General features: G+C 43.9%; 2 protein-coding genes across 12 annotated transcripts; both read left to right on the top strand.

The window, feature by feature from the left end:
* The first annotated feature begins 28,206 nt into the window (after positions 1–28,206).
* Positions 28,207–61,876, top strand: CD93 (CD93 molecule). Of its 11 annotated transcripts, none has more exons than XM_015544009.2 (3): positions 28,208–30,457; positions 49,862–49,989; positions 61,565–61,876. In XM_015544009.2, the coding sequence occupies exons 1-3, from the start codon at positions 28,545–28,547 to the stop codon at positions 61,618–61,620; spliced, it is 2,097 nt and encodes a 698-aa protein (XP_015399495.2). In that variant the 5' UTR covers positions 28,208–28,544; the 3' UTR covers positions 61,621–61,876. The 11 variants fall into 11 exon arrangements, 9 of the variants coding, with proteins under 9 accessions (XP_015399492.2, XP_015399495.2, XP_015399494.2 ...); XM_015544008.2 differs by lacking the exon at positions 61,565–61,876 and adding an exon at positions 57,966–58,037; XM_015544010.2 differs by lacking the exon at positions 61,565–61,876 and adding an exon at positions 57,993–58,036.
* A 5,441-nt stretch (positions 61,877–67,317) lies between these two features.
* On the top strand, positions 67,318–71,155 carry THBD (thrombomodulin). Its single transcript, XM_007096613.2, has one exon. The coding sequence runs from the start codon at positions 67,326–67,328 to the stop codon at positions 69,237–69,239; it is 1,914 nt and encodes a 637-aa protein (XP_007096675.2). The 5' UTR covers positions 67,318–67,325; the 3' UTR covers positions 69,240–71,155.
* Positions 71,156–72,089: the final 934 nt, after the last annotated feature.

Here is a 72,089-nt window from a genome sequence, read left to right as displayed (position 1 = left end):
TTCCATTACTTGATGCAGGCACAGGAAAATATTATTTTAATTATATTACTATGATCTAATTTATTAGCTGGAATATTTTCATAAAGAAAAAATTGGCTTCATTCACTTTTGTGTTGCCCTAAGGTACAATTCCTCTAGGATAGGCAGAACAAATGCTTTGTTCTGTCCTTTTATTTTCCTTCACTTTTCCTTTCCTTTCCTTTCCTTTCCTTTCCTTTCCTTTCCTTTCCTTTCCTTTCCTTTCCTTTCCTTTCCTTTCCTTTCCTTTCCTTTCTTTTTCGAAGAGGTATATCTCTAGAATTCTCCAAAGGTAGGAGTATTGGTTTCTACTGCCAGGTAACAAATGACCAGAAACTTAGCAGCTTATAGCAACATGCTTTCATTATCTCCTAGTTTCTGTGGGTCCAGACTCAAAATGTGTCTGAGCAGCATGTTCTCTGCTCAGGGTCTCACCAGGCTGCAGTCAAGGGTTGGCCAGGGCTGCAGTCTTATCAGGGGCTCAGCTGGGGTAGGACCTGTCTCCCAGCTCATGCAGAGTGTTGGCAGAACCCATTTCCCTGGGTTAGGAGACTGAAGGCCTGGCTCCAGGGGGAGGTGTCTATGGGGTCACTGTAGCATCTGGCCAGAAATGTCTAATAATTTGGGTTTTAAGATTGTGTTTAGTATCATTATGAACTTAGATACTTAAACATTCTTGATGTGCTTCATTCCATGCATACTTTTTAAATGATGAATCTTTGTTATCTAGCGCAAACTTCTTCCTTTCACCTTACTTCAAAAACATATTCTTCTCCTCAAAACTTACCCCCACCACCTCCCTCTGGATGTCACATAAGTACTGTGGGTGGTATTGTCTCTGTGCATTTCCCTGGCATGGTTCGTGATCCACTTCCATCAGAATCACCTAACGCGCTAAATAGAAGAGCAGGCATCCCCGCTCTGGCCCCTAAAAGTCAGCTCTTGTAGGTCTGGGGTGGAGGCCAGGCATCTGCTTCTCACAGGACCCACCCAGTCATTCTGATGCATGCTAATATTTGAGAACCTCTGACATAAGAATCCCCAGTGTGAGCATGCCTAAAATGTTAGGCAAGAGGCTATGAAATAAACGTGATTCTTTTTGTTGATATTTTTTAAACTTCAGTTCAATCAAAATGATGTAACCTTAGGTTGACCTAGTAGAATACTTATATAATCAAGTTTTCCTTTAGGAAGTCAACTCATGTGAAGTAGAACTTGTTTACTCTTGAAACATATTGGGGAGATATGTGTCAACTGTCACCTGCTAGATTTCACTCACACATAATGAAAGACCTGCCATAAGCAGATGAAAACATATTACTTTCTGCTAAGATTAGAGGCTGAATTCTACCATCAGAGAAAATTTCTGGCAAAGTCATAAAAAAGGGAACAACAAAGCCAGACTAAGCCATCCAATGAATAAGGGCCAGCATCACACGACAGATGGGCCAAATTGAAGACTGATTCACTCCAAGAACCTCTGTCGGGGTGTAAGGGTTTGCCAGACTCAGTCTGGTCATTCCTTTGGAAGCATCCTGTAAAGCTTCATTGTTTAGTTTGGTGCTGCGATGGTATATGTTATGATTTCCAGGCATCAAAATCAGCTTCAGCTGATTTGCCCAGGACAGTTTTCTCCTCATCCTGCAGGGTACCAGTCATCTTACTCACAAAGAAATGCTGTCTCAGAAAGCCTTCAAGTCACGGGGGTGTTCACAAGCCACACGACTTGCAGAGCTGGGCACATGAACCAGTGGATAAGCATTGCGAAGGCGGGCAGGTTCAGCCAGCCTGCGCCAAGGTTGGCCAGTGGGACACTGGGGCTTCTGAATGCCCTGGATGCTGCTCTGTGCTCTCTGTACCTATTATTGGCACCCCCACAGTTCCCTGTCCCAGTCTGCCCCTAAGATGTTAGGGCAAGAAGCAAGAGCACAATGAGAAGCCTGTTTACTAGAGATTTATATATTTAAAATTCCTGAGTCAAACCAACAAACTGTGAAATAAAACACAATTTATCTTGTTATCTTGATAAATATACCTTCCTAATGACCTGGAAGCCCTGGAAGTCTGAAGTTAGGGCTCTTGGACTCCTCCACATTCTTGATGGAACATGGCAGCTGGGGAAAAGCTCCTCTGAGCTCTTGGGCCATGGCCACTGCCCTGCTCCTTCCACCCAGTTTTCCTGCACTTCAAAGGGTTTCGTGTGCACATGCATGATCACCCAGCCTGCCCACATGTGCAGACCCCCCACAAACATCCCACAAATAGTTGAGGCCATGCTTTGAGGTCAGAGTGCACACAGCAAGGGCTGTTTCTTCCACAGGAACACAAGACAACCAGGAAAAAGCCCACTCAGCACTGCACATGTGAGGTATCCAGAGTGTGGTCTAGAGGCAGGGGTCACAGGTGCTGGGTGGATGCAGCCTTTTTCTATAGACTCTTTGATTTTTGGGGAGACAGCAAAAGTACTGATCCCTAATTTGTGGAGCCAGGGGAATAGAGGTATAAGTGTGGTAGTATCTTTCCTTATTAGCCTTAATTCTCAGAAGTGAGTCAGGGAACAGGCTTCTCCCAGAATGGTCATTACTGAACTTGGCTGAGGAAGTCAACCTTGTGAATAATAAAAGAACATTTCATTGAGGCAGTGTGCCTCCAAGATATGGGTGCCATCATTCCTGTATGATCTGGGGTTTTTCTACAATTTCCAGTGCTCAGGTTCTAGGAGTTTCTTTTTTCACGTCTCTAAACTCTGGGAATAATCCCTCCTTTCATTATTCAGATTAAAAGGATATAATGAGGTCTGTGACATTTTTAGCACAATGTCTGGCATTTAAGCTACAAACATTGGTAGCTTAAAAAAAGTAGGAGGTGGAGTCTCCATTGGTGCAGAGAAGTAATGTTCTGGAAAGAGTTTGTCCCTGGTGGACCATCGCCTGCTGGGAGTGGAGGGTTGCAGGGCCAGACACATCTCCTTGACTTATCTTTCCCTAGGCATGGGGCCAATGTGCAGGTCCCTGAAAGGTCTTGAGTATCTTCATTTGCCAGAGAAAGGAAGCAGCAGAAAGGGCTGTTATCAGCAGGTGATGGTTATGGGAGCTGGAGTGTCATCCTGCTGGGGAACCTGGGAGTGGGCTGGTGCACACACCTCAGAACTTTCCTGCTGGAGGATCAAGCGAGCTGAGGTTATCACTGCTTGATGTCTTGGCACTTCCAGCCTACCCTGAGCACAGAGATGCAGGTGCATGCAGCTGGATGTCAGGATGGCCTGAGGTGAGGGAAAGTTGGGGGCTCAAGGGGCACTGGCAGCATCTGCTACTCCATTGTGTTGTAACAGAGATCCAGCCAGCTGAGGAAAATCCCCTTCTGGTAACAGAAAACACCCTTAACCCTCAGAGAGTCTTTTGGTCTGTAAGTGGAACAACTTCCCTGCCCTCTGTGATATTTAGAGACCTGCTGGAGGCTTGATGAGCAAGGGGAGGAGCACTTTCCTGCAACATCTTCCTGAGTTAGATCACTGGGGTATTTCCAGTGTGCTGAGGGAACACGGGGCATGTGAACTCCAATTTCAGATTCTATCATTGGCTGGCCCTGAACCTCTCTGATCCTCAGTTCCTAAATTGTGAATGTGAGGACAATACAGTTGACCTTTGAATAACATGGATTTGAACTGCACGGGCACACTCATGAAAGGATTTTTTAAAAAATAAAAACAGTACAGTACTGAAAATATATTTTCTCGACCTTATGATTTTCTTAATAACATTTTATTTGCTCTAGCTGACTTTATTATAAGAATATAGTATATGATAATACATATAAAATGTGTATTAATCAATTGTTTATGTTATCAGTAAGGCTTCCAGTCAACAGTAGGTTATTATTAGTTATGTTTTGGAGAGTCAAAAGTTATAGGTGGATTTTTCAACTATGCAGGGTGTCAGTGCCTCCTAACCCCTGTGCTGTTCAGAGGTCAACAGCAATGACTTAATATGAGGGGGTTGATGGAGATGTGAGCCCAAAAGAGAGGGTTTGCCTCTTTGTGTGCAAAGCTCACACCCAGGGAGGTCACTTCCTCTTGACGGTGTCTCTCTCTCCAGTCCACTTCTCCAAAGGTTCTTCTGCCAAATACAACTCAGCAAATGTCATGGGACCAAATCCTAGGGGTGTGGGAGTAGTATGTGGGAAATAATATTTGGGAGTTGTGATCAACAAAACCAAAGAGATCTGCATTTTAACCCCCACAACCCGTGAGTATCTTACGCTAAGTGGCAAGTGGAGACTAAGATAGCAGATGGAGCTAGGATTGCTGATCATCTGATCTTGAGATGGGGAGATATTTTGGATTACCTGGATGGTCCAATGTAATAAAAAAGTTCCTTGTAAGTGAGAGAAGGAGGTAGGAGGATCAAAATGATGTAGTGTGAGAAACACCAAACCCTCTAATGTTGGCTGGGAAGACAGAGGGGGCCATGAGCCAAGAGATACAGGCAGCCTCTAGAAGCTGGGAAAGGCAAGGAGATGGATATCCCAGGAGTCTCTAGGAGACACAGCCCTGCTCACCACTAGATTTTAGCCTCATAAACTCCATTTTTGACTTCTGACCTCCAACACCGTAAGATAATATAATCTGTGTAAAAGATGGTGGCTACAATTAAAATAGCATGGGGATTATCCTTCTTATGTTGACTGCATATGTCTACACATATGGATACCTAAACAGATTTTGAAGGGGAGGCCATCAAATTATTAATAGTGTCATCTCAGAGTGATGGAATTTGGGGAGAATTTACTTCTTCTTTCTTTCTTTTTTGACCTTTACTTTGTTCTTCATTTTAAGATATTATCTGCAGTTTTTACACACCAAAAAAAAAAAAAACCCAAAAACCTCAACAAAACTATTTTTATAACAAGGGAATAAAAAGGGAAGCCCAAAGCACAAAAGTAGAAATGAGATGAAGAACTAACACACACACACACACACACACACACACACACACACACAAAACCAGATGAAAATGAAGTAATTTTGAAAGTACATTTTGTTTCAAACCATGAAAGCAAAATAGAATGGATGTTATTCTGGAGATATATTCAGTATCTGTATTTTTCCTTATCTAGAAAAACAATTTCTGACCTCAAAAAATAGAGGGAGAGAGAGAGAGAGAGAGAGAGAGAGAGAATGTTTAAAAAGACAACTTACCATGAAACAACTGAGAGTGTTCCTGAAGGTCTGATCCCTCCACCAAGGTCCAGATAATCTTTATGAAATGTGATGAAATCCTCCAATTTAAATAATGGATAATTCCAATGACATTTTAAATTTTCTAGGTCAATAAAAAGATAATGACGCATGATTATTTTTATTCAGCACATATGATACTAAATCCTGAGAGAACACACACACACACACACAAACAATAAACTAATCTTTTTATGATAATTGATGGAAACATCATAAGTGAAATACTAGCAAATACAACCCAGGAATGTGTTAAGAAACAAGAACCCCACCATGTAGGGATCCTCCTCAAAATGCAAACATAGGTCAAGTTAGGAAATCAATTATTATTTGTACAACTTTATGTCCGACTCAATCGGTTCCTGGAGGCTGAGCCTGAGGTGGGGACTCTCATGCAGCTGCTGTATCAGGGGAGCTCTCAGGGTGAAGCTGTAAGGGGCAGGAGCAGGTGGGGAGGTGCAGGGTGAATAGGAGTTTTCTCAGGACTCCAGTTTGGGTCTGATCTGCAGGGGGCTCTGGAGCATCTTCTGCTCCAGCTGGAGGCCAGGGTACTGGCTTTCTGTAACCAGTTCCAGTCCTGTGAGACTGTGGGCTGTCCCCGCTTCCAAGGGATCTCTGGCAAAAGGGCCCCTGCGGTCTGAGGGCAATTCTCACAGAGGCAGCAACTGTGAGCCCTTAGCAGCCCACTCTCCCAGCAGAGAGCGGACAGATGAGTGCACCCAGCTTGGATTCAGGTCTCTAGTGGGAGGCTCAGGAGCGGGGGCTCCACCAGCATCTCCTACCAAGTCAAGGGAGAAAAGACAATCATTTCCATAGAGGTCAATGAGGCATTTGGTGAAATTCAACATATTTCCGATATTAAAAATCAACTGAAAAGGAATAGACATTAGCTTCCACAACATGATAAAACAATTAATGATAAAAATGCACACTTAGTGGCAAAACACTATTAACATTTCCATAAAAGCCTCAAACAAGGATATCAACTAATGTTACACCATAGAACTTATTCTTGAAGTATTAGTGCAATTAACCACAGGAAAAATATCGAATTAAAAAATATAAGAAAGGGGTGATTTATCATGTTTGCAGATGAGATATGAAAGAACAAAGAAAACTGAAATTTTATTTTAAGTAATGGGCAGGTCAGTCAAGTGTCTGGCTATGAATTTAATTTGCAAAAATCAATGACTTTATAAAAACCAAAACAAGTCAGACAATAAAATGGGAAAAGTATTCCATTTATGCTAGCAATTTAAAAAAGATTTAAAAACACCAAAGAATAAAAAATGTTCCTTGTTCCAACAACTTAAAACACCAAAGAGAAAAAGAAAATTAGCAGTATGACTACATAGAAAGATATTCTCTCTTTTGGGATTGAAAATTCCCATGTTATCAACTTGAAGTTTTTCTCTAATTGCTCCATGTGGTTATGGTTGTCTAAATAAAAATATAAAGATAGTTTGGTCTCAACTAGGTAAGCTGGTTTCAATCTCTAGGGAGTTCTTATAAAAATAGAAGAGTGAGAGAAAAGCCAGGGAGATTCAGATCGAGAGGAGATTCAGGCACATAAAATTCAGACGTAAGCTTTACAAACTACAGAGGTATAAGGGATGTGGTGGTTTGGTGTATGCATAAACACACAAGCCAGTGGAGATAACTGACTGCAGGGTATACCTGAATAATATCAGAACTTCATTCACAATAAAATGGCATTTAAAATAAGGGCACCTGCGTGGCTCAGTCAGTTAAGCATCCCACTTCGGCTCAGGTCATGGCCTTAAGGTCTGTGAGTTTGAGCCCTGTGTCAGGTTCTGTGCTGACAGCTCAGAGACTGGAGTCTGCTTCTGATTCTGTGTCTCCCTCTTCCTCTGCTCCTCCCCCACTTGCGCTCTCTCTCAAAAATAAGTAAACATTAAAAAAATTAAAATAAAATACATATAGCATGGGGCTCTGGGTGGCTCAGTCGGCTAAACATCCAGCTCTTCATTTCAACTCATGTCATGATGTCACAGTTTGTGAGTTTGAGCCCTGCATCCCTGCTTGGGATTCTCTCTCTCTCCCTCTCTCCCTGCCCCTCTCCTGCTTGTTCTCTCTCTCTCTCTCTCTCTTTCTCTTTCTCTCCCTTCTCAAAATCAATAAATAAACTTAAAAATAAAATAAAACAGAATAAATAGAGCAGAAAGATTTGGTTTATTAATTGAAATTAGGAAAGTAGATAATTATCCGGAATAATATTAAGTTGAATCTCCAACTTCCCCCATCAATCAAACTATACTCCAGATGTAACAAAAAACATTAAATAAAATTAAAAAAGCAAAACTGAAAGAACTGGAAACATGCAAGCATTCTTTTATAGGTGTGGGATAAGAAAACTCTGTTCCCAGAAAATATAAATTCAGATGCCATAAAAGACATAGGTAAAAAATTTAATTAGGTAAAAATCAAAATTGTCTGGAAATAAAAAAAATACCATAAATGAAATCAAAAGGCAAATAGCTAACTGAGAAAAAAATGCACACACATGCACGCATACACACCTCACAAAAAGCTAACTTTATAGATATGTATTATATTTCAGTAAACACACACACACACACACACACACACACACACACACACACACAACACCACCAAAATCTTAATTGGAAAATAACCCCCCTCCACTTTTCCGCCCAAAAAAAGCAGTTTGCAGGGTCTGGTTAAAGGCTTCTTGCTATGATTAAATTATTGAACACGGACTTCAGAAAAAGTGCCAAAGCTATAGGAGCTGATAAGGGACAATCTCTAAGACATATTTCTAAGTGGCAAAGTGTGTGCACAACATGACTGCACATCTATGGATATGTTTCTATTTGAAGGGAAAACTATGGAAAGAAGTACTAGGAACTCTCCCTATTGGGAATCTCTGGAGGAAGCCTGGAGGTCTAGAGGAGGAAGGGAACTAATTTCGTTATATTCTTGTAAATACGGCTGGAATTCCAAATCACATACATATGTTCATATCCAATTTTTAAAACTTGGTCATTTTTCAGGAAGTCTGTGGGAAACATATGGCCACAAGTTGCCAACAGAACCCACGCTGTCAATGGAAGGCGGCCCCGAAGGAGCCCAGCGTGAGCTGGCGGGGCCGAAGGAGGCCCTCACACCAAATTGGAGCCATGCTGGCAGACCCCCTGGAAGTCCCCTCCAGAACTCTGTACTCAGAGCCACGTCAAAGAAAACTCACAGGAAACGGAGTCATTGGTTTCTCTCCACAGACCTGACCTGGGGACTGCTTCTGGAATTCCTGCCATGTGATATAGCCTTTCTGCTAGTGAGAAGACAGACTTCTTGGATCCCAGGGTAGGTGAGAAGCTTCCAGGAAGGAGAGAACATGGCAGGAACAGCCTCCAGGGGTGAAGGATTCCTGGTGGACACAGGGCAGCTGGCTAGCTGTGTCCTGAGCAGGAGGCTGGGCAAGCACATCAGAGGGCCAGGCCCACTCTCGGGACTGAGATTCGGTGTCTGTGCTTGGGACCCCACTCTATTCTTCACCCACAACCCGAACTGGCAGTGCCCTAGTCAGGCACCTGAGTGACAAGAATGTAGTTTTGTTTACCTGGTTCCACCCCATTTTACTTCAAAGATGGGCCTTGCTTCCAAATCTGTAGATAATGTTTCTTGTCCTGAGACGGTGTCTAGACACAGCCTTTTCCCTGGATGAAACTATATTATCCTTTAAAACCTAGCTCAGATCTAAGAAACTTTTCCTGACACACCTCCTCCCCATCTTCCCCAGACTTTATCACATTTTGTCGTATTATATTGATCAAGCTCTGTCTTGATTTTCTTAACCTCTCTGTGAGTTCCTTGAGAGCAACACTGTCTATTTTATCTCAAATCCCATTGCTTAGCGAGGTCTTCAGGCTGCCCATGACTGAGATTGAAGTGAGGGGCAGGAAGAGGGCCTCTGAGAAGTTTTAAAAACATCATATGGCTCAGGCATAAGTGGATGCAGGACTGGTTGAGTACAAAATGAGAAAGGAACCAAAAGGTGTTACACTTACTTGTCTTCTACCTTTTTAGAAGGAAGGACCCCTGGAGCTCAGAGAGCTCCTCAGGGAGCTGGTAACTTCATGGGGCCCCTTCATAGAGAGTGTGCCCTTGCTAAGGAGAGCACAGTAAGAAAGAGGGGTACCGACCAGCATGTTCCTATGGTGATGCATTTCAGAGAGCACAGTAAGAAAGAGGGGTACCGACCAGCATGTTCCTATGGTGATGCATTTCAGACTGTTCAGAAAGAGGATTTGGAGTAGCGGGGCCCTCACCTCTGTTAAGTCATATACAACAAATGGAAACCACCCAAATCTCATCAATAGCTGAATAGATTTAAAACTGGTGGCATATTTCCCCAGGGGGGACACTTAAAAAGGAAATGAAGATGTGCCATCCATGACTACATGCAAAGTGGTTGAATGACACAAATGACTCTGGGAGAAAGAAGCCAGAGGCAAAAGATCACACCCCCATGTGATTTCACAGATGAACTGAGCAAACTGCACATCCATGCTATCAGGGTCAAGAGAGATCATCCTTGAGGATGACAGTGTTGGGAGGGTGCCAGGGGTTCCAGGGCATGAGGATGCTTTTTTTCTTGACTTGGGAGTGGGTTTGGTGAGTGAGTCCAGCTGCTAAAAACTCATCAGGCTGTCAAGTTATGCTATGTGCTCTTTCCTATAGGTAAGTTATGCTTCAAGAAGAAGAGATGAAAGTTCATGAAGGAAGTTACCTCTTCTACCTTCCCAGGAAGCATCTTGCCTGTTGCAAAATTCACCCAGTGCTCCTCTGAGTGGGGGTTGGCATCTCGAGTAGGAAAAATGGTGTTGATGTCACAGGTTTTCCTTGTTATTTTAGCTCGCCTTTCATTATTTTTTGTTCTTGCTTTAAATGAGCTCTTTTTTTTTAAACTTCCTTCCTGGCATTTGAGTCATTTCCCAAGGTCTTTGTCTGCTTTAGATAAGGAACTTAATACCCAAGATGGATTGTAAGTTCTACACTTTGTTTCTCCAGGGGCCTTCTATCCAGATATAGGCATGGGTTGGACAGAAAATCAGGTAGGAAATCAACAAGTGGAGTTTTCAGCAGGACATGACTCTATGTATGATCAACTTCACTGGATCTCCTGATGGAGACAAAAAATCCTGTTGTTTTAGAGATGAAACTCACTTTTTCATGACATAAAGGATCTTGCGATTCAGGGAAGGTATTTTCAGTGTGCCCCCCCCACCCCCACTCAGCAATCCTGAGGGAGATGAGTGGGATTGAAGTGAGGGGTAAGAGAAGGGACTCTGGGGATTTTTAAAGACATCATGGCTCAGACATAAGGGGATGCAGAGCTGGTGAGGGCTCCCACAGCTGGCGAGGCCCAGAGCTGAAAGAAGTTCTGTGTTTCTTGCCCCAGTGGTGTCTTCCTGTCCTGATCCACAATCCAAGTATCAGCCTGAGTCAGAATCAGTATGAATGAACATACCCTCAGTGTGGGGTGTCCAAGATGGCCTTCATTTTCCTTTCCCTGGCCCCCAACCTATGTCTGCCCCTCTGCTGTCCCAGGTTTCTCTTCTGTAAGAAAGGTCCACTCGTGGGCATGTTAAGAGTTACCCAGGCCCCACCGATGCTGGATATGCTGTGTGAACTGCAAAAATGTCATATAGATATGAGGTGAGTATGGTGGGGGTCAACAAACCATGACCTGTGGACCAAATCCTGCCCACTGCTTGTTTTCATAAATAAAGTTTTATTGGAACACAGCCGTGCCCATTTGTTTACATATTGTAAACTGCTTTTGAGCTACAAAGACAGAGCTAAGCAATTGTAAGAGTCCATATGGCCTGCAAAGCTAAAAATGTTCATCATCTGGCCCTTTATGAGAAACATTGGTGACCTCTGATATTATGTTAACATTTTATATTATAGTACATATTATATTTATATTTTAGAGACACTAGCTGCAGAGGTGTGGCTGCTATGCTCACAGTTGAGGCATCTTCTCCAAATAGTGGAGGCGATGTTACTCACTGGTCCTTCAGTGGACCTCACAGACATGTTTGATGGCTCCCACACTTCCCATGCATTGGACTGGTGTCCTCCCTTCTGAGGGCCCTTAGCTTTGGTCCTACCAGAGGACCACAAGGCGTTGGGACTCCTTGGGACTAACTCTGGCCTGAGACAAAGGTTGAGACAGAGGTAGATGCTGGTGGGCCTCCGTGAATAGGTCTGGCTTTTCTGCAGCTAACAGGTGATGGAGCAATTTCCACCTAGGTTATATGCATGTGTGAATAAACATGTGTCCAAGACCCTCTCCTTTTTTTTTTTTTTAACTTTTCATTATGAGATTATTGTGTGGTAACATTCAGTTTGTAGGAAAAAACACAGAAAGATGCCATGTTCCCTTTACTCAGTCTTCTCAATGGTAGCATCTTGCAGAACTATGTAATACACTGTCACACCTGGGATACCAACAATGATACAGTCGAGACACAGATCATTTCTGTCACACAAGGACACCTCCATGTCCTTTTATAGCAGTGACAAAAATTCTGCCTCTCATTGCTAAAATTTTATCATTTCAAAAGTTATTATATACATGGAACCATACAGCGTATGATTGTTGGGACTGGCTCTTCTCACTCAGCATTATTACCTGGAGGTTGACACGTGTGCCTAGTTCTTGAGAGTGAGTTATTGTTACTGAGTTGTATTCATGGTGTTTGATGGACCACAGTTTATTTAACCCTGAGCTAATGGAAGGACTTTTGGGTTCCTGCTAGATGGGGGCTACTACAAACTAATCTGATATGGAAATCTGTGTGCAGGTTGTTGTGTGAGCATGGAATTAATACAGTAGAGTCTCAGAGGGGTTGGACACAGACAGGCAGAAGTGTTCTGGCTATGGATGCCCTTCCCTGATAGTCTCCATAGACCTATGCACCATCAGGTTGAAGTGGATAATAAACCACCCGGATGGATGCTCACCTGCCTGTCACCCTTCTTCCACCCTCAGGTCTAGGTCAGAATTCTGCCTTCTCCATCACCCCTGGATCCACCATCACCTATGGACCCAGCATTACCCTTGATCCCGTTATCATTTCTGGTCTCAATCATCATTTCTGGGCCCTCTGTCATTCATAGCTTTCCCATTGCCCCTGGTTTCATAATTATTCCTGGTTCTAACATCAATCACTCCTGGTTCCATTATCATTCCTGGGTGCATCATCACACCTGGCTCTATCATCACTCTTATGCCCTTCATTAGTCTTGGATCCTCCATCATTATTCCTGGCTCTTCCATCATTCCTCCAAGTTGGTCTTGGGTGCATCTTTCCAGTTTAGAGAGGATTGTCATTACCCACCTCAGCATGTGCTCTTGGGAGAACCTCCCTTGCTGGTGAGTAAGAGGATTAATGAGACAAAGTATGAGAAAACTCTTTGAACTCCCAGTTATCATAGATGCTCAGATGTCCTGTGGCTCAGCGTAAGGGCCCTGTGCACAACAGTGCACACACATATCCAGGCAAATGCTAGCTGCTAGGAAAGAGGTTTCTACTGGAGCTGCAATATGTTCTTCTATGAAAGAAAGGTGACATGTCTGTTCAGTGGGGGTATATTGAGTATTTGGACTGTTCCAGGCCTTTTGTTTCTCAATGCTGTGTGTGTGTGTGTGTGTGTGTGTGTGTGTGTGTGTGGGTGGTCTGGGTGAGTGTGTGTGTGTGTGTGTATGTGAGAGAGAGAGAGAGAGAGAGAGAGAGAGAGAACAAGGACACCCAGCCCAGGCCTCACCCACAGTGAATCTGATTTACTTGGTCCAGGCTGGGGCTCGGCACTGTGGTTTGTCACACTCCCACGATGATTCTCTTGATACGAAAAATGAGCATCATGCCCAGTGTCACTGCAGGAGCCAGGAGAAGTGGTGTTTGGTGGTTTCCAGTCCCTGGTCCTCCTGGTCCAGATTCCCTGGCAGCCTTAGGGATGCACTTTGTCTCTGCCCTGCCCTTCCTGTTTTAGAAGGCAAGAATATTCAAGTTGAATGCTTCATATCTGAGAGACTTTGCTCAAAATGGGGACACTTTAAAGATGATGAAAACAAGTGTGACCAGATGGCCTTCTTCCTGCCATTCCCTCCTCTGTGCTTGTTCTAATCACCACCTTTGTGTGGGTGTTATTCCTTTAAAAGCATTCCCTAGTGTATTTAATGTGGGCTTTAATGTTTTACAAAAAGACACACAAGGAGAAGGAAAGTCAAGAAGGAACACTGAGTGGTGGGCCTTGAAAATAATATCTTAGTGTCAACCCTGCTTGAGAAAGCTAAGAACCCTGATGTTGACAAAAAATGGAAAGCACAACGTGGAAGGACAGGAATCCTTGAGGCATCCTCCAGAATGCATGTGCCCATGCTGACAGAATGGTGGAGATGGAAAAACGGAGCTTGACACAGGCAGAAGGGGTCTGGTGACCAAAGGTGAAGGCCAGCGTAAGGCAGTCATGAATTCTACTTCACTTACAGGAACAGAAGACCTGCAAGCATCAGGGGGCAGGGGCCAACCTAGCAAACCCTCCTCCATTGCTTTTAAACTTGAACAGACCTCTTTCTGAAACGTAAATGCCTCAGACAAGTTGGCAATATACATCATAATTGTCCATTGGATTTCCCAGCTGACCAGACCTTCCCCTCCTTCCCTCCATGCTCACGTTGGGGGTTCATTCATTCAACAAATTGTTCATTCTTTCATTCAGCCAACTCACTGAGTCATTGAACAGTTACTGACCTCCTACTCCTGTAGCAGCCACCAGGGACCTACGGTGACAAGACAGATGGGTTTCCAGCTCTGACAGGTTTATAGTTACTGGAGGGAGACACCGCCTCCCATACAGTTACTGGAGGGACACTGTGCCCCACATGCATATATGAGGTTTCAAATGTGTGAAGTTCTAGGGAGAAGAGGTGCAACGCAGGGAGGCTTTGCTCTGAGAGCAAATAACATGGAATTTGGATCTACTCTGTGAAGATGGGCACAGTTTCACTAACACCTAAAGAAGTTAAAAGGGTTAACTAGTTAACTAGTCTGTGTGTGTGTGGCCATGTCTATATATGTGTGTATCGGAGTACATGTATGTGTGTGTAGGTGTGTGTATAGAAAGGTATATGTATAGATTTGTGTGTATATGTATGTGTGTCTCTAGGCATGTGTGTATTGTTAGTAGGGATGTGTGTATAGGAGTGTGTGTGTGTGTGTGTGTGTGTGTAGATATGTGTGAATATGTGTTTATGTATATATAGGAGTGCGTGTATATGTGTAGGTGTGTGTAGGTATGCATATAGGAATGTGTGTTTGTGTGTATAAGTGTGTATATAGGAGTGCATACTTGTGTGTGTATAGATATATGTATAAGTACATGATATACGTGTGTATAGATACATGTGTCTGTGTTTGTAAGCATGTGTATAAGAGTATATGTATGTGAATATGTGTAAGTGTGTATAGGAGTGTGTGGATATGTGTGTCTAAGTGCACATACATGTGTATATAGGAGTCTATGTGTAGGTGTGCATGCATGTATGTGTGTAGATGTGTGTAGATATATGTACAGGAGTGTGTGTAGGCATGTGTGTAAGCGTATGTGTGTGTGTACATGCATGTTTGTGGGTATGTATAGGAGTTTGCAAGTGTATATAAGGGTGTATAGGTGTGAGTTGGTGCGCATGCATGTATGTATATAGAAGCATGTGGGGGCATGTGTGTAAGTGTGGATAGGTGTGTGTTGGTGTACATATATGTACAAATGTGTAGGCATGTGTGTGTTATCAGGCCAGTGTACATAGGTTGCAGATGCCCTGTGGGAGGAGCCGGCAGCCCCTGGTGCTACAGCTGGAGAAAACAGAGATGGAAAAAGAAAGGGGAAAAGTACCAGACCTAACCAGGCCATTTAGGATTTTGGTTTTTCTCCTGAAAGCAGTGGGAAGCCTCAGCAGCATCTCATTGAGGAGTATGTGGTGGAGGACGGGAAAGAAGAGACCACATTTACATATTAAAGTGGTTTCACCTTCCAGTGTGAGTGTGAGAGGCTGGAACTGAAGCAGGTGTCCCACCAGGAGTCCTGCACAAAGGTCCCCATGAATGATGGTGGAGATGCAGCACAGGAAGAGACTGGGCAGAGAGAAGAAGAGCAATTCTGGATTGATGACAGATTATCCATAAAAGGTTGGGGGGACAGAAGGTAAGGACGCCCCATACACATCCTGTATAACTAACTGCATGCTTCATAGGGCCAGGCAAAGAGTGAGTGTGACTTTGATTTTGGTGATTTGGAGCAGTCCAAGTGAGAAGTAAGGAGTTGGATCAGTCATGGTGATGTTTGGATACCTGAGGTAATTCAGGGGAGACCAAGACATCAGGAGACAGGGGACCAGGAGATCAGCCACCAGGGGAAGAAACCTGGGGGTATGAGGACTGCCTGATGTCCTTGACATCAAAGGAATGCCAGAAGGTTGAGAAACTGAGGACTGACATGAGCCATGTGGTCACCCATGGAAGCCAGAGGGGACTTTTGTGAGAGCAGCTTCAGGACATCAAAGAGGCTGTAAAGAGAGAAGCGGGAGAGACAGGAAAGCAGAGGTGACATGTACAACCATAAGGAGCGTGGCAGTGGCAGGAGGTGAGAAGGACATTGGTCGGGGCAGGGATGCGCTGTCCTGCAGGCACATTCTCGTAATGCGTTCCAGGCAGGTGCAAAGACCTGGTGAAGCCAGCCTCGCTTGTTGACTCAGCCTTTCCAGGCAGAGCAGGGCATCCCCTGGAGCCAAAATGTCTACTGCCCTTCTGTGTCTTTGTGAATCAGTTTGCTGTGTTACAGGGAGAAGAAATCAACAGTAAACTTCATTCAGAACAGGTCACTCATGTCCTTTATGACTCTACATAGATCTATTGAACGATGCAGTGTCCTAGTAAAGCAATCTACTGTCATTCTGCACCTCCACCACCTCTAACTTGAATTAGAGTTGAATGGAAACACATTTCTTTCACTGAATTCTATGGAACCAGCTGTTTTCGCCATGTGACAACCTAACTCTTGTAAGTTGGTCACCATTTAAAATTATAATTTGTTTGAGGGACACAGAGATGAATCACTAACACACCAAAATCACTTATGCCTTTTCAACATAAGAGATAAAAGAAACAACACACACTTGCTGAATCCCTCAGGTGAAGTGCCTGCAGACCCTGGGCATTCTGACTTTACTTTTTGTAGGGAATCATGGGGAGCTGCCGCTGCTCTGTGTGATGTGACATCATCATGTTTCATCCCAGTATCCAATCCTGCTTCTGGTATAGTTCAGAAGCAGCTTCTGAACGTTGGAAACTGTAGCAACCTGGGTTCTTCTTGCCTTCCTTTCTGCCACCCACTTCATTCCCATGTGAAACAGGGAGGTGATGGCAGGTGTAGAAGCCAGGTCTCTGGGAAGCTCAGCCGTGTGTTCCATGGCCCCCTTTGTTCCATCTACCTCTCCCTGATGTCACTAGACCTCAAGATGAGGGGAGGCTATTGAAGCATGGACAAACAGACAAAAGCCTTCTCTCCAAACATTACTTTGCTGGCTGTTCCATGGCATTCCATCTGGAATATCTTCAGGTATAAGCAGCTACATCTCTCACTATCAGCTCCTGGCAAGGGATGCCTACTTTTCCACCAGAAAGAGCCCAAATAGAAGACTTTTTTCTCTTCCAATATGGGTGGGGGGAATAGTTTGACCCCTTGAACTTTTTGGGGGAATTTGATTTGGCAAACAGACCAAAGCTCTGAAGACTTGGGAAAAACTTGAAAAGCTTCTGGGTCATCTCTTGTCCCACAAGGTAAAATATTTAGAACTCAAAAGTCTGGAATTAATGCTTTTGGCTGCAAGTGATAGCCAACATATAAGTTGTTCACACAATGAAGTATGCTAATAATTTCATTTAAGAAGTCTCAGGTAGGGTGATTTCAGGCTTAGCTAATGTAGCAATTCATTGAGGCCTCCGAGGTCCCAGGTTCCTTGTTCTCTCTTGTCCCAAGCATGCCTGCTTTTCCTGATCCCCAGCAGCTTTGTACACCAGCATCAGAGGATAAGAGGACAGGATGACTGTTGCTCACTTCCCTGTTTGAGGACAAGCACCTAGCACTCTCCCTCACACCACGTGGTCAGCCTGGGTCTCATGTCTGGCCAGACTCAGGTGTTGGCCAGAGGGATGGACATGTCATCATTGGTTCAGACTTGTCCAGGTTCATGTGCTGGATAAAGGAATCTCCCAGCATCTCCTGAAGCTTATGGCCAATGGATACACAACTGATTTCCTCTCTGGAAAATTAAGAGGGAGCATCTGTTGAAGAGGCATCAAGGAGTCATAAGCTGTTGTAATTAGAAAGATTCCCTACATCCTACTTCATATAGAGGGAGGGACCCACAGAATTCTGGATAGACCCCCTGTAACTTTCAGCTGAAGAATGATCATAGCTTTAGGTGGAAGACAGGTGGGCTACAGAGATGCTATTTAGTGGATTTGAGGTCCCAGGGCTACTGGATCCATCACAGCAGCACCCATGAGCATGGTGTGGCTGCTGATGGCCACGTTGGACTGAGGCCAGTGTTGTTACACACTCTGATTTGTCATAAGAAGCTAGAAACCCAGATCTTTGTGTAAAACCTTACACTTCTTAAATATTGATAATTAACTCAATTTTTTTTCAATATATGAAATTTATTGTCAAATTGGTTTCCATACAACACTAGTGCTCATCCCGAAATGTGCCCTCCTCAATACCCATCACCCACCCTCCCCTCCCCCCCCCCTCCATCAACCCTCAGTTTGTTCTCAGTTTTTAAGAGTCTCTTATGCTTTGGCTCTCTCCCACTCTAACCTCTTTTTTTTTCCTTCCCCTCCCCCATGTGTTTCTGTTAAGTTTCTCAGGATCCACATAAGAGTGAAAACATATGGTATCTGTCTTTCTCTCTAAGGCTTATTTCACTTAGCATCACACTCTCCAGTTCCATCCACGTTGCTACAAAGGGCCATATTTCGTTCTTTCTCATTGCCATGTAGTACTCCATTGTGCATATAAACCACAATTTCTTTATCCATTCATCAGTTGATGGACATTTAGGCTTTTTCCACAATTTGGCTATTGTTGAGAGTGCTGCTATAAACATTGGGGTACAAGTGCCCCTATGCATCAGTACTCCTGTATCCCTTGGGTAAATTCCCAGCAGTGCTATTGCTGGATCATAGGGTAGGTCTATTTTTAATTTTCTGAGGAACCTCCACACTGTTTTCCAGAGCGGCTGCACCAATTTGCATTCCCACCAACAGTGCAAGAGGGTTCCCGTTTCTCCACATCCTCTCCAGCATCTATAGTCTCCTGATTTGTTCATTTTGTCACTCTGACTGGCGTGAGGTGATATCTGAGTGTGGTTTTGATTTGTATTTCCCTGATAAGGAGCGACGTTGAGCATCTTTTCACGTGCCTGTTGGCCATCCGGATGTCTTCTTTAGAGAAGTGTCTATTCATGTTTTCTGCCCATTTCTTCACTGGGTTATTCGTTTTTCGGGTGTGGAGTTTGGTGAGCTCTTTATAGATTTTGGATACTAGCCCTTTGATATTTCATTTGCAAATATCTTTTCCCATTCCGTTGGTTGCCTTTTCGTTTTGTTGGTTGTTTCCTTTGCTGTGCAGAAGCTTTTTATCTTCATAAGGTCCCAGTAATTCATTTTTGCTTTTAATTCCCTTGCCTTTGGGGATGTGTTGAGTAAGAGATTGCTATGGCTGAATTAACTCAAATTTTTAAGAACACTGTGTGATTCTAATAAAAAATGTGCAAGAGTTAGACCTAGTCTAGGACTGGCATTCCTCATAGTGATAAAGAGGCTCACATCTAGAAGTTATGAGGCTTTGCCATTACTGATTGTCACTGACCAGGGGTGGCACCCCTGGATTGAGAGACACCAAATATTACAGCAGAAGCCCAAGAGCTCTGTTACATTCTCCCAGGACTGAGGATCAGGCCACTTTCTAACTTTTATCTTCTAGAAAGGACTGGAAAAGGGAGATGACATAAACCAGGATGCTTTTAGGAAATAAGACAGAATGCATCCTGCCAACAGGAATATTTCCCTTGCCGTGTTGGAGAAAGTTAGGGTGCGGACCATGTGATTCATAGTTTCAGATGGAAACTAGACACAATCCAGAATGTTTATGGGAAAAGCAATGGGGTGATAAAACTTAGCCACCATTGAATAAAATTAGACAAATGAGCACAAGCATGGACAGCTAATTCCACTTTATGGGTAGCTGCAGTTGCAGAATCCTCCAGAAACTGGGACACAGGGCCTCTGTGTATTGTGGACCATCTCTACTTTGACTCATGTCAGTTCTAACAAGATTCGGTGCTGGTACTGGGGGGTCAGTCATGCCTTCTTGTCCAGGACAATCCAGTCATGGTTGGATGCCTGACTCATACGGACTTTTCTTTGTCATTGTGCCCTGGGTACCCACCCACACCCACACTCTCACCATGTCACATATCTTGCTGTCAACACCTACCTGTTAGCTGGAGACACTCTGGCCCCTGGGGCTGTGGGATACCTGTATCCCTACCCTGTCCTGACTGCCCAGCTTTCCTCTCCTTACACCCCTCTTCCTAAGCAGATGCTAAGGAAAACACAGCAGCTCATAAAAAGGTCAACTATTTATTTTTTTTTAAAGGATATTGAAAAAGCAACCTGGTTTATTTTCAAAACAACTTAATGGAACTAAATTACTCCACCATTTTTTACGATATGAAAACAGGAGTCTTCTTCATTTGCCTGGTAAATGCTGTGACAGAGGCAATGAATGCGGGCTGATCTCCTCCAGGGTCTGCCCTCTCCTGCCCTCACCTCCTCCTATTGTGTGGAAAAGGGTCAGAGTGACACAGTAGCCTTTTGTAGATGGAAAAATAAGGGCACAGAAGAGCTGAGTCACTCCCCCGAAGTCACAGAGCTTGGACCAGGCAGCAGAGGAGAATTCACAGTGTATCTCTATCTAGACCCCAGGGGCTCTGACTTCTCATCCTATGCTACAGGAAGACAGGAGAGGGGGGTGTCTAGTTTACATTTCCATGGAATAGTCTGGGCCAATCAGGAAGATCAGATTCTAGGGAGCCCTCAGGGCACTCAGGGAGCCCTGTACACTCTGGCTGCAGTTCTTGACTTGTGGATCTGAATGCTTCCCAGCCAGCAGGCGAGCTCCCAGCTCATTTCCAGGAGAGCCTGGCTCTGCTCCAGAAGTCAGGAGTCCACGCACGAGCCTTCTGATGGCGCTGTTTGAGCGGCAGTTACAATCGAATGGCCCTGCTGCCTCCTCTGTCTCCACCTGGCCAGCAAGGCCTGGGCCTTTGAAGCATCAGTGTCCTTGCAGAGAAGCAGCCTCCAAGCACCCATATGGGGTCAGCAGGTCCTAGGTGCCAACAGCAACTTGTAACCCCAGTGGCGAGGGTGATTGATTGGCATAACAGTGCACCACTGAAGGAAAATACAGTGTGGTAACTTCTGGACAATTCAATCCCACGGCAGGCAGGAAAAATTTGCTGGGCACATGTTGAGATCTCAGGTCATTGTGCTGTCTTTGAATACAGACACACTGCCCCATGCACTACACACATCTGCCTGGGGTCCTGGGTTAAAGACACCTATGGCCATGGTCTGTCTGCACTGGCTGGCTCCTCTCCCATTCATCCCCCCAGGCCCCTGCAGCAGGCAGTCGGACCTCCTGGGGTCCCGTTCTGGGCTATTGGGCATTGTGCTACCCCTGGGGTATTCGTGGTGGCTGTTTCCAGAACCAACTAGAGCAGAAATAACCGTAATCATAAAATTGTCACATAGTGAATGTGAGACTCTATTCACAGGGCTAATGATGGCAATTGTTGGTGAAGCGCTGACTTCCAAAACCTTTACTATGTCATCTCATTTAATCCACATGCTTCCGGCTGTGTGACATCATTTACATATTAGGAAACTGAGGTCCAGAGAGGAAAGATATTTGCAAAAGTCACATGACTAGGAAGTGTCATATTTGCCAGCAATCACAACTACAGAAAGGGGGAATTATCATTCCTGTTTGTAGTTGAGGTGAGTTTGAGGATGCCAACTGAGGCCAGGCAGCAGCCCTGACCTAGAAAGATGGGGCCTGTCTTTTCTGTGTGCTCCTGGAGCAGGACACTCATCTCCTCTGCAGCCCAGGCTCCCAGTTGCAAATGGTTTAGCACCCACTCAGCATGTCCTGGACCTACCTGGTATCTGGCCTGTTCTTGATGGATGCTTGAGACATCTGCTTCTCTACGTCTAGTCTATACTTCTCAGGAACCCTCAAGACTGCCCACTCAGCTTCCTGAAAGCAGTAAAATTATATCTATTCAACCTGTGAGACCTCCTTGCAAACAACTGTAGTGTTACTGTTCTCATTTACCGAGAATCAAAACTTGGTGTGTGAGGCCAAAGAGGTCATTTGTATTTCTATGAAATTATATTGTCTAAATAGGGCTAACTTGTTATGACAGCTTATTGGAACCGCTGAGAATATTGTAAATTCCAAAGAGATCCTGAAAATTGCCCAGCTTAGCCATGGAAGCATGATTTACAACCTTGTATTTCAAGCACAGAGTTGCTGCTGGAGATGAAAAGAAAAAAAGATCCTGCCGAAAAGCATTATTCCTCTTTGTGATTTATCTCTTTCCAAATCCTGACAAGCGGCCTTTTCTTATCAAAGCCAGTTGTCAGGAGGTGAACACCAGTTAACCTTAAAAACAACATTCAGCCCAGTCAAGTTTTCTATAAATATTGTGCATGATAAATCACGTTAGGAGACTATTTACAAAATGTGGAAAAATCAATAATGCTCTAAGGAAGAATGTTTAATCAGCCAAGGAGCCAAACAAGACTTGAAGGCAGGGAAGTCTTTGAAAAAGAAAAGCTCCAAGTCTCCACCAAATGTAATGGGGCCTTTTTGTCCCTTTCATTTTTTCTTCAGTGGGGACTGGCCGGAGGTGTGGAGCCTGCCTCTTCTCTGTTTCCTTGCATTCACAGTAACAGTGACTCTTGACTCCTGAAGATCTGCTCTGCCCCAGCCTCCACAGGAAGTGCTAACAGCTATTGTCTCCTTGAATTTAATGCTCACAACATGATGGTATCTTGATTCTTATTTTCCCCTTTTTCAGATGAGGAAATCAAATCTCTGGACGTGAAGAGGTTGGGTCCAATCCCAAAGCCAGCAAATGGCCAGATTGAGGCTCCAGCTCTTGTAAAAGGAGAGTCTGGGCCGTCTCAGCTCCTCAGTCTCCTGGTGTGATGGTAGCTCACCTCCTGCCAGGCGCTGTTCTGAGTGCTTTGAGGTATGAGCTCATTTAATAATCCTCACAAAGACCTAGGAAAATGACACTGCATTGTCTCCAATTGCATTTGAGAAAACAGTCACAGATTGTTTTACTACACAATGAATAACAGAGTGGTTCAGCAGCTTGCCTAAGGTCACACAGTTACTAAGTGACCCAGTGGGATTTGAACCAAGGATGGATGTGTTCTATCCCTTCAATGCAAAAAATCCACAAGCTGCCCCTTGGGACGCCTGAGCATACTTGCACCCTGGGTGGGTGAGTGCAGTGGCTCACTCTTCTGTCTAATGCCATAACTTTCAGAAATGATCATGTCACGATCACTATTAGTGAGTTTTCTTTATCTGTTTTTTCATTTTAAAATCATGTACTTTAGGGGCGCCTGGGTGTCTCGGTTAAGCAACCGACTTCAGCTCAAGTGATGATCTCGTGGTTTGTGAGTTCAAGCCCTGCATTGGGCTCTGTGCTGACAGCTTGGAGCCTGGAGTCTGTTTCGGATTCTGTGACTCCCTCTCTCTGTCCCTCCCCCACTCATGCTCTGTTTCTCTTTCTTCAAAAATAAGCAAACATTTAAAAAAAATTTAAACCATTTATTTTAAAAGGTGAAGCTTCAGTTGAAAAGAAAAAAAAAATACTCAGATTCAATTAACTGTCTCTGTTCCCCTGGTTTAAGCTTTCAATCACAAATAACCCAAGTGGCCACAGACAGTGATGGAATACAAGTGGCTTGAGCTCTGTGTCTTTCTCTCTACAGACTCTGTGCTGTTACTGTTTGTTGGGAATCTGCTAGAGGAGCTGGAGACTGAGCCGGCTGAACAATTCCCCGCCACTGTGAACTTGCTCCACAGGTCTGTGGAAGGTGTGGTCCATGTGGGGTGGAGTCCTGCTTTGCCACTGAGAATTTCCCAAATAAGCTTCCACAGAAAATACAATGTTTATTAAAGGTTATGTAATTACAAGGTGCTGCACTGAAGCTTGCATATACATTATTAAACAGGGGGGCCTGGGAGGCTCAGTCGGTTAAGTGTCTGACTCTTGGTTTTGGCTCAGGTCATGATCTCGTGGTTTGTGAGTTCAAGCCCCGTGTGGGGCTCCATGATGACAGCATGGAGTCTGCTTGGAATTGTCTCTCTCCCTCTCTATCTCTGCCCCTCCCCAACTCATACTCTACTGCCCTTCTCTCTTTTTCAAAGTAACTAAATAAGCTTTAAAAAATAAAATAACAGTAACCACCACAATTGTTTAGAATGTAGAGCAACAGAGGTGTGTGTGTGTGTGTGTGTGTGTGTGTGTGTTTGGGGAGCAGAATTTTATCACTGATCTTGTTTAGAATTGGTGGGAATTGACAAAAGTAAAAAGACAATAAAAACAAAACCATCATTGAATCAGTTTTAGTACTTTACTATTTGAAATTCCCTGCAGACCCTGTGAAGTGCACTGCTCCCTGGCAGCCACCTCAGGCCCCCCACTTACCTGGGTCACCTCTAGAAGGTGTCCTTCACTCAGCAAGAGAATTGCTGATGAGAGCCTGTGGCCGGCCAGCCTGTCCCTCTCTACCAAGGACTGTCCTCTTGTCCTCTGTCTTACCTGCCTGGTGCAAAATCAAATAGTACCGAAACCCATGTCCCTTCCTCCTCCCTGTGCAGAAAACAGAGCCTGGCACATAGTAGGTGCTGACATACATTTCCTGAGTGAAGATACAAAAGGGGGACAATGAACTGACATACATATTGGGGATACCTGCTGTGTATGTCAGGAAAAATGCAGTGTACCTTTTGGACACACCTTCATTCAATTTTTAGTTTAGAGAATAAAGAAAAAGAGACATCAGATGCCTGAATGACCCACAAACTGATCACTGTGCTCCAGAATAATTGAGATTAAACTATCCCCATATTAGAGACTGGAATGGATCCATTCCGAACACTGTATGAAGTACATTTTAGGACAATTTAAAAAGAAAGCGCAGAGTACTCATTAAGAGTCCAGAATAAAAGTAGACAGTTTGGGGTCATGGCTCAGTGCTTACACCATGCTATTAGGTTTACATTTATTCTAGAACATGTAAAGTGGCTTGTATTCAAAGATCTGCCAAGGAAAGCTCTCTGGTCTTCCAACTGCTGATTCCTGTTTTTTAATTATCAATCTTCAGAGAGACTTAATAAAATCTACATTTTAAATAAAATGTGATAAATTGTCATCCATGGAGGGATTCCATATGTGATGTTCAGAATTTCCTCCAAGTTGGTATCCAAACAATCCTCAATCCTTTGTGAACTTAGCTAAGTTCTATCTAGTAAAAGTAAGCTCTCCTTCTTCTGCTGAGCTCACAGGCACAAGCACTGTGCTCCCAACCCCACCATGCTGATGCTCCTGCCACATCCTTATGGAGTATACAGCAGGGAGAGGACAGTAGGACATCTGGAGCTAGAGACCTCAGGCCATGGGGTGCCAGCAGAGTTAACTCAGCCAAGTTCAGGAGGCAGAGACTGAAGGATCAAGGATCAGAGGGAAATTCAGAAGATGTGAGGTACAGGGGGAGAGGAGATAACAGAGAAACTGTTCTGCATTCAACATTCAGTGGGTCAGTATGAGGCCAAATGCACTCTTGTGGTTTAGACAGATGGTTTGGTTCCTTGTGCCACATAGTGAGGGCTCAGCAGTGGACTCCGTCCCTGCTTTCTTGCTAGTCTGCTTTCTTCCCAGCTCCAGAGGAGGGAATGATACGTAACTACATGAGTTCACTGTTGTTGACACTAGAGTAAAAAAGATATCCAAAGGCCCTGTTCCCATGTCATTTGCAGATGAGGGGGGTCAAGAGTGAGGCTTAGATAACCAGGTTACTGGAGATAATAAAGTAGAATCCACAAGCCTAAGAGAAGGCAGCTTTCTGCACTGAACATGGTCTTTCTCACAGTTGGTGCTTTACAATTCTCCCTGGGTTAATGAATAGATAAACTGAGCACATGGCCTTTCTTCACTTTCTTCTTTATGATGTCAACACTTGGCTAAGTGAAGAGTAGTTGATTTGAAATTTCCCATGTGAAAGATGAAGAACTGCCAGCAAAAGAATACCCTGACAAAGATCTGGGGGTCTGACTGGTTAATAAGTTCTAAGTCACTGATTCAACCCACGTCCTTAAGCACCAACCAAGCAATGTGTTGGATGAGTCCTGCAGGATCACAACAGTTAGCTGAGGAATCTAGCTCTGTGCTATACAGACAGTAAGTAGTCTGAACCTGGCTACTTCCCAATCTTCCCAAGGGGGTGAATGCAGAGTCCTGAGGAGGCAGGGAGACTCTAAGCCCCAAGAGGCAGCCTCCCTCCAATTGTTCTCTGGCCCAGGTCCCATTTTTCTGCCTCCAGTAGACACAGCCTTCTAGGACCCCCAACCCTTGGTAGTATAAGCAGAGAGCCATGAAGTCCTACTGGGTACCTCCCATGTCCTCTATTCCTACTCCATCCATTGCCAAGAACAGAGTGTTCTGGATCCTTATCACTAAATCTGCTATCCCTAATCCAGGGGAACCAGCCCAGGTCAAGTGACTGTCATATGCGCCTGGAAATCGGCAGTTGCCTGCTGAGTGATTCCCCCACATTGCTGGGGTCCATCAACCTGTTCCCCAATCTTCTACATGCAGGTCTTAACAAGTTGGCCCCTGGGTGTTTCCCCATGGATTTCAGAACAAAACTCCAAATTTTCATTGTTTGGACTCACAGAGCTTCTCCTTGACTGGGTCCTCCTTTCCATTTTTCAGGCTTTGGTCTTACAGCCCTTCTTTCACTCCCTTGTAAAGGGTACAACCTTCATATCACAGGGCCTTTGTTCGTGCTGTTACCCCAGATGGAAATCATTCCCCTTCTTCGCTATTCTTCCTTTTGATTCCAGCTTCACTGCCATTCTCCATCAGAGGAGACTGTCACACTTCCCACTTCCCACTTCCCAACCAAGTCAGTATCTCGGCTGACACCCTCATCTTCTCCCTGTGTACGTGTCATAGCTACAACTGTTCAACATGTTCATAGCTATCTAATATAACAGACTTCAAGGGTCATGAAGGTAGGAGTTCCCTCCTGTAATCCCTGTGCCCAGCCCAGTGCATGCTGGAGGCTTAAATAACATTGGCTAGGTGGCTGGATAGGTGAGTGGGTGTATAGATGGATGGATGGATAGATGGATGGATGGATGGTTGGATATATGAGTGGGTGGTTAGATGGACGGGTGAATGGATGGACGGATGGATAGGTGAGTGGGTAGAGAGATGGCATCAAAGAACACAGGAGTATCCTATGGGTTCTGGGAGAGAATCTCTGGACTATCTCAAATATCTTATTAAAATAAGAACATAAGGAACACCTCTGATGAGTGTCCAAGAGTCTGAGATGGGCATTGCATGCCTTGGGGAGGCGAAAGCCAGCAAGTTCATTATCTTCACAACACCCTAAACTCAGATATCTGTGGAGGGCCGATGTAGCAGACACTGGTGCCATGCCCATAGCCCCTTGGCAGCTCCCTGCAATTCTCTTCAGTGTTCCCTCTGGTCAGCTAGGTTATTCCTGTCAGCCCAGAGTGCCAAGAACTTGTTGCCTCCAGTGAGGAAAGGGGCTGGAGGAGAGCTGCCACAGCCCCCTCTCCTTGGCTCAGAAAACTGATGCAGGTGTTCCAGAGACCATGGTGCAGGAGCCCCAGTGTCACCTATGCACTCAGGCACCCTGTGTTGGTGCCCCCCATTCCCTGCCTGACCTGCCCTCTCAAATGAATGACTTGTCCCCAGTCCTTGAGTCAGGGTCTACTTCTAGGGGAAGCGCCCCAACCAAAGACAGCGCCAGTGAGTAACACATCTGCAGGAAGAACTGCAGGAGGAACACCCTTTGTTTTCTTCAAGGGCCTTTGATGAGCTGCTGAGCGGAAGGGGCCTGCCGTGACCAGGATTCTCAGAACTCTGGCCCTTCCTGGTAACCCTGAGCTGGGAGACAGGAGTGCCAGTCCAGGGCCATGAGGCCAGAAGCATTTTCTTTTTTTCTTTCTGATGCCTTTTTGTGACACTGCCACCTCACAACACAATATATGCACCACAAAACCCTGAAAACTGCCAAATTTCACCCTATTTATTTTAATGTTCTTTAGGAGCTTGGCATTGTGTTAGACACTCTGTGATTCCCACGGCCCGGTTCCTATTTAAAAACTGCCCATCTATTTAAAGTTCATGATGGGGGGATAAAAGAAAAAAGACTTCCAAAGCCAAAGGGAACATGAGATAGGCAGAAGAAAAATCCAGTTTGCTTCTAAAAAAGGCTGAAAATTATAACCATCCGTGGCCTCATGTCTCAAGTCTGAGAATTTTTTTTTTCTCTTCTGGCTGTTTGCAAACCAAAGTGGAATTTTATTATGGGTTACTAAGTGAGCTTTTTCAAGTTCTTAGTCCCCAAAAGTCTCCACTCACTCTGTAGCATGCCATTTAAGTTCCTCCTGCAGATGGGGAAGACAAGGGAGCCCAAATAAAACAGAAGGGTGTCTCCCAGCTGCAACGGTCTGCCCCCACGCCTCTGCATTTCCCCAGCGATTAGCCAGGGACCCAACACAGCCGCCTGACCTCTTTTACGAACAACAAAACCGTGATGAAGGCAACAGGAGTCAGAAAACTATTCACTGCAGGAAGCCCCAGTATCCGGTGAGAAATAAGAAGTACAACAGTACAGGATGCGCCTTGGGTCAGGGGGATGTGAAAAGCCCTCGGTCTTTGTGTTCTTCCCTGTGCCAGAACGTCTGCGTCGGAGCCCTCAGTTCTCCTCTCAGCTCAGCTGCTGTCACTGCACGGCTGCCAGCCTCCCGCTGAAGGGGACACGGGGCCATAATGGCCACCTCTGCCGGCCTGCTGCTGCCGCTGCTGCTCCTGGGCCAGCCCTGGGCGGGGGCTGGAGCTCCCGGGGAAGCTGTGGTGTGCGCGGGGAATGCCTGCTACACAGCCCACTGGGGCAAGCTGAGTGCGGCCGAGGCCCAGAGTCACTGCAGCAAGAATGGGGGAAACCTGGCCACTGTGAAGAGTGAAGAGGAGGCTTGGAACATCCAGCGAGCCCTGGCCCAGCTCTTGGAGTTGGAGGAGGCCCTAGAAGCTCGGATGGGCAAGTTCTGGATCGGGCTCCAGCGCGAAAAGGCAAAGTGCTTAGACTCCAGCTTGCCGCTGAAAGGCTTCAGCTGGGTGGGCGGCGGGGAAGACACACTTTACACCAACTGGAACAGGGAGGTCAGGAGCTCCTGCGTCTCTAGGCGCTGTGTATCCCTGCTGCTCTATCTGTCTCTGCCGTCTCATGCCAGCCACCTCTCCAAATGGTCTGAGGGCCCCTGTGGGACCCCAAACTCTCCTGGAAGCAACATCGAGGGCTTTGTGTGCAAGTTCAGTTTCAAAGGCATGTGCCAGCCTCTGGCTCTGGGGGGCCCAGGCCGGGTGGAATACAGGACCCCGTTCCAGGCCACCAGCTCCTCCTTGGACACTGTGCCCTTCGCCTCTGTGGCTAACGTGGCCTGTGGGGATGGGGACGAGGGTCGGGAGCATTACTTCCTGTGTAAGGAGAAGGCCTCAGATGTGTTCGACTGGGGCAGCTCAGGCCCCCTCTGTGTTAGCCCCAAGTACGGCTGCAGCTTCAACAACGGGGGCTGCCAGCAAGACTGTTTCGAGGGTGGTGATGGCTCCTTCCGCTGTGGCTGTCGGCCGGGATTCAGGCTGCTGGATGACCTAGTGACCTGTGCCTCCCGGAACCCTTGCAGCTCCAGTCCCTGCAAAGGGGCAGCCACCTGTGTCCTGGGACCCCACAGGAAGAACTACACGTGTCTCTGCCCCCAAGGCTACCAGCTGGACTCAAGTCAGCAGGACTGTGTGGATGTGGACGAGTGCCAGGACTCCCCCTGCCCACAAGAGTGTGTCAACACCCCTGGGGGCTTCCACTGTGAGTGCTGGGTGGGCTACGAGCCCCGTGGCCCTGGGGAGGAGGCCTGTCAGGATGTGGACGAGTGTGCCTCTGGTCACTCGCCCTGCTCCCAGGACTGCACTAACACGGATGGCTCGTTCCACTGCTTCTGCAAGGAGGGCTATGTCCTGGCTGGGGAGGATGGCACCCAGTGCCTGGATGTGGACGAGTGTGAGGGCCCGGAGCATGGCCTTTGTGAGGGCTTGTGCCTCAATACGCAGGGGTCCTTCCGCTGCAGCTGCCTGCCGGGCTGGGAGCTGGGCCCGGATGGGGTCTCATGTACCGCAGGGTCCACGTCTCTGGCACCACAGACTGGGCCTCCCCAGGGAGAGGATATGGGAGATAGAGAGGGGAATCTTGTGTATTCTTCCACAATATCCAGGCCCACCGGGGACTCCGAGGGCACCTCCAAGGAGCCACCCACCATGAAGAGACCCTCCCTCCCATCTGAGGCTCCCACCACCCTGACTGCGCCTGACATGCTGGCTCCCAGTGGGCCCCCTGGTGAATGGATGGAGCCCATCACCCATCACCCCAAGGCTACCACAGATCATGGGGAGAATACGGATGAGGCCAAACAAAGTGACAACGGCACCGATGGGCAAAAGCTGCTTTTGTTCTATATCCTGGGCACAGTGGTAGCCATCTTACTCTTACTAGCTCTGGCTCTTGGACTTCTGGTCTATCGCAAGCGGAAAGCAAAGAGGGAGGAGGAGAAGGAGAAAAAGCCCCAGAACGCTGCTGACAGCTACTCCTGGGCTCCAGAGCGGGCTGAGAACAGGGCCTTGGAGAATCAGTACAGGTAAAGGAGGCCTCAGATCACCTACAGGGGGCAGGAGGGTGGGCAGGTGCAGGGAGGCGGGAGGGCAAGGACCACCATACAAAGCAGGCGGAGCACAAGGGGCAGGCGCTGTCTAAACCCTTTGGCCCAGAGGCACTCACTGAGGCTCTTTCCCTGCCTGGTACGTGGACCACGCGGGTTTCTCCCAGGGTCTAGATGTGCAAGGCGGGTCAAAGCGGCTTCCAATACTGTCATCATTGTTTCTCATAGTCCAACGCCAGGGACGGACTGCTGAAAGGTGAGGCAGCCCCAGGGACACTGACAGTCGGCCATCACCATCCTCAGAGCTTTCCACACCCCATCGGAAGGGGCGACCCACATCCTTCCCAAAGACTGGACTGGAATCTTAGCAAACAGTTATAAACATTCTTAAAAGCCTAGCACCTTGGAATATACAGGTATTTTCTACTTGTGCGTGGTAATCCTGAAGTAGAAACAATGGGTTGGCATGTGATTTCTGGAATTTTGTGGATGTTAACAATTCTTACTCACTTTCCCTTTGCAAATTCAAATGTGACCAATTTCACATTTCCCACTGATTCTGGATGAGTGAGTTACAAATCAGGTGCTAATGGGGCTCCTTCTAAACTGCTTCCCTGCTCGCTTGAACATCTGAGGAGAAAAGGCTGTCTGCTAATGCTAATTAGGGTTGAAATGATTTGTTCCTCTTGGTATAACAGAGACTAAATCATTGTTTAATGATGTAAAAAGCTTTTCTTTTCTTTTTTTTGTCAAAAGGAACATATTGAGGACTGGAAACATTTCTTTACATTTGCATTCATGTATTTTCCCATCACAAGCCCTGATAAGCTTGACCTTGTTGAAATCCTCCAGAATGACCATAGTACCCTGGACTGCTCAAGTAGCAAGGATGCTGGAAGTTTACAAATTGCATTTCCTAGTTCTTAACATTGCTAATAGTTTTGGGTTTCTTTGCAAGTGAAGTCTGGAAAGTGTGGGAGAAGGATGAAATGAGTTGATAGTGTTTTTGAAAGCTAGTAATCCAAAGAGCTGGAGAGAGAGGCCTGGGGTTTGTTTCACAAATACTTGAATCAATCCATCTAAATGCACTTGTGTTAACACACACTATTGATGAGGTGAACACCCACAAGGAGAAAAGTCAGAGTCGTCTCTCCTATGCCACCTGCCTTCCCTGCATTGTGCTCTGGATTTAAATGCTCTGATTGTAGATGGATGAAGCCCCTAGAAGTCTCTCATTCTGACTGTTAACACTGTATGAGGGAGATGAGATGCTGAGCTTTGAAAGCTGGCATCATAAAGCATTTTAACACAGCTCACAGTTGGTATTGCTTCCTGAGGGTGTGATTCCTGATTTGTGGCTATAGCTTGCAACCAGGTCAGGGACCAGACAGGAGGGACGCTGGCCCTGTGCTGCTTAAAGAACATTTGTCATATATTTCCCTTGTTCTTAAAAAAGCGGGGGAGAAGAGAAGGAGAGAGAAAAAGAATAATTCAAATCTTTTGCAACCATAAAAACTGCCTGAAGCAATTTTAATTTATATCCTCCTTTTTAAATGTTTGCTTGTGAAGATTTCCCCTCCTGAGGTAGTGGTGGAGAGCACTGTCTCCTCATGTGGTTCTGCCTGGGTCACTGGAAAGTAGCCGTGGGATTCACCGATGATCAGAGCTTTTTTTTTTTTTTTTTTTTTTACTTTATATTAGAGGAGTTTTAATTTTTTTAATATAATTTATTGTCAGATTGGTTTCCATACAACACCCAGCGCTCATCTCAACAAGCGCCCTCCTCTCTGCCCACAACCGCTTGAGTAGCACCAGGAGGACTCAGGTCACCTGCAGGCTTGTTGCTGTCACCACGCAGAACAGATTAGGAATGTGTTTCCTTCCGGGGATTCCCAAGTCTGCCTCTCAAAACCAGGGTGCCCTATTATTTCTGGCTTTGCCTTAGAAACACATCTGTTCCAGAGGAGGACACCTGGGGCAGGAAGAGCTGCCAGGTGAACAGCCGGCCCTCAGAGTTAAGTAAATATCCTTTTGCCAATATTGAAATGTAAATTCTATAGTTCAGATTTTTTTTTTTTTTTTTTTGGAAAAAGAGTAACTGAAGGAGTGAGTATACAGAAAGATGAAGGTTTTGGAGGACTTAGCAAGGAGTTTGGAACTTTGCTTTTTAAAGACATCTAATATTATTTAGATTTCAGTTGAAATACTGGTGTGTAACACTCAGGAGACAAAGGCTTATATCCACTGGCCCCAGGACCCTTGGCTGTCTGTTGTGTGGGAACCAACCACGCCACTACTCAGAGCTGGCCAGAGACATTGCTGACAATATGTGCACTTACTTGAACTAACTGCAAATTCAACAGCTTTGCCTCCAGGCTTTTACAGTTCTACCCTTATCACTAGGGGAAAGAAGACATTCCTATTTAGGCTTCCCCTAAGTCCCTCTGAGGGCCTGTGGGACCTTGTACTGGCTGAGGTCCTCAAACATGCTCTCTCATTTTTACAGAGTCTGACTTCTTCTACTGCCCAGCCCCATTTTTGACTTTTGTGTTCAAATCCCTCTGTGCGTGGGAATATGAAGCCCTATCCCTGATGACAGGCAGACTGTAGATACCCACTGTGAAACACACAAGGGGAGAAATGGACTGATAAATAATTCCCCAAATCCCCTCTAGCAGAATCAGTCCGTTCGTGAGCAGATGAGCCCTACCTTCTCTCCCGGAAGCTCCAACCAGTGGCCAAGATCCCTGAATTGGATGATCTTATCTGATGAAAACCACTGGCCTCAAACAAATACTGTTCTCCCCTTTGATTCTGCTGCCATTTTGTATGAGGGATGTGAACTACTGTTTGGGGAGATGGGGACCCAGCAGTGGATGAACCACTGGCCACATGGCCATTGACAAACTAGTTGTCGGCAAACTGTCCATTTATATATACAGAAGCTCCCCGGGTGGCTCGGCTATGACACGGCCTGAGAAATGGAGGGGTTGGAGCATGGGAGAGGTAGACTCTGCTGTGCACAGACTCCTCCAACTGTGTGCCTGGGCTGGGCTGGGGCAGACTGAGGGCTGTTCTGTCCCTGACCTGCAGAGCAGCAGAACGGCCAGGGTGATGGAGAAAGGGTGACAGGTCCATTTGGCAACAGGCTTAAAGACAATGGATACTTTTGCCCAAATAGAATTTCCCATAGTTCAATAATTCTAGGATGCTCTTGGACAATTTATATTAGGAAGAAACTCACCCTCTCCCCTCTCTCCATCTCCCAAGGCAGATAATTGAAAGGGAGAATGACTCCTAAAACATGCAGCCCACTATGTTCATTCCCGAACTTAGAGATAATCACTGCTCTTTTTTCTTGTTCATTTGAACATGTGATGCTGGACAAGCCTCGCTCCAGAATCTGAGGAGTGTAAAAAGCAAAGGTGGGGCAATTATCTGAAAATGCCTTTGAAAGAGTTGGACCCAGTGAGGTCTTTTGTAGGATGCACCCACCCCTGCTCAACATCATGACCTTGAGGCAAAAGATGGCCTTGCAGGTGTCCCTTTGGTTCACCCACATGCCTGATCATCATAATTGTGGCATCTGGCACCACACATCCACATCGTGTTTTCCCTTCAGCATCAAGTGGGTGACTTAAGTGGGTTCTGCCTTAAGAACGGGAGGGATGCAGGCTAACATCCTGTCCGTGATTAGACAAAAAGGTGGAATAAAAAGTTAAACATGTATGTGAGCGTTGTATGTGCACAGTACAGGAAGAATTAAATTGGAAATGAATCTTTGTCCCTGAAACACACACATGTGTGTTACTATTCTTATGTTTCAGTCAGGAGCCCCTGTTTGAACTCATTCTGGTGGCACCTGCACTTTTATCACTGAACGTTACCTTTGGAAAATATAGATGTGATCATTAGCTGATTTTATTCCAACCCTCTTTCCCATAAACGTTTCTGTGAAAACTGAGAACAGAGGAGTTTTGATTCCCAAAAATGTACTACATTCAAAGTAACACATTTTTAAAAGCAAATATAGGACAGCCTTTTCCTATTATTTTTCTCCTTAGCTTCTCCATTGTCTAAATCAGGAAAACAGGAAAGCATGGCTTTCTAGCAGCTGCAAAATGGTGTAATGTCCCCTCCATGTTTCCATCACCTTAAACAATAGATTAGCATGGGAATCCGAGATATGATCCTTGAAAACATCTGTCCCTGTCTGGCTGCAAAACCTACTGCTTATAGCCATGTGGTTTGTGGCATTTGTCAACCAAAACAAACAAACAAAAAAGCCGATAATCAGAATTCTCCACATATTCTGTAATCAAATACCATATTCTGTTCCAGATTCTCAAAACTAATACACGCTGAAGTGCTTTTTTAAAAAGTGAATTGTGTTTTGACCTGTTCTTGGGGATCATGCGCATCTACTCTAGGAAGAAACTCTAGAATATCTTTCTCACATTGTTCCTCTTTATCTGTAAGGGGGCAAGCATTTCCTTTCCACAAATCTTGCCCAACATTCTTCTGGACTGGGTTCTTGGTGCACATTTGACTGAAGCTTGAATTAGGTTGTTTGCAAGGCCTTGTTCTATGACACTCAATGGGACTGTAAATGTCAGTCATCACTTCACAAATGCTAGATGAGAATTTAGTATTTTTAAATCTGTGTATTTGAAATTTGTTCCACTAATTCTGCCATCGTGGGATTTCTGTGCAGGGCGTCTTTCTGTCCTGGGCCCGACTGTTTCCCAGGCGGGGGGAGGGCAGGCTTGGCTGAAGCACAGGGCCTCGGAACTCTGAGAAACCAAGGGCCATATCGAGTCTGCCTCGACAAGCAGCAAGCCTGCCGTCCTTTGTGTTTTATGTCACATGCCTAACCTAATAAACTCTGGACTGCAGTTGTTGTCACCTTGTTTCAATCTATTTCATAACAACTCAAGATACACTGCAGGACTTACATTCATGGCCATTAAGCATATCTGTTTCCCTTCTCAAAGAGCTGCTAAAAAAATATACTTTGGCTGCTCCACTTCTGCATCTCTACCTACTGGTTGTGATACTGACCCCAAAGCAGCTAGGTTGGGGCAAGGCCCTGTCCACAGGAACAGGGACATTCAGAGGGATGGGGCCACAGTGTGTCCTGGGTCCTAGCTGCTGAACCCAGCCAGGCCGGACTCCATGCTTCCAGATATTTTCTTCTGACCTGGAGTCTACTGCCCCATGCCTCTCTGCCTGTTTAATTCCCCACATCATTTTAACTGCACAGGGGACACCTGGTGCAGGATTAAACATGTACAACTGGTGTGATGTGAGCACACCATTCCCTAATTAGCATAGGAGCATTTGTCACCACTTTGTCAGCAAAGCCTTTTCAGTTTGTTTAACTCATTGGACAGGCAAACCTGATCCCCTCCAGCTTGGCTGCACGAATCTCACTGTGGCTGGATGCCAGGGCAGCAGGTGTTCAGATCTGAGCCTGCCTGCCTCTTGGATGGTGCTGGGTAAGAACAGGGCTTGGATAGGATCCTGCTGTCCTGAAGACGGACAGGACACATGCGATGACCATTCGTTTCTTAGAGTTAAAGAAAGCTGATCCTGTTAGCAGTCCAGTGAGTGACAAAATACATTTGGAAATTATATCTTAACATAAACAACCATCGCTGCTCCCCAACACACACACACACACACACACACACACACACACACACCACAATTTCAACATTGTTCTCTTTCATACAGAAAAACCCAAGGCTGGTGTTTCCTAATTTAGGAAAAGCCCATGAACAAAAATGCCAAATTTAACGTCTCTTGGTGACTTTTGCTATCTGCTAACTAAAATAACAAATATTAGATAAATATTTCAAATATGAATCATTTACAAGGAAATTCAATTTATACAGAGTTATATTTATTGCACAACAAAGTCCATTTGTAACAGATGACATGTAGATTAAAATACAAGACTCACATATGTATCATGCACACACCAGGGAGTTTAACATGGATGGATGAACATATCAAGTTCTCAACCTACTCTTAAATTTATTCAGTAAGAGGGGACAGAGCACAGGAAATAAACCCGCATACTCTAAGTCTCCATTAGCCCTTCACAGCTTCCTTATACCCCCAGGCCATCCTTTGTGGAGGAAATGATGGACAGGTAAGTGGTGAAAAGTGAGCAAAGGAGAGCAAAGAAATGAAAGAGCCAGGATAACCCATGAGGCCAGCAACCACTCCCAGGGAGCCTGAATTGACAGGATGCTCTTCACAGGGCTGCACATACATGTCCTCACCTGAGCCTCTGGGTCCCCACAACTGCAGCACCTTGAGCTGCTGCCCAACCCCAAATTCTAGTTTTGGGGTTTTTATTTGAAATCTGTCACCATTGACTTGGATGTTGATCTTCTCTTCTGGTTGAAACTGGTCCATAGAATTCAACTGCGTGGTTAGAAAGAAAGAAGGAAGGAAGGAAGGAAGGAAGGAAAGAGAGAGAGAGACAGACAGAAAGAAGGAGAGGGAAGAAAGGAGGAAGAAATGGAGGGAAGGAATGAAGGAGAAAGAAAGGAAGGAATGCGAGAAGGGAAGGAAGGAATAGAAGAAACAGAGATTTAAAAAAAGGAGAGAGCAGAGAGATGGGAGGGAGAGAGAGAGAGAGAGGGAAAGAGAGAACAGCAAGGTAAAGGATGACTCAGCAAGGTCATTGGGTCACCATTCACACATCTCCACTTCAGTTTGAGATATTTGGGGGCCATTTGTCCTCACTGCCATCTGTAACCTCCTTAACCACACTCACAGAAGGCATAGCTCTGTTTCGCCGAGTTTGGATGAAGACCAATGCCGTTTGTATCATGATCCTGCCAGCTCTTCCTGCGAAGCACTGCTTATCTCTCCCACTTCACGTTTTATGCCTGTCCACATAATTCATATCATAATGTTAAGCTGATTGATGACTTGTGTGCTGTAGAAATCCTTCTATGTTCAAATAACAAATGAAAATAATAAAATTTGTGAGGTAGAGCAAATAATTGTGCCTTTTACCCTGTTTCACCAGGGTCTTCCTTTCCCAAAAACATTATGTCACAAATCAAGTGTTTCACTTTCTTGTCAAAGCTATCATCTGCCCTCCCAAGCAGATGACCTGGGCATCCTGGTCTGCCTTCTCTGGTCACAGTGTGGGCACCCCAAGCTGATGACCCCTGGACGTTCCAGCCTGCCTCCTCTGGTCACAGCATGGGCACCCCAAGCAGATGACCTCTGGGCATCCTGGCCTGCCTTCTCTGGTCACAGCGTGGGCACTGCGTGAAGGTTCTGCATGTTGACCACATCAGGCTCTTCCATTGACTTTGTCCCTGTCATCTTCTCTCATGGTGGTGTGACTTTGCTGACCTTTCTACCGGTTTTGCTTTCTACTTAAAACTGTGTGGTTAAGTGATTGATATGTATTTGTCAGATGCTTTACCAATATGAAGTATACCTTTCTTAACAAGTTCATATCAATTATATTTTGTCTATCACAACTGATATACCTGATTAGTTGGTTACATTTGTTGAATACTTTTTCATTTAAAAAAAATTAAAAACAAATGTTCAGCTTCTTTGTGTCTCCTTTGTTTGTCTCTTGTAAAAACAAAGCTGGATTTCCCCCTCATTTTATCCAATCAAAAATCTTTGTCTTTTAATGGGAGATTTAACCTATTCACAGTTACTGAGATTACTAGTAAATTTGCAGCAGCTTATTTTGTTTATTCTATTTTTAATGTGTTTTTGGTGCTTCTATTCTCTTTCTCTCTCTCTTTTTCTCTCTTTTTAATCAATTATTGGCTTGATTGACATTTCTTTGTCTATTTTCTACCTTAATAGTATGGAAATTTGTAAGGACTGATTGTATTCTTCAAATGATTCATCTCAATTTTTGCCTCATATACTTAAACCTGTATTTCTCCATTGATATCTAATGTTAATTAATAGCTATATCCTTCTCCCTGAAAAAAGAAATGACAAGAATCGTAGCTATCTGTGATTTCTTCTCTCTTCTTCTCAAACTACACTAACCTCCAACACTATCACCCACCTTCACTGCATCTGAATTTCACTGTTTGATTTCTATACATTTTTATGATCAACACCTATTTAGATGCTATGAATTGTACATGATCTCCTTCTCCACTCCCCCTCCCCTAATTCCAAGTGCTCTTGGATTTCACAGGAGTGGAACTAAATACCAAGTGTTCTGGTTGGTTGTTTTTTGTCTTTTACTGAGGGGGCCATTGAAGACTAGATTTGCTGCAACCGTGTGCTACTGGAAATACTTCTTTTCCCGACTGAATGATGGCTTACCTGGATAATGATTTCTGTAATATACAGATTTTCCTTGATTTACAATGGGGTTTCATGCCAGTAAAGCTATTGTAAGTTGAAAATATTGTAAGTTAAAAATGCATTTAATATGCCTGACCTCCTGCCGCCCCCCAACATCATGCCTTAGCCTAGCCTACCTTAAACATGTTTGGAATACTTACATTAGCCTACAGTTGAGCCAAATCAACTAACCCAAGGCTTATGTTATAATAAAGTGCTGACTATCACATATAATTTATGGAATACTGCACTAAAAATGAAAAGCAGAATGGTTGTCAGTGGACCATTTGTTGACCCTGGTGATGGTGTGGCTGAGTGGGAGCTACCCCTGCCCAGCATCATGAGAGAGGATTGTAACTCATATCACTAGCCTGGGAAAAGATCAAAATATGAAATTCAAAGTGTGGTTTATACCGAATATGTATTGCTTTCACACTGTCATAAAGCCTAAAACCTAGGTGGAGTGACGGTAAGTTGGGGACTGCCTGTAAACTATCATCCTCAGGAACGCTGTAGATATGGAGCCCTTGCATTCTCGCAGGCTGTTCCTGGTGTGAAGGCTGATGTCATACGATTATTTTCCTTCACAAGCAATTTGTTTTCTTTTCTATTCTACTGCTGAATGCTTTTATTATTTTCTCACTTCCTTTTGTGTTCTGAGGTTTCATGTCAGGTGTACAGATGTGGTCCTTCTTCCCATCCTGCCTGTGCTAGAACATTCCCATCTCGGGAGGGTGCTTTATTCTGGCACTTTGAGAACTTGAACATGTGTGTGTTGGGGTGCTGAAGGGGTGCTAAATCCCACAAGGGATGCTGAAGCCCACAGAGCTGGCCTCAGCCCAGAGTTTCTGAGTCAGCACGTTGGGGATGAAGCCCGAGAATTTACATTTCTGACAGGTTTCCAGGTGAAGCTGCTGCTGTTTCCTGGAGAACCTCTGCTTTATTCAGTTTAGGGCAATTTTCTTCTCTTACTATTGTGAGCATGCCTCTTGTCTTTTCTCTTGACTCTCTTATTCTGGAAACAATTTGTAGGTGGTTCTCTTTTCTGTGTCTCCTGACTTTTCTTCCATACTTTCCACCTTTCTGTTCTGTCTCAGTGGGTTATGCTCCTTCTCTCCAGCCTCCCAGGGATGCTTGCTCGGCCCTGCTTTTTTTCAATGCACTGGATGCCTTCTAACATAGCTTATAATTTCCTTTCATAATTACGATGCATTATTTATCATCCATATTTATATATATGCAAGCTCCAGAAGGCCAGTGGTCTTTGATACACCTCAGGCATCTAGACCAGGGCCTGGCATACAGTGGTGCTCAATAAGTGTTGAATGGTGAGAGAGCAGGGCATTGGAGCAGTATAACAGGCAGGGTGAGCCAATGCCACCCCTGGGTGGTCCTGTTTGCACCCTTGACATCTGTGACCTCTCTTTCCCCTACCAGCAGGCAGAGACCATCAACTGCCCCTTCACAGTCTGCTCAGCCTGACCGTGTCTGTCTCAGGATTCTGCCTATACTCAAGCCTTCACTACAGTTCCCCTGGACTGTCACCTTAATGTCCATCTGGCCTCCAGGCTCCTTTCACTCCAACTCCCAAAAGCAGAGCTGGATACAAGGATTCCAAAGCAAGTACTTTCCTTAGAAGTATGAGGAACATTGGTAGAGTCATGTAACCATGGAAGTTCTAGGAAATGTATTAAACCCAGAGGGGTCATTCCACCTGCAGGGAACCAGGGTATTCATACACCGATTCCTGTCTGTAATGGGGAGGCGGCTGCCCTCAGGGGTGGTGGTGAGTAATTGCTGGCACTTCCAGACTACCAAACATATGGGCAGAAGGGCTGAGGAAGCCATCAGGTACAGGGATGGGGCACAGGCAGATGGGACTTGACCCGCACACAGTGAAAAGCCTAAGGGCTACAGGTTAAGCACTGGCAGCATCTTCACCTGTCCCTTACATCCAGCTGAGACACCCCTTCCTTCTTCCACAAGTCATAGAATGATTTTCGCAGGAGGAATCAGGACTCTAAGAAAGGGGTTCTCTTTCTGGATTGTTCTATCTAATGTCCTCAATCACTTAATTCTCAAGTGCTGGCTCAGTGGCTATGGCCTCCTAAGAGATTATAAGGTGCTAGAGGGAAGGGACTGCATCTTTATTGTGCCTCACACAGTGCTTCACACATAGTTGAATAATAAATATTCTTTAAATTAAAGACCAACTGGATATATTATTTCATGTGACATGTTATTAAAACCACATAGGGGAAACCATTCATTTAACTTTTACTACTTACTGGATGTGAAAATAGTATTTATTGATTGAGAAACAGGCCCTATTACTATTCTCACTTTAGATAGGGAAGTGAGAAACCTGCCCATGGTCACACAGATGCCAGCTGATGAAGTAGGGATGGAAGCTGGTGGTGTCAGTCTTGATCACTAGGTTTCACTGCCTTCAATTAACATGAATGGGAGATATAATTGAAAAAGTGTCAACCAGCAACAAGCTAGACTGGTTGTCCTCTCAACCTATTCAAGATAAGAAAGGTGGAGCATGAAGCAATTGTGGGTAGTTTTAATAATATTTTATGTCCAAATGAACATACTTAAGCTTGTGCATTCCCCTGACACACACATACAGAGACACACACAGACACACACTGACACACACACAAGTACTGGGACTGGAATCTCTACAAAGCTGCCTGCCATCCCCAGAGAGATCGTGCCACCTGCAACTCACCATGATCTGAGGGCAGATCCCACGACCACACCCTCACTGATCCCCAGAGTGGTCATCCATCTTCTATCTGGATCAAAATGATGTGTTTGTGTATGGCAAAGGAGGAGGAGGGAAAAAAGCATGTGCAAATCACCCTGTAGTTGTGCCTTGCCCTCAAAGGCTACTTCTCCACTGAGGCTGTCATGTAAGCCCATGGGAATGCAGCAATCTTTTCAAAACTATAGACTAGTTTCTTAAAAACCTGAATATACATGTATGATGTAGCAGTCTCCTCTTAGATATTTACTCAAGGGAAATGGAACCATCATCTATACAAACTCTTGACCACAGATACTCATAGGAGGTTTATTTATGGAGGCTCAACCTGCAAACTACCTAAAAATTCATCATCAGGTGAATGGATAAAGATTGAGCTTTTTACCATACAGTGAAATATTCTGAAGAAGACGAAAAGGAAGAGGAAGAAGGAGGAGGAGAAGGAGGAGGAAGGAAGGGAAGGAGGAAGAGGTGAAGGAGAAGAAGGAGAAGAGGAGGAAGACTTTTGTTATACACAACAATGACATGGGTAAATTTCAAAAGTATTATGTTTTGCAGAGTAAACCAGACACATGAGACTATAACTCACATGATTCCATTTCTATGAAATTCTAGACTGGGTAACACTATTCTATCATGCTAGAAAGTAGATCAGTGGTTATATGACAGTGGAATGAGAACTGATCACAAAGGACCTTGAGGGAACTTCACGGGAAAAAAAAATTCTGTTTTGATTGGGTGGTGGTTACATGAGTGTTTGTATTTATCAAAACTCATCAAACCATACCTATAAAATGGGTACATTTTATTGTATATAAATTACACCTCATTAAGTTTATTTTATTTTTTATATTTCTTAAGTTTTTTATTTTAACTCCAATATAGTTAACATACAGTGTTATATTAGTTTCAGGTGCACAATATAATGATCCAGCAATTCGAGACATTAGTCAGAGCTCATCATGAAAAGTGTACTCTTAATCGCCTTCGCCTATTTCATCCATCTCCCCAGCTCCTCCCCTCTGGAAACCATCATCAAGTTGACTTTAAACTCTTGGTTAGTGATGTTATAGATAAAAATAAAAGTTTATAAGTTGTGATCTGTATTTTTTATGGAACAGGGAACCATGATTGAGTTGGGCTTCATTATTGCAGAGGTAATAAAAAATGAATGACTCTGAAGTTAGCCTTGAACCGTATGAATTGTCTCCAACGCTGGTTACTTGTCTATATCTTGCACTCAGCTTTAATGATTGGGGAGGTACCTCTTCTGTGACCAGTCTTCTCTCTACCTCTCTCCAAGGTAGCACAAGAAATATTAATCCCCTTCATTTTGCTGACCTCCATCAAAACATTCAATAATACCATGAAGAAAATATCTTGTCTGCTCCACACCCACTTTCCTCTCCCATATAAGGAATATGGACTTCCCATTATTGGGTTATTTCTTTTATCACCACCCCCCTTCTTCACTTCTGTAAATCATCTAACTACACATTTCCTTCTTTGAGATGGCCAGTCAAACCCTACCCTTTGGCTTTAAGCCGAGTACTTTTAGGGAAGCAGCTTTTTACTACGGAAACAACTTTTATGTTATTAAAATTCATAAGTAAAAACAACTTTAGAAAAGCTCTTGGTTACTGCAGATGCCAAGTTGGAAGTGAAACCAGTGTCAGCCAGAAAGTCATGGCCTTTCATTAAGATACTTTTTTGCATTGCACAGAGGAGACCAGATGCCCAGAATGACTTCTTTAATGCTCACAGAGACTAGATTTGATGCTTAATGGTCTGTGGCTGGAATTAAGTGTTGTTTGTTAACTTTAGATACATGATGAATGGTCTTCACCATGAGGCATTTATCCTTTTTGAGCACAGAAAAAAATAGTTCATTTGGGCCTTGTTATTTCAAAATTTGGAGTCAGAAGGTCTAGAATCAACTCATGAGTTAGTTGAACAAACAAGAAAACAAACCATAAATAAATAAATAAATAAATAAATAAATATTCATTGGGGAAATGAGTTTGATGAGAGATTTTCAGCTAAGCTGTTTAGCCTAACTAAAAATTCACCTTTTAAGACACTTATCTCAATGCTTATATGCTATTTTGTAAAACAGATATGAATTACAAATAATTCTTACCTGAATGGAAATGAATCAGTATCTGTTCTGGGTATTTTATTCTGGTTCCACTTGTATGTGAAGCAAACTCACAATATTTAGCAGTGAATTTGACTGCACGTAATAAAGCCGGGCTGACATTATGCTTATTTCTCTCACTTGATAAAGAGTTCAGAGGTGGGGACTCTAGGGCCCCTGCTCTCAGGGGTCTTCCAATCTTTTTGGTCCTTCATCACCAACCTGTGGCTTTCATCTTCATGTTTATGGCATGGCCCACCAAGGCAGTCCCTTTTTCTTTTCTTGTTTTAAATTTTGAAGTAAGATCTACCTGCTGAGAAAGGTACCAATCCAGACTATACAATCTGATGAGTTTTGATGAATGCATACACCCTATCATCATCTCTCCAATCAAGACACAGAACATGCCATTACCTGGCACACATCCCAAGCTCCCTCCAGTCGTTTCTTACCCCAGAGACAAACACCCTCCTTTCTATCACAATGCATTACTTTTGCTTCAAGAAAATCATATTGATGGAATCAGTTTACTAGGTTTAGGCCTATCATTTTGTTGTTTGTTTTCTGCCTCTCTTGCCTGTTTTTTTTTTTCTTTTCTTGTTTTATTTTGGGTTAATCAAGTATTCTTTTTTTTAATTACTAGACATTTTTTTGAGCAGTTTTAGGGTTATGGAAGAATTGAGCTGAAAATACAAAGAGTTCCCGTATAATCTTTCAACACTTAACCCAACACTTTCCCTGTTATTAACATTATGCATTGATGTGGGACATTTGGTACACTTGATATGCCAATATTGACACATTATTATTACCCAGAGTCCACAGTTAACATTTCACTTTTTCTGTTGCATATTCTATGGGCTTTGAAAAATGTGTGATGACATGTATTCATCATTACAGTGTCATGCAGAGTATTCACTGCCCTAAAAAAACCCTGTGCTCCACCTGTTCACCTCTCCCTCTTTCCTCCCCTCTGAAGCCCTGGCAAAAATTGATCTTTTACTGTCTCAACAGTTTGGCTTTTCCTAGAAAGTCATATAGATATAATCATATAGTACATAGATTTTTAAGATTGGCTTAGCAATATGGCTATGCTATGGCTTAGTATTTAAAGTTCCTCCATGTCTTTCATGGATTGATAGCTCATTTCTTTTTAATATAGAATAATACTCCATTGTCAGTATGTAGTACAGTTTATCTGTTCACCTTAGGACATACTGGTTGTTTCCAAGTTTTACGTTATCAATAAAATATAAACTTTTGTGTGCAGGTGTTTGTGTGGACATAAGTTTTCAAACCATTTGGTGGGTAAAAAACCTAGGAGTGTGCTTACTGGGTCAGATGATAAGAGTATGTTTAGTTTTATAAGAAACAGCCCAACTGCTTTTCAAAGAAACTGTTTCATCTTGCCTTTCCACTAGCAATGGATGAGATCTCCTGTTGCTCCACATCCTTGCCAGCACGTGGTATTGTTAGTGCTCTGGATTTTGGCTAATCTAATAGGTGTGTAGTGGTATCTTATTGTTGTTTTAGTTTGCATTTCCTTGATGACATGATGTGGAACGTCTTTTCAGACACTTACTTGCTATCTGTGTATCTTCTCTGATGAAGTGTCTGTTCAGGTCTTTTTCCCATTTAAAAAAATGGATTATTTATAGTCTTATTGTTGAGTTTTAAAAGTTTTCTGTATATTTTGGGTAACATTTCTTTTTCAGATATTTGTTTTGATGATATTTCCCAGGCTGTGGCTTGTCTTTCCACCCATTAAGAGAAGTTTTAAATTTTCAGTATATTTTACTAGTGCATTTTTATTTTTCTGTTGGGTGTCAGGAGTTCAGCTGAGCTGGAAAAAGAGAGAGAGAGAGAATCTGTCAGGTGTTGGAGTAGCTGATTAAAACAACAATAAGGCAAAATGAAAGAGGGGTGCCTGGATGGTTCAGTTGGTTAAGTGTCAACTCTTGATTTTGGCTCAGGTAATGGTCTCATTGCTTGTGGTTTCAAGCACCACATGGGGCTCTCTGCTGGCAGCATGGAACCTGCTTGGTATTCTCTCTCTTCCTCTCTCTGTGCCCCTCTCCTTCCTGAGCTTTCTCTCTCTCTCTCAAAATAAATAGACATTTAAAAAAATTAAAAAACTAAGTAAGCAATGAAGCCTTTAATCACTTAGTAAGACAGTATATGCAAGTATCTAAAACGGGAGAAAGTGCTGAACCCCTGTTCCATTTTCTCCCATGGAGTTGCATGGGTAAGGGGTCAGCTAAATCAACACAAGCATGGGAGTGGTCTCACTGTGGAGGAAGCCCTGAACAAAAGGCTCCAGAAGTTTTATGGGTTATGAGGAGGTAGAGTCAGAGAAGGGGAAGGCTAGGAGTGGACTGAGTCAGAGTGGGGAAAAGTCTTCAAGATTCTCCTTGGCTCCCAGCCTTGCCCATAAGGAAACCTCAGCCAAGGTACAGGAAAAAGACCTCTGTTCAGGCCCTCAGATAAACAGACCTAGGAATGAAGGCATCCAGGGCTAGGAATGCAAATATGTAGGGAGCAGCTCCATCCAGGGGGTCCTGAGTCCTGACTGCACCCCCATTCAGAGACTGCAGTGCACTGGCCATGCCTCAAGTCCATTGTGGGAGGGCAGCTTCGCCCATGACACCCATTAGCTAAAGTCTTTGCAATTACCTATAGTCAAGCTTGAAAATTTCAGCCTGTAGACGGACTTCCCGTGGGTATTTACAGATATACCTGAATATTATTATTTTATTGTTGCTTTAGAAATTATATCTAATCACAGTCTATTTAGAATTAATACTGTACCACCTTGTATGAAATAACAAGGACTTAAAACAGTATAATTCTATTATGCCTGTCTTTTGTATTTTTTTGGTCATGTGTTTTATATCTACAGAACTTATAAATCCTACAATACAATGTCATAGTCTTTGCTTTAAATTGTCAGTTGTTTTTGAGGGAGTTGAGTAAATGTTATCTTTTATAATTATTCACATATTTACCATTTTGGATGTCATCCCAATTTTCATGAGGTGTCATTTCCTGTCACCTGAGAGCTTCCTTTAGCACTATTACAGTGCACATCTGCCAGCACTGGATTATCTTAGTTTTCTTTTATTTGAAAATGTATTTACTTCTTCTCCATCCTTGAAGAATATTTTATCTGGGCATAATATTTTGTGTTGACAGTAGCTTTATTGTTTGTTTAACTACTTTAATGATATTGTCTCATTGTCTTCTGGTTTTCATTGTTTCTGATAAGAGATCAGTTTGTTTTTCTCTAGCTACTTTCAAGATATTCCCCCTATTGTTCCTTTTCATCAATTTGGCCATAAGAGACATAATTATGGTTTTCTCTGTACTTACCTGCTTGGGGCTCACTAAAATTCTTGGAACTAAAATTTTAACAAAATTTGGGAAATTTGGGAAATACTTCATCAAATACTTTATTGTTACATTCTTTCTCTGTCTTCTCTGCCTCTAAGACTCCAATTTCTTATTATTGAAGCTTTATTTATTCTTTCTGAATCTATGTATCTTTCTATTCTTCATACTGATTGATTTCTACTGAGTTATATTCAAATTCATAAGTTTACTGACTTATCTCCCTACCATTTCCTATATCATAATGTAAAGTTTTCATTTCAGATATTGTAATTTTCAGTACTAGAATTTCCTTTTTTAGCTTTCATTTATTTGCTGAGATTTATTGTTTACTCAATATGATTATCTTTTCCTTAACTCTTTGAATATGCTTATAATAGTTTCTTTATAGTTTTTATCTGTCAATTACACTTTTTGACTCATTTTAACACCTGTTTCATTGATAGCTTTCTCTCTCTCTTTTTTTAATTATGAGTCATTTTTTCCTGTTTCTTTTTACATCTAGTATTTTAAATTTTATGGCAGACTTTGACATACCTTGGAGGCTTTCGTTTGTATAATTTCCCTCTGTTCTGTGAATTTGACTTTTATTCTACCAGGCTGTTAAATTCTTGGTTGATTACACAGAACTTGTGAAGACTTGGTTTTATGCTTTATTAGGGTATGTATATTTTGTGTTTTCTCCCCTTAATCCTAGAGTAAATTCCTTAGTTCTGGGATATAATCTTTACTTCTAAAGTATGGCTTTTTGGGGGATTTCAGTGAAAAGCCCAGGTGTTTACCAAGCCCTCCTAACTTGGTGATACTTAAACTTTAAACTCTGCCTCCCCTGTGGTGGTCAGTGGAAGACATATATGCTCAGCCTTTTCATTCATCTGTCTGTTAATTTCCACTGGGCTTCTTGGATTCTCCTTCCTGCATGTATTTCATGGGGTTAGTCAAAGCTTTCAGTGGAGCTTATATTTAGATGATCTGGGACTCTTCCCTGTGGCTTCCTGTTTTCCAAGATTACCATCTTAATATCCAGCTGTGTAAACCCTGAAATCCATCTTTTGACACTTCCAGCCAATAACACAAGACTGCCTACAAGTGTTTTAGTTACCCCACGTTCTGTGAATTGGGAGTATGTTCAGGGAAAGTATGAATAACATGGATATTATCCAAAGTAATTTCCTTCTTCAAAGGGTTAAATCCCTGCAGCTTCTGCCTGGTTTTGGTCATGTCCCAGTGCCTTCAAATGGCTGTTTTTCATATTTTGTCCAGAAGTATTATTACTAGTGTTTTGTTTTGTTTTCCCAAAACCAGATCCTAAGCTTGTCATTTTTGAAGAACCCTCCAAGTCACTCATCACGTGTTTTTATGCTCAGTTGGCTAGAATTGGACAACGTGACCTTCTCTAGCCCAAGCACTGGAAGGGACATTAAAGTGTAGGGCTTGTGGATCGGGAAAGGAGGGTGTCATAAAGTGTCTGCCACACTGCCATTTAAAACATTCTCTAATTCAATTTTTTTCACATTTTCAGACTCACTTTTTCTCTCCCGACAAGACAAACACATCCTCCTATATCCCATCTAAATAAATGAAGTTTGACACAATAATTTTGGATTAAAACTGAAGATTTGCCCAGGAGTTTTGTATGACCTTGATGTATAGATTATTGAAGATGATCACACATCCCCATAAGCTTTAAGATTTGAGGACCATGGATCTTCATAACAATTCCTTGCCAACAAGGTCTGGATAGGAATTTAATAGCAGTATAATTGCTGACAGTAGCATAAGCAGCAACATCTATTTTCTCTGTAACAAATGCCCGACACTTTCCCATACACCTGCCTGGTTCCACTGCCCATCCTGGATGTCCATGAGGCAGACCCAGGAGTTCAGAGTAACCTTGATTGTGTCACCTGTATTGTGTCATCTAACCCTAGGATGTGGCTTTTATCTTTACTTTGAAAGGGAAGGGAAACCGAGACTCAGAGGTCCTAGCTATCATGAAAACAGAGCGAATAGTAGTAATGATTATTTGGGCCCATCCTATATGCTTGGTATTGTGCTAAATGTCTTCATTATGCACTAGACACTATGAATTATGCTCGATTTATAGGTAGAGAAATTAAAGCTTAATGACATTTAAGCAATTTGTCCATTGTCACAGCTATCAGAACCAAGATTTAAACTGAAGCCTATCTGATTCCCCATAACTTTGCTCTTAAAGCCATGTCACTCCCTAGATGTTGGTGAAAGACTATAACAAGGAAACACAATTCTGGTTATTTTACTAGGCACAGTATAAATTGTATCATTCAAAGAGATGAACTTTGTTTACCCTGGATCAATAAAAAGGAAAGCAGGGAGTTTTATTTTACTCTGATTGAAATCTATTAAGAGCTAGTTTAGGACAGAGTAGATACCAAACTGTGTGGAAGGGGCCTGGTGGAGGTAAGAATGGGGGAGGGTACATGTGGTGTGTGTGTGTGTGTGTGTGTGTGTGTGTGCAGACATGCGCACATCTCAGAACATTGGCTGCAAAACAAGTACAGATTGAAACATACCAATCAATGGATCTTTAAATTCATGCCAGTTGCTAAATGAAATGGAACCTTGCATCAAAGGCAGGTACCGAGAGCTCAGTAAGCTCACTGGTCTCCCTCTGCCAATGTGTTTATCTGTCTCTCTGGTTGAATGGGACTTCCCATGCTGTCTCTTCCTTGCACATCCCCTTCCTCAGCTTTGGCCTTGCCAGCACCATCTCCTTCTGCCACCTGGATCCCTGTGAGAGTCTCCCAGTAACCATTGGTATCCAAGACCTCAGCAGCCCTTCTCATCTCCAGAAGCGTCCTAGGACTTGGACTATTGGTAAGTGGGTGCCAAAGGATGGAAGGGTAAGAAGTTTATAAACACTGTATAATGTAGCTGAGAAAGCCATTAAGAATCTTCTCCTAGGCAGGTTCTGAGACACATTGCTGAAGGTGGCTTTCATCCTCACTGCACAGAGGAGGAAACTGTGGCACAGAGAGGGGCCTTGCTCCAAGAGTCAGCTCTAGAAAGGGACTGGAGAGGGTCTGCACCAGACTTCACTAAGACCTAGGTCTGGCTCTGTCCCTGTCCCTGCCCACGATGAAGACACCAGGCAGCTCACCTCCAGAATTTGCTTGTTTAATCTGCTCATTTGCTTGCACTGAAATGAAGGAGTGTTGGGGGAGGGCCGTGAGAGGATCCAGTAATATTCTAAGAGTTCGATAAAACAGAAGTCCTCAGAGCTCTAGATTCTGTACTTCTTTAAATCCTCCCTGAATGTTTGTGGCTCCTGTGGGCACTATATTCTGAAGTTTACTAAAACCATCATGTATTTAATTTCTGAAAAAAATCAGAGAAGGTTTTGCAGTGGCATGAGACATTGACTAGTAAAACCAGTTGCAAGCTAACCCTCATGCACTGTTGTTGGGAAGGCAAACTAGTGCAGCCACTGTGGGAAACGGTATGGCAGTTCCTTTAAAAATTAAAAATAGAATCACCATATGATCCAATAATTCTACTACTTGGTATTTGCCCAAAGAGAATGAAAACACGAATTCAAAAAGATATAGGTACCCTCATGTTTATTGCAACATTATTAATAATAATCAAGATATGGAAGTAACTCAAGTGTCCGCTGATAGATGAAAGGATAAAGAAGATGTGATATTTACAGATGGAGTTTTATTCAGCCATAAAAAAATAATGAGATCTTACCATTTCTAACAACACAATGGACCTAGAGGGTATTATGCTAAATGAAATAAGTCAGATAAATTCTATGTGATTTCATTTATATGTGTAATCTAAAGAACAAAACAAAGAAGTAAACAAATAAAAAGCAGAAACAGACCCATAAATACAGAGAACTGTATGATGGTTTCCAGCAGGGAGGGAGTTGGTTGGTTGGATGGGCGAAATGGGTGAAGGAGGTGGGAGATACAAGCTTCCAGTTATAGAATGAAAAAGTCACAGAGATGAAATGTATAGCACAGGGAATGTACTAAGTGGTACACTGAAGGTACTTAATAGCACTATATGGTGACAGGGGGTAGCTACACTGTGGTGAGCATAGCATGACATATAGAATTGTCAAATCACTATTTTATACACCTAAAACTAATGTAATTTAGTGTGTCAGCTAAATAAAAAAACGAAGACAAAAAATCTTCTCTTAGACAGAAAATAATCACTTGAGGGGCGCCTGGGTGGCTTGGTTGGTTAAGCGTCCGACTTCGGCTCAGGTCATGATCTCACGGTCCGTGAGTTCGAGCCCCGCGTCAGGCTCTGTGCTGACAGCTCAGAGCCTGGAGCCTGTTTCAGATTCTGTGTTTCCCTCTCTCTCTGCCCCTCCCCTGTTCATGCTCTGTCTCTCTCTGTCTCAAAAATAAATAAACGTTAAAAAAATTAAAAAAAAAAGAAAATAATCACTTGATAGATGGTTAAGATTTCCTACTATACATAAAATATTGTAATAGGGATATTAGATTTAGTTGTAGCCTGCAGAGAGCTTACAAATCAGTTGAGAAGCAGATGTACCAAAAAGAGCAATAAAAATAATAGACTTATTATTTTTTAAATGTTGGAGCTTGAGCTAGGCTTTTAAGCTCAAGTATTTGAATACATAAGGACCAGAACAGGCTGAGATGAACAGAAGTAATTATTCATTCAAACAAGTGATATCTATTCTAAGCCTAAAATGTGTGATGGCCATCATGCTCTACATCTAAGCATAAGTAAATAACATGGACATGATGCCCACCCTATGGAGCAGATAGAGAGAAGATAAGTAAACAAAATAAATATGTGATTACCACCTATGTGTGTGTGCATGCACATGTGTGTACACAAGTATGTGTATGTATGTATATTTACATGCTTTCAAACATTAACTGAGAAATAAAATAAATATATTTGATGGATGAGATAAGGGAAATGGCAGGTGGTGGAAATAAAAAGGGTGAAGCAGTGGTGGCTTGGGCATGGTGCTGATAAGGAGTAAGAAAGGCACAGACATACAAAGTGGGAGATCGAAGACAGCTACAATGAGGAGCAGCTGGCACAGCCGCCCAGGGCAATGTGGGTCAGACCGCTCAGGAGCTGAGTGGAGGGAAGTGGCTAGGGTGTAGAGATGGAAGATGGGAGGGGAAAGCTTCCAGGAAGTTCCTTAGGAATACTAAAGAAAGAGTTTACATGGAAGGAAGGCTCATGAAGGGGAAGAGTGAAACAGCCTTGGAAGAGCACATAGGAGCTGATTAGAAGGAACCTCAAAGCTGCTGCAACTTCCCAGAGGGATGACAGTATGGGTGTCATCCTGCTGGGTGGATGAACCGGGGCCTTCACAAGGCTCTTCTTGTGGCTGTTCTTAAACTATTCCCTGACTTAAAGAAGGATGAAATCACAGAACAGCCGCTGTGGTTGCTATTACAGGTGTCACACAGATGGACATCCACCTAGTGCCTAAAGCAAATGCTTATTGCATATTCAAGATTGTTATTTGTCAATGGAGCAAAGTGAATCTCCCTCAAGTTAGTGAAAAATGTTTAATGGAAAGAGGGTATACTCCCCTAGCAATGCCATTTTTCTGACATTTTGTTATGAAAATGTTCTAACATGTAAGTGAGCATCTATACACCCACCCAGATTCTACCACTAATATTGCACTGTAATTATTTTATCACATGCCTACCCATCTATACACCTATTGGTACATCTTATTTTGGGTGCATTTTAAAGTAAATTGCAGACATCAGTACACTTCATCCTAAACACTTTAGCACATGCCACTAACTAGAGTCCAATAATTGTTTATGGTTATGTTTTTCTTATGAGGTAAAATTTACATACAATTAAATGTATACATTTTAGGCATACCATTCTGTGACTTTTGACAAATATGGACACCTTCATAACTCACATCCTTATCAAAGTAAGGAACATGACCATCACCCCAGAAAGTTTCCTCACCCTGCTTCTCGGTCAATTGTGACCACACACCCAGCCCCAGGCTCTCACTAGAGGCAACTGCTACTCTAAATTTTTTTCCCCACCATTGATTAGTTTTTTAGAAAACTTTGTGAAAAATGGAATCAGAGCTTACTCTTGTATGTAAATCTGTTTTCATTCAGTACAATGCTTTTTAGATTCATCCCTACTGTTGTGTGTTTATTCCTCCTAATTGCTCAATAGAATTCCATTGAATGGACATACCACAATTCATGTATCCATGTATCCTTTTAACTACTGAGGAACACCTGGGCTGTTTCTAATTTGATGCTGCATTTCACAAGACTGTCTTGCCAGAGCCTTGACACGTCAGAGACAAACTCATCCTGTGGATAAGGGTATACTGCACTTCCTTTTAAAGGGTTAGAAAATGTCAGTGGCAAAATATAGAAAAAAACAACATAGTTGTTCTTACAAGAACTATGTTCTTACAACATAGTTGATGGTGACATTTTTATTACCAGGCACCCTGCTGGGTGACATTCCTGTTAACAGAAATTTTCTTTCCGTCTATTAGATTGCTAAAGCAAATAAAATCTCTCCATAAATGAAGGACTGTTATTCTTTGCAGTGCTTTCCTGCTTCTGATCACTTATTTTTGCCATAAACATTGCTCAAGTTCAACAGCACTGCTCTGTACCAACTCTGAAACTGGAGGAAAAACTGACATAGCCTTTTACCATGTTTCAGGTTTTCCAGTGGTTTAAGGTATGTGCCTTTTTAGAAGACAAGATGGTATTTCCATCTTTCAATGGTTTGGCTAGGGGAGGTGACTGTCTTAAAAGTAAAATTAATTGCTGAGAGAAGGGAATTGAAAGTGAGCAATAAAGAATGTGCTGGTCACTGTGGAAGCCACAGACAACTATGTGGGGTCAGACCACCCACACTGATGTCATTGAGTGAGTAGACATCGAAGCTTTAGATCTTGAATCCAGCTCTGGCTTCTGGAGAGGCATAGGGCAAACCAAATCTGTGAAGAGAACAGCTCACAGAACCTTTTTATTTCCATTTGTCTTTCTTCTCCTACTTCAAATTCTCTTGCTTGTCATTAAATTAAGAAAAAAAAAGGAATATGTGGTATTATAAGTAAATTGAACCTTTTAAACTCAGGTTTGGCGGCCTTGCCAACCAATTTGAGAGACACAGATTTGCTGCTAAATCCAGGTGCATCTAATTCAGATGACAGACAAAAGATGTGTGGATGTGGATTTCTGACACTCTGCTGTGGTAAGTGAGGTGCCACAATTACACCTGGCCAAGAAATCCTCTTTGAGGATTTATGACATTGTACTTCTCATTCATCTGCCCCAGGAATCAGCATACTATTTTGTAATTTTAAGTGTGAAATTTAAAAAATTGAATGAAATTCAGAAATGAATTTTTTTTGAAATGATACTTTTAAGTAATAAAGTTAGGGTCAGAAAGATGAATGGTGTTTTTAATTCATGTCATTTATAAGCCCCTGAAGATTTCATGAAACATGGTCCAGATAATATCTTTGATGTATTTGACCTATGTAAAAATCAGAAATGTTAGGGTTATTATGTCATTTCAACAAAATGATTTTTTCCTTGGTTTTATTATTAACCCTTTATTATCTTTGGATCTACAGCCTCAGTCTGGTGGGCCCAATTGTAATCACAAATTCCTTAAAATATGGAAGAGGGAGATAGAAAAGTCAAAGAAAGAGATACAACAACCAAAGCAAAGGTTGAAGAGAGAGATTGGCAGGTACTAAGCTGTTGGCTTTGAAGACAGAGTGGACCATGGGACAGGAAATGCAGACAACCTCCAAAAGCTGGAATGTTCTCCCCTAGATTCTCCAGAAGGAACATGGCCTTACCATACCTTGATTTTGAACTTCTTACATCCAGAAGGAACTGTTAAGCTAATAAATGTGTATTGTTTTAAACTACTAATTCATGGTAGTTGGCTACTGTAGCAATAGGAAACTAACATATTCCCTTGCATACTAAGATTATAACTAAATTATAGATATTTCCAAGTTTTTTTTTTTTTTTTTTTTAAATTTTTTTTTTTCAACGTTTTTTATTTATTTTTGGGACAGAGAGAGACAGAGCATGAACGGGGGAGGGGCAGAGAGAGAGAGGGAGACACAGAATCGGAAACAGGCTCCAGGCTCCGAGCCATCAGCCCAGAGCTTGACGCGGGGCTCGAACTCACGGACCGCGAGATCGTGACCTGGCTGAAGTCGGACGCTTAACCGACTGCGCCACCCAGGCGCCCCTCCAAGTTTTTTTTTTAATGTAGCTTTGTTCTGTAAAATAGTATCACCAAAAAGTGATTTCTAAAAGTGCATGAAAAACAGTGTCTGAACTAGTATATGTCTGCAGGACAGTGACCTTGGCTCCCATTTGCCAACCTTGTATGAACTAATTCATGGGACAGAAGCACCTGTGCAGCAGACCAGATTAAGCTAATTAAGTAACCAAAGATGGAAAGGGCTTGTTTCTGCCTTGGATGTGGTGAGTTCAGAACATGGAGGGGGATGTTAAGCCTAGGCTCACAACTTACTGGAAACTACATGACTGAGGGTTCCAAGTACCTGATGGGGATCAGTCAAGGCAAGGCCAACTCTGTCTGGGAGCCATGGGGAATCTTTGTGGCCTTGAACTGAAAGAACTGAACAGTATTTCTCTCTCTTTGCAGTTCAAAGCCTCCAGTCATTTTAATTCATCCTTCCCCAACTCCAACTTCTTAAACACTCTGGCTTCTCCTTTCTCCTTTTTTCCTTCTGACTGTAACCTCTTTTTCACCCACCAGATTTGTGCAGCAGTGATAAATACATCCATAATGGGGCAAAATTTAGAGCTGGGGTCCCCTCTCTGCCACTGCCCCTTACATTTGAATAAGTACTACTTCAGTTGTTGGGTTTTTACCTTTCTGTCTGCATATCTTCTTTGAATTAGAGAAAACTCTTATAAGTAAGGTCTATGTCATCTGGGATTTTTCTTTTTTAATGTGTTTAAGGCAGGGATCAGCAAACTATGACCTGTAGGCCCAATCTGGCCTGCTGCCTGTTTTCATAAGGCCCATGAGCTAAAAATGGTTTTTACATGTTTTAATAGTTAGGCAAAAATCAAAAGAAGAAAAATATTTCATGACATGAGAACGTTGTAAAAAAATTCAAGGTATACAAATAAAGTTTTATTGGGACACAACACTTTCATTCATTTACATATTGCCTATGGCTGCTTTCATCTATGATGGCAGAGACAAAATGACCGGCAACACCTAAAATATTGACTATCTACCCTTCTTTGTTGACCCCTGGTTTAAGGGATATGACCTAATGAACATATAGAAGATACTATTAAATGATGTATTTGACTAAAAATAGGGGTCAGGCCTTGAAATTTAAAGAAATTAGATCAGATAAATGGCAATCCAGGAAGCTATACTTTAATTTATTCAAATTTGTACCAACTAGGCATGTGACTGGTTGCATGTAACAGAAATCCAATTATAGTGGTGGAATCAGAAGATTGATTTATCTCCCCTAACAAGAATTCCAGGGGTTGATTGTTCATGAGTGGGGCTATGAGTTCTTAATGCTTTTAGCATCTTGGATTTCTTCAATCTTTCTGCTTTTATCCCAATGCATGACTTTCAGCCTCATGATAGTGATGCCTGCTGTACCTTCTTCTTTGTGGCTAAATTCTACTAATTCTAACTTGATTGGCTTAAAAGTTTATCTCTACTATTTAATTACAATAAGATTTGGGTTAGATGTGGCCTTGGAGCCAAGAACGGTGGTTTCAGGGTCTATGGATGTGTTGGCAGAGCCAGGACCCAGAGTGGAAAGCACAGGAGATGAGGTGGGATGGTGAGGATGTGCTCAGAGCCTTAGAGGCCACTTTCATTCATATCTCATACACCATGAGCCCGTGGTTCTCATGGGTATACATCAGAATCCCCAGAAATACATGCTCAAATCCAGATGGTTGGGCTCAACCCCTGGAGTTTCTGATTCAGGAAGACTGGGCTGGGCCCAGAATCTGCTTTGCTGACAAGTCCCATGGTGATGAATGGTGTTTACAGCGAGAAGACATAATTTTGATGTTAATGGTCTTAGGAGCACCTTTCCGCACACCTAGAGAGGATCATTGAAACTCTAATGGAGGGCAGGGCAAGGAGCTTCTCATCTCAATGAGGCCATTCAGTTGCCTTCCTGGTTCCTCCTCAGGCACAACCATGCTGGGGGACTTGTGTGTACCAACCCCCAGGATCTTGTCAAAGGCAGATTCTGATTCAGAAGCCATGGGGAGGAGTCAGAGACATTTCTCTAACAAACTTCCAGGTGAGAATGCTGGTCTGGGGATCACATGTTGAGGGACAAGCCTGCAGGAGTCTACTGTCTCCCTCCTCTTCCTCAGCCTGCATCACAGCAGGGCCACCCTGTTTCCAACCCAAGCTATCTTCCGCTCTGCTAGAGGCAGCAATGCCCAAATATTCTGGGGGTAGGGTGTCCACATCTTTGTCAGTTCTACTGAGCCCAGGAGAATATCTCATTTGAATGATGTTTTCAACTACTTGGAAAGATGCTGGGCCACTTTCTCAGAATTAGGAAGTCAAATATTTTTTTTTCAATTATTATTTTCCCCCAGATTCAGAGATTGCTTTATTCCCAACAAAATAAGTACTTTTAGATTACAAGATAAAATATGAAAATGATGTCCAAGCTCAGAACTACAGGCAAAAGAACAGAAAGTGCACACATTGTGAGAAAATAGAGAATTACAGAATGTTTCTGTGGCATATTTCAAGTTCTGCATTTACTTTATTTTCAGCTGTGTGCATTTATCTGCTTGCTGTAGAACCAGTTGGAGTTTTTAACTTGCACCATGAATAATGCTGCCAGAACTTTCCCTTGCATCTGTTGGCTCCAAGGTTCTTCAGTAGCCAGCTGGTCACCAGAAGTGACCATAAAAGCAACAACCAGTTCCAAGGAAAATCATTTCTTCCGTGGAATAAGACAAGGAAGGGTGCCATGGTTCCTCATGTTCTGGAGAGCCCTTTGAGGGACTCTGGAAAGATGGATTTTACTAAATGTCCCAGAAACCCCTTCCGAAGAAGAAGAAACCCTGATGAGGAGTCCTTGCCAGTGCTCCTCTGGAATCTGGCTTCAGAATTATTCTTACTCTGGAAAGTATTCACAAGGACTTGGGTGTGGACTGAATGCTTCCCCATCTCCCCATGGGTGGGCTGGCTCTGGATGCAGGTGAGCAGGACCTGAAGCTCCCTCAGTGGGGATCCACTCCCTTTCCTCTCCCTCAAAAGCTTGAGGAAGCCTCAAATACCTGCAGGCCTGTGGGTAGAAGTGGAATTTCTGAGTAACAGACTCAAATGTTGGCCACCTTGAGCCCAGAGTAAAGCTCCCTCCTTACAGTGGACTGTGGACTGTGACTCCTTTACTCCTCAGAGGGCCTGTGTTCCCAAGTTCAAGATGTTCCGAGTCAAATCACCCAAAGTTGTCAAACCATCCTGCAGGACTGCAGCCACCAAAGGTGTGTAGTAGCTAGTCTGCAACCCTGACTGACCAGATATTGATGGAAATAACTAACTAGCATCTAGGAGTTACTAAAAGAATTCAGGTCTACATTATTCAATAACAATCTGACTAGATAATGGGGGGGGGGGTGTCAAATTTTGATTGTTCCCATGACTAAATTTTAGGAAGATTTATTGCATAGCAGTAAATAGCATATTGATTATATTGGACAGTGCTATGCTTATGCTACAATGCCAGTGTTGAGTAGTTACAACAGAGACAAAAGGGCCAGCAAAGCCTGACACATTTACTACCTGGCCTTTTACAGAGGAAGTTTGCCCTGCACAAAATTCTTCCCATACCTGGGTCTTAACTGGTGCTCTGATTGTCTCACCTGCCACAACTGAAAGCAAGAAGCCACAAGATGTAGCAACTAAACAGTAAATTGGTAGTTATGTTGTGGGTGCATTAGGATAGGGCTCTACTACATAGCCTGGTTGAATCTCTGTGATAGAAATCTGTTCACTTGTGAAATCATTGGGGAAGCATGTGTACTGAGATCTGGGATGCAAAAACCTAAGTTCTTCCTAAGTCCACAAGGGCAACTCTCCTGTGATGCTGCTAAAGACACTTTCATTAAATGCTTCAAAAGCAGTGAGCTAAGAGTGACTCAAAATACATTCTATTTTGCATAAGACTTCAAAACTTAGGTGGCATATTATTAACAAATTGCTTTCAAAGCCACTAGCTTTCAATTGCCAAAAAGTAATTTTGCCTTCTTTATAAAGAATTGGAGGGGTGCCTGGGTGGCTCAGTCAGCTAAGCATCCGACTTTGGCTCCAGTCATGATCTCATGGTTCATGAGTTCGAACCCCGCATCAGGCTCTGTGCTGACAGTTCAGAGCCTGAAGCCTGCTTCAGATTCTGTATCTCCCTTTCTCTCTGTCCCTTTCCTGCTTGTATTGTCTCCCTCTCTCAAGAATAAACATTAAGAAAAAAAAAAAAGAATTGGAACCCATTACTTATGAAGAACATGTGTTTGTTGTAAAAAATATAGAGGAAAGTGAAAATCATTTGTTATGCTTCAACACAGATAACTTTATTAATATATACACATGTAAACTATATATTATGTGTAGTTTTTTTTCTAAATCAGATCATCTATTTCCATAGCTTCCCATCCAATGGATATATCTGTTATAATTCATTAACTGTTCTTTGTATGTTAACAAAATATTCAGGTTTCCAATTTTTGAAAAGATTATGTGTAGTTAGTTTTATGACAGATGAATGTTTTTGTTGCTGGATTTCTTACATTTAACACATTTAAAGTACATATTAAAATATAATTTTGTTACATAGCATTAAAACATATAAGTTCTCTTTTCTTAATTTCATAAGTAAGGTATGTTTTCCACACATGCTTCACTTTTAAGCCCTCATCCTGCATGTGGCTGAGCCAAGAACGTATCCCACAGGAAATGTTTGCCAGACGTCAAAGCATATTTGACGTTTTTCAAATAACGCTTTTGGATTTCTTGGCTCCCTTGTGAAGAGTATCTTCAAGGACAGAGCATTCCTTTCAAATATGTATTGTGTTTTCAATAAAAACATAATCTGCTGTGAATAAATATTACATAAAAAAATAAAGGGAGAGTCTAAAATGGCATACATACACCTTGACGAAACATAGTTCTGGAAATTTCTATTTGACTAACCAAGATAGTTTTGCATTTTTTTTTTACCTCAGTTGTTCTTAATTCAGGGGTTCCATAAATTTAATAAAAAATATTGCATCCTTATTTTCACTAATCTCTACCTGAAACTTAGCGTATACTTCCATTCTTGGGGGAGAAAAAGTTATCAGCACTGAAATCACAGATACTTCACACCACACCATGGTTATTATTATAGATCTCTCAACATCTTGTTTGCACTGATCACGACTTTGAGATTATGATATTTATGTGATACACCATAAAGGTCTTGTGATTTTAAAATCCATAAAGAAGTATGTGTATTTAATTTCATGTATTTGTTTCTTTTTTATATTCTTCTAACTATATTTCAATATGATTGGTACTCTTTGTAATTCTGTGTATCATCTCACATACAAAAATTAACTCAAAGTGGATAAGAGATCTAAACATAAGAGCTAAACTAGAAAACTCTTAGGAGAAAACACAGGTGTAAATCTGATTCATAAATAAAGGATGACTTTTCATCTATTTAGAACTTAACATTTTTTATTTCAACATTGTGTGGTTTTCGGAGCAGCATTGACCCCTCAACAATTCAGGTTTGAACTATATAGGTCCACCTATATGGGAGTTTAGTGCAGGACTGTGAATGTATTTTCCTTATGATTTTGTTAATAATTGTTTTTCTCCAGCTTACTTTATTGTAAGAACACACTATATAATACGGGTAACATACAAAATATGAGTTAATCAACTGTTATCAGTAAGGCTTATTTTCAACAGTAGTTAATTAGCAGTTAAGGCTTTGGGAAGACAAAAGTTAGATGCAAAGTTTGGCTGCATGGTAGTGGGGGAGTGACAGCCCTAACCCCTGCATTGTTCAAGGATCAACAGTATACAATTTACACTTCTTTTGTTAAATTTATTCCTAAGTATTTTATTCTTTTTGATGCTATTGTAAATGGAATTAATTTCTTGATTTTGTTTTCAGTTTGTGCATTGTTACTATATAGTAATACAATTGATTTTTGTATATTGATACTGTATCCTGTAACTGCTAAACTCATTTATTAGTGCTTATAGTTTTTAAATATTTTCCTTAGGACTTTCTATGTACAAACAAGAGAATGTCATTAATGAATGTATATAATGTTATTCCTTTTTTTTCTGATCTGGATGCCTTTTATTTCATTTCCAGCCTTAACTGCTCTGGTGAGAATCTGCAGGACACTTGATAGCAGTGGCAAGAGCTGACATCTTTTTCTGTTTCTGATCTTCGGAGGAAAGTTTTTAGTATTTGATGATTAAGTATGATGTCTGCTGTAGTTTTTTTGTAGATGAAACACAATTTTACTAACAAAAAAATGAGCCAAGAAAAGATTGTCCATTTTTACCTTGCTTCTTGAAGAAAGCCTGGGTAAGAGTAAAAATTTAGTAAAATATTTGCTCTGCCATACTGACATGATATTGTTTATTGAATAACATTTGCTTATCAGGCATTTATTTTCCAAGCTTAGACCCATATATTGCTGCTTAGGCACAGAGTCTTAATTTTTATGGCTGCATTTTAGTATTGTTATGGCTTATAAATATTATGTTTTTACCTTTGTAATTTCTTTCTTCCCAATATCTAAATTATTATAATTAACATCAAGGTTAAAAATAAGATTGATGTATCTATTAGTCAAGTACTAATGATGGTTATATAATTTTAGCACTCCTCTTTTAACAAAAATTAATGTTTTTATTTATTTTTGAGAGAGAGAGAGTGAGAGAGAGAGAGTGCACTCTCTGGGGAGGGGCAGAGACACAGAATCTGAAGTGGGCTCCGGGCTCTGAACTGTCAGCACAGAGTCCAATGTAGGGCTCGAACCCACGAGCCATGAGATCATGACCTGAGCTGAAGTCAGGTGCGCAACTGACTGAGACACCCAGGTGCCCCATTTTTAATTTTTATTCATTTTTGAGAGAGAGAGGGAGACAGAGAGACAGAGAGACAGACAGAGCTAGTGAGGGAGAGGCAGAGAGAGAAGGAGACAAAGAATCCGCAGCAGGCCCCAGGTTCTGAGCTGTCATCACAGATCCTGACCAGGGCTCCAACCTATGAACTGTGAGATCATGACTTGAGCTGACTGAACCACTCAGGCACCCCTTAATACTTCTATTAATGTTCCCCCTTATAGATTTTGATTGCAGTTTTGACCACCATTACCTTGAAAACAATTGTGAAACAGCATCCTTTGAACCTAAGAAAGGGACACTAATGTTCTTCCAGCAATGGATGGTACATTCAGGTGACATCTGACTGTATACAGCAACACCATCTAAAAGAAATTTTGCTAATGATCAAATATTCTCTCTCTGTAATGCCCAATCTGGTAGTCACTAGCCTATGGTGCACTTGACATAGGACTGGTGACACTGAGAAATAAACTTTTAACTTTAATTTTAATGAGTTTAAGTTAACTAACCACAGGTGATTAGTGCCTATCATATTGGATAGTGTATGCGACTTTTATCTGCCTTGTCCCCAAGTTTTTCCAACATCATTTTCCATCCAAAGGTCCTGGAACTTTCATCACCAGCAACAATTAGTAGTCAGTCACGTATCTCCACAGTCTTGATGTTCTTAGCACCTGGAATTGTGCCCTCTAGCAGGTGGTTTTTCAGTAAGTGATCATGTTGGAACTAGAAAGTTCTTTTCAAGTCTTTTAAGAGAAAAGCTGCCTCCCACACTTGAAAAAGATCTTTGGCTAGGATATGTCTGGGGCAACACATTGCCCTTGGACCCCCTCCTGCATCTGGACTCCTCTCCACTTCTGTTCTAACAACATTCACCAGTAGTAACAGCTGTATTTGTTGAATAGCTGCTATGTTACAAGGAAGGTAACACCCCCTGTTAATAAATTTTCTAATTTCCATGACAACCTTGTAAATTAGATATTATACCTCCAGTTTGGGAAGAGAAAACCAGAGATTTAAATAACTTAAATTCCAACAATGGGTAAGTGACAAAATCAGGGCTCTGATGTACTGCACATTCTAATTCTTTCATCCTAAACCGAGCTAGAGAATCTTACTTTCACCACTGACTAGCTGTGTGGCCTTGGGAAGTCACCTATTCTCCCTGACCTTCAGTTTCCACATCTGGAAAATGAGTTATCGATAATGGATGCCTCCAGCCAGATGGGGAGTAAGCCTGAGGCTTACTAACAGCCCTCTTGGTACACTGGGGCACGGGTCATGCTTCTTGGGCTATCTTCAATTCCTTCCTTATTCCTCCTGGTCTGTGAACTTATTTTTGTCCTTGATTTTATTTTCACAATTGCTTATTGTTATTATTGGTAAAAATGCTCAGCTGAATTGCATTTTACCCAGTAGACATTTAGTGAGTCACTGCTATGGTCAGGAACCATGCAGGGTGTCGAACACAATCAGTGCTGAATTCAAATTATTGAAACCCGAGTATATCCTTTTTCTAGCTAAAATTTGTTGAGAATTTGCCATGGTTCAGCCATTCTGACTGCTTTACATGTGTAACTCATTCAATCCTCAGAATAACACTTTGAAGGGGTGACTATTAGGATTCCTCATCACACAGTTGAAGAAACTGAGGCACAGAGAGGCTGGGCTACTTGCTAAATATGACACAACTTATAAATGATGGAGCTGGGACTCAAATCCAGCCATGGTGGCTGCATAGCCCACACTCCTTACCCTGAGGCTCTGAGGTCCCCCACCTTTGCGTTTGCAGGTTAACATGAGAAAGTCACACTGGAGGCAGGGCACAGAGAAATATCTATAACAGGTGCTCAAAAAACTCCTGAACACTGTCTGCAAACAAAACATGCTGTAGGTGGATGAGGATACAAAGATGTGTAAAAGCTATGCTCCACTCTCAAGAAAGTAGATTATAAATCTAGCAAACAGCATGATTAAAAACACATGATTACTTGTAAAACAGGGAAGGTGTGATAAGTGGTAAATTGCCAATAGAAAGTCCTATGAACTTCAAAGAGAGATCAGTTCTGGTTTGGTTACTCAGAAACACTTGTGATGGGGGCAGCATGCCACCTGTGCCTTAACAGAAGGGTCAGATCTCAGTAGATGGAAAAGAAACATAGGTGAGAACATTCCTGGTAGACAAAAAGACAGGAGCCATAGATTGGAGATGATACAGGATGAGGCGTTTCTCTGACAGCAGGAACTCCTCTTCCTGAGACCTTCAGCATCCACAAGAACCATTGAATTTGACAAAAGGGTGGGTTGTAAAGAGATAGGTGAAGGCCATGGGCAGAACTGTGAGGACTGGCCAACCTCCTGGGGCAGGAAAGGCAAAGGATCCACTCTTCTGGCAAGCAGAGGAGAGAAGAAGCAGAAGCGCAGGTTTCTTAGAAGTCGTGGGAGGGGAGACTTGAAAACAGCCAGGGCTCAAGAGTGAAAACAACAGAGACATCAAGAAAAAATGAAGAGGGAAAATAAGTTTTTGGCTTCAGTATTTAGAAGATAATGGGTATTCTTAAAGAGAGCTGTTCCAATGAAACAGTGAAATGGGCCTGGGCTAGTAAGTCCTCAGTGAGGGTGGCAGGGCCAGGGGTCAGCCAAGGAGAGGGAACTGAGTGTGTCATCCCCATGGAGACATAGGCAGTGGTCCATCCCTTTGCACAGGAGGTACAGAAAGGAAGGACAGAAGTTTAAAACATGCATAAAAGCCTCAAAGTGATGGCTCAAGGAGACCTGAATAGGACTCCCCACTAGAGATGGCCATGGTGAATGAATCAGTTAGAACTCATCCAAGAAGTGAGCCAGCATGCTGAGCGGCAGGGCCCTATCCTTGCATGCCCCTCAACTCCGGCGAGAGCTGGCAGGCTTGAAAATCTTAGTAAAGTTTGAGCAAAGGGTGTAACTGGTCCTGTCTCTTCTCTGGCCTCATGCATCCGGACGGTTGCTCCCACTTCCTGAGATCTTTCAGCTGGGACCTGGTGGTTGGGAAAGGCCAAAGGGATCTGCCCAGATGTGAAGGCCCCACTCCCAGAGCAGGCTGTCCCTGAGGCAGCCCTACTCCAGCTCAGGCAGGGGGCAGGCCATGGGGGTAAGTCCAGACACCTGGCTCAGCCCAGGCAGCTGGTGGGATATCAGGCCAGCACCTGTCTGCTCTCACTGGGAGACAACCCAACTCTTCAAATCTGCTGGTCTTTTCTTCTTCTTCCCAGAGGAGTAGAGGCGCCCATTCCGGGAAGCTTCAGACCTCAGTCTCCAAGCTGTGCTCCTCCCCCACCCAGCTCTCAGGAGGCACTGCTTGTCCGAGCTCTCTTGAATGTCGGGCAGTGTAGGGAAGGACCCTCATCCCTTTCATGCTGGGAGTGTCATGTACCTCATCCCTTTCATGCTGGGAGTGTCCACGCCCCACCCCCTGGGTAACTATCTGTCAGTACAGTCTGGAGGTAGGAGTGGGCAGGTGCTTGTCTTAGCTAGTGAAGACGCTACACTGCACTTCTCTCTTACAAGGTCTGGGCTCTGCCCAACCAAAGAGGCAAGATACCCAGCTAAGCGACAGAATTTGCTTGGGACTCCCTGGGAGCCAAGTTTCCTGCCCTAGGCTTAAGGCAGTTAAGGCCCCCACACCCTTAACTTTTTTCCGCCCAAGTTTAGAGAGCTCCAACTTTGGGGCCTTTGTTTAGAGTTCAACAGCGCCGCCCCCTGGTGCTTTGTTGTGAGTGACCATAGCGGAGACCGCACAGGGTTAAAAAAAAAAAAAAAGTTTGTCACTCCGTTAAGTTTTGGAACCACCCCCGGCATTCTTGGTACGTGAATAAGCGGAAAAGGTCGTGAAAGTGACAGATTCTCATCTCCTCCTCGCTGCTCTCCCCACCCTGCCCGTCCGCACGACCGCTCTTCTGCAACGCAAGTGGCATTTATATGCACCTTTATGTCACTCTGACATCTCAGCCAAATGCAAAAGTCCTTAACAGTCCCAAGTGGGATCCTCTTGGAGCCAGCAGCGTCTTCCCGCGAGGGCTCCCGTGTGCCCCTTTTGGGGTGCGAGATAGGCTATCCCTTTGTGAAGCTGGACAAAAACAGACCAAACAGGCTAGCGCGCTTCCCAACTCGCCTGCCCCTATAGGGTGCGGCAGGAATTCGCCTGCCGCTGCTTCTGAAGGGTGACAAGACCTTGGAACCCTGACAGTATCCTCGCGACTTTCCCACGCGACGAGATGAGATCCAGCCAGGCAGCTCGCGCTCAGGGACCCGTGGCTTGTGCGCGGGGGTGCTTGTGTTACCCCAGTCTTCCCCCTCTGCCTATCCTCGCACCAGCCACACCCTCTGTCCTCTGGGGCCGAGCGCACCCGTCTCCTGCTCTAGGCGCCCGGGGCGGAGTCCAGTTCTCTTCTACCGATCGTGTCTTCAGGGATGTCCACGCTCTTGGCAGTTCCTCCCGAAATCCTCTTCTTGGCGGGCACCTCCCTCTAGAGCCTTACAGGTCCAGGGCATTACTTCCCCCCACCCCTCATTCAAAACCCTCCTCCCCCGTCTCCATTTCCCAAGGTTCTGCAATCCAGGCTTCCTTTGAAATCGGTAGTAACAATACATTTATAAGAAAAAGAAACAGGAGCAAGAGATTAGGAGGGGCTGCGGATTAAGACCCCCCCCCCTCCCCCCAGAACTGCGAGCTTGAGGGCCCTAGTGGCGGCGGCTGACACGGAGTGTAGCTGACAGAGGTGCTGTCTTCCCGTGGCGCCTGCGCCTGGCGGTCCAGTCCGGGGACCTCCCAGCTCCCCCGCCGGGTTTACTCATCTCCGCGAGGTGATCCCAGGAGCGAGGGCGGGCACAAGTCTCCCGAAGAACCCAGTAATCCGAGAATGCCGCATCAGCCCTTCCCACTAGGCACTTCCTTCCTTTTCCCGAACGTTCAGGAGGGAGGGCCGCGCACTTATAAACCCGGGCCCCGGTCCGCCGGCATGTCAGAGGCTGCCTCTGCAGGGCTGCGCGCCGCGGCTGGACGCGTCTGGGCTGGGACCAACGCAAGCGGCTGTCGCCAGCAGCGCCCTGCGCCTCTCAGCCCGAATCGGATTTGGGCCCCGTCGCGGCGCTTGCGCTCTCCCCGGCGCCTGCACAAGGCGTGCCGGGACAGCATGCTTCGGGTCCTGCTCCTCGGTGTTCTGGCCCCCGCTGGCCTGGGGCTCTCCGCACCTCCAGGGCCGCAGCCACGCGGCAGCCAGTGCGTGGAGCACGACTGCTTCGCGCTCTTCCCCGGCCCCGCGACCTTCCCCGCCGCCAGCCAGGCCTGCGAGCAGCTGGGGGGCCACCTGATGACCGTGCGTTCCTCAGTGGCGGCTGATGTCATTTCCCTGCTACTGAGCGGCGACAGCCCGCGCCTCTGGATCGGCTTGCAGCTCCAGCACGGCTGCCACGACCCCGAGCAACTCGGGCCCTTGCGCGGCTTCCAGTGGGTTACAGGAGACAACCGCACCAGCTACAGCAGGTGGGCGCGGCTCCACGTCGACAGGGCGCCTCTCTGCGGTCCCCTGTGCGTCGCAGTCTCGGAGGCCGGGGCCCTAGCATCCGGCGAGCCGGCCTGGGAGGAGCAGCAGTGCGACGCGGAGGCCGACGGTTTCTTCTGCGAGTTCCACTTCGCAGCCTCCTGCAGGCCCCTGCTCGTGGACTCTGGCGCGGTGGCGGCCGCCGGTGTAGCGATCACCTATAGCACCCCGTTCCGGGCCCTTGGCGCTGACTTCCAGGCGCTGCCGGTGGGTAGCTCCGCCGCTGTAGAGCCCTTCGGAGTGGAGCTGGAGTGCATGGCGCCGCGGGGAGAGGCCGAGGCGCGCTGGGGCCGGGAAGCGCCTGGCGCCTGGGAATGCAGCGTGGAGAACGGCGGCTGCGAGCACACTTGCAACCGGAGCGCCGGGACGTCGCACTGCCTCTGCCCAGCTGACGCCGCCCTGCAGGCGGACGGGCGCTCCTGCGCCGCCGCGCCTGAGGAGCAGTCCTGCTACGAACTTTGCGAGCATTTCTGCATTCCCAGCCCGGACGTGCCTGGTTCCTACTCGTGCATGTGTGAGACCGGCTACCAGCTGGCTGCAGACCAGCACCGGTGCGAGGACGTGGACGACTGTATCCAGGTGCCCAGTCCCTGCCCGCAACTCTGTGTTAATACGCAGGGCGCCTTCACTTGCCACTGCTACCCGGGCTACGACATGGTGGACGGCGAATGCTTGGAGCCCGTGGACCCGTGCTTCGGGAGTAACTGCGAGTACCAGTGCCAGTCCGTGGGCCAAAATGACTATCGCTGCATCTGCGCCGAGGGCTTCGTACCTAGCCCTCAGGCCCCGCACAGGTGCCAGATGTTCTGCAACCAGACTACATGCCCAGCTGACTGCGACCCCAACAACCCGGATTCCTGCCAGTGCCCTGATGGCTACATCCTGGACGATGGCTACATTTGCACGGACATCGATGAGTGTGAGAATGGAGACTGCCCCTATGCGTGCCGCAACCTCCCTGGCACGTACGAGTGCAACTGCGGGCCTGACTCGTCCTTTGCCGGCCAGGTTGCCACTGACTGTGACCCCAACAAGATAAACGGTGACAATGACAGTGACAGTAACAGTGACAGTGGCTCTGGGGAGCCCCCCGTCAGCCAGACTCCTAGCACCACCTCCATCCCCTCGCAGGTAGGGCCCCTGCATTCTGGAGTGCTCATCGGCATCTCCATCGCCAGCCTATCTCTGGTTGTAGCTCTTTTGGCGCTCTTGTGCCACCTGCGCAAGAAGCAAGGCACCACGCGGGCAGAGCTGGAGTACAAGTGTGGGTCCCCAGCCAAGGAGGTGGTGCTGCAGCAAGTGCGAACCGAGCGGACGCCTCAGAAGCTCTGAGGGGCTGCCTCCCTGGACCCCGGTGTTGGCTAGGCCTTCCCTCCCTCCTGTGCCTCTCCCCTGCCCCAGCCTTACTCCTTGGCCACCTAACCCAAAGCACTTTAACTGGCATCGGAACTGGAGAATACCCTCCCCGCCCCTTTTGCCGATTCTGCACACTGCTCGGGAGGGGTAGGGGTTGGAAGGAGTATGTGCTCCAGCCACTTCCACACGTCATTGGACAACTGGGCAGAGATGGCAATGAAGACACAGACTATAGAGTGTCCCATGCCCTCGCCAAGGGGCACAGGAGGGGTGAGCATTGTTGGTTGGCAGTCTTTGGGGCAGACTGTGATCCTGTGGACTAGTGAGTGTAATCGAGGTGTCAGGAATGACGAAGATATTTATTTTTTAAGTATTTAGGATGGTTTTGTTATTTTGTTATTTTTTGCTTTTGCATTTTTCCCTACCTGTATGTGTCCAATACCCACTTTATATCCCTTCTGCTCTTTCTCCCTTCCTTGCTTCCCCCTCCCCTTTTTGTATATTTACGTACTTCCACTCTTCAGGTGGCGGTGAAACTATCTTGGTAGGTTTTTTTGGTGGGCTCACCTTGATAAAGCCAAGCCCCAGTTCCCTATTCATTTTCTCCCAAATTTCCCCTACCTGGAACTCAGCCAACCCACCTGGAGTCTCCCACCCTACCCTAGACCCTGCTTCTACCCTTCCATGTCTGCCTAGGCAAAACTCCTCCGTGACACAGAAACAGAAACACTACAAACAAGGATGGTTGGGAATCCATTTGGTCTTGAAGCAGATTTGCTAATTTATCCTGAAACTTCAGACTTCCAGAACAATATCATTTTAACAAAAGTTAAGATGTGAGAGACACTCATTTAACTAATATTTGCTGGACTGTCATAGAAATTCAAGCTAAGGGATGTTTGTTTGTTTGTTTGTTTGTTTGTTTTTAACTTTTTAAACAGTGAGCCTGGGTTTTATTGTTGTCACTTTTCATTTGAACCAAAAGGTCTTTATTGCTCCTTATGCCGTTTCTTTTTCCCATTATTACAATTGCTGTTGTTGTTGTTACTGGTTATTTTTGACAATGTTGAAAATGCTCTCGTGATAGCTCTAGATTCAGAAGGGAATGAAAGATCTCCCACGAGACAGTTTAAGAAAGTTATGAGCTGCACAGTTCATGCCAGTTACCATTTTGAGTTTTACTCTTCTAGTAATTTGTGCTCCAAAATAAAACCAGTTCTTCTGGCCTTGTAGGGAGTGGGGGTGGGGAATTTGGGAGCTTGGGAATGGAGCCTGGAGGATGCTCAATTAGGACCTCACCTTGATCAAGCCCTTAAGAATTTCTCCGACTTCCAAGAAGCCTTCTCACCCTGGCCACTTAGAACATGGTTGCTCGACAAGAGTTAGGAGCTGCCTGCCTCTGGCAGTTGGTTAGAAATGCAGAAACTTGGGCTGCATGAGAATCTATATTTTAACAACATCTGCAGGGGTCTGCCCAGTATAGTTTGAGAACTGTTTCAGACAGCTTCCAACTTTCTGGAATACATTAAATGTGGATCAGTAATAAGTAGCAGGCCAAGTCAGGGCCTATATTCTCAAGAAACTGAGGAATTTTCCATTTATAGCTTTGCTTTCTGATAGAAAAGACTAGGTACACACCTTTAGACATTGCTACACAGGGTTGTTGGTTCAACTAAGCTAGGAACGAAATCGAAATCTGAAATCGAAATCATGTTTCACTGTTTGGGGAAAATGTATCATACGAGTGTATCTTTTGTAATACAAAGATTTTCCTCTATTTTGTAAACTCGGCACATTTGTACATAGTTATTTATTTATTGGAAACAAACTAGAACACAGGCAAAACTCTTGCTTATGACATCACATGTAGAAAATAAACAAATAACAGTGTGCTCTTGGGTTTTGTTTCTGTTCACCTAGGCTTCCCCAACCGCCTCATTTTGTCATTAAACAGAGCTCACAAACAATGCAAACTCCATGCCATGCATTTAAAGGCTGTTCCACACCCCATCACTAGTTCCATCTGCTCAAGGCACCATCTCTGACTTCAAAGATCTCTCCAGAGGAGATTGTTTTCACTGTAGGAGGACTTCATGTTATGTCTGTGTGCACAAATATTTATGTTTCTCTCTGTAACCATAACAACTTCATACACAGGACTTGTGTCTATGTGTTTTGAAACACATTATAGGATTATTTGTTGGGATGAGTTAAAGAAACAGTTCTTCTTGGGGCATCTCTAGAATCCCAGCTTGTGTCCTTCCTGTGAATGGTTTGGCATTATCTGCCCTCTGAGATATGTAAACACAACAGTCATGAGGGGTCTCAGTCTGTGACTCAAATTCAAACCATCATTTCCACATACCAAGGTCTCATGCAGTATTAAGCCATTCTTATTTCTGTTGGAGATTAGAAACATTGTCTTTTCCTGGGCCTCTTTTCCTCACATGGTGGCACTGGCTAAATTTTATATGCAGTGCTCTGAAAATTTTCATAAAACAGAAGTTGGAAGGGAATGGAGTTTGATCAAATATTCACGTATTTTTATACATCTGGATAATGCTGAATTTCCTAGCTCTCATCTGAATAGTTACAGTTGTGAAGATGAAGTTGGAGATTTCAACATCCATCCTGGATAAAGCTGACAGCTTTGGGGTGTGGCTACTATGCACAGTGCCCTCCTGAGATAACAAATTTGAGCAATGTTGCCCTTAGGAGTTTGGTAGGCTAGCGGAAAACCAAATTCAGTAGGAGGCACATATGAAGGAAAAACTTAATGTGTGCAGGCAAAGCTGGTACACATGAATTGTGCTGGGGGTCAAGAGG

Source organism: Panthera tigris, chromosome A3 (assembly GCF_018350195.1).
Source record: "Panthera tigris isolate Pti1 chromosome A3, P.tigris_Pti1_mat1.1, whole genome shotgun sequence".
NCBI lineage: Eukaryota > Metazoa > Chordata > Mammalia > Carnivora > Felidae > Panthera > Panthera tigris.
This window is presented reverse-complemented; position numbering and strand designations above follow the sequence as displayed.

Excerpts from the sequence above, each read along its gene's own strand:
- CD93 (XM_015544005.2), top strand. The coding sequence starts at position 28,545 with ATGGCCACCTCTGCCGGCCTGCTGCTGCCGCTGCTGCTCCTGGGCCAG. Across the intron at positions 30,458-32,215 it reads GCCTTGGAGAATCAGTACAG|ATTGGTTTCCATACAACACC; the intron begins GTAAAGGAGGCC and ends ATTTATTGTCAG.
- THBD (XM_007096613.2), top strand. The coding sequence starts at position 67,326 with ATGTCAGAGGCTGCCTCTGCAGGGCTGCGCGCCGCGGCTGGACGCGTC.